The sequence below is a fragment of the Salmo salar genome, chromosome ssa02 (genome assembly GCF_905237065.1).
Source record: "Salmo salar chromosome ssa02, Ssal_v3.1, whole genome shotgun sequence".
NCBI lineage: Eukaryota > Metazoa > Chordata > Actinopteri > Salmoniformes > Salmonidae > Salmo > Salmo salar.
The window spans coordinates 57,645,719-57,714,963 of NC_059443.1; the positions used below are offsets into that span (position 1 = coordinate 57,645,719).

Here is a 69,245-nt window from a genome sequence, read left to right on the forward strand (position 1 = left end):
GGGGATGCTAAAACCACAGAGATACCTCAACCTGCAGACTGTAATCTAATAACGCACTAAAGGGATGCCAACTATCATTAGACTGCACATCAATGGTTTGCCTGCCTTAATATGCCTCAAGTGGTTTCACTCCCAGGATGGAATAACAGTATTAGTTAGATAGGTTCTCATGTTGGCACTAATTGCTTATCCCACCTGTATGATGCATGCGAAAACTGTAAACTGGGGATTCCCTCTTCAATACCATGATTGTACTAGGTGCCAGCCCAACAGACTATAATTGGAAGTCTTGGTCATGAAGATGAAAGTGTTCACTTAGAGGTTAACTATTATATCACCCAGTGAGGGAGAGTGGAATATCATGGGACGGACTGAACGTATTGTCAAGAGGCCTTATTTGTTGTAGAAAACTGGCCTCATGGTTCTCCTATGAATTCCTCTGTAGGAGAAGGAGAGTTTCTGTGAAGCATTCAAAGGTCAATACACTGGTCGTCATGAATGCCATTTAGTACAGTAAATGTTCTTTGATAAAACAACTTTAAAGCATGTTTATTTGATTACTAAAATAAATAATTGTAGATAGTCTTGTAATGCAAGACTTAGTAGTGGCATTTCGTGGCGTTAGTTGAACATGGCTACAGCTGTGAAGGTTACGTCACTGGAAAGAGTGTTTAGAAGCAAAATGTGAATCAACCTGAATGTTTTGGTACATTGTTTATAAATGCTTCAGTAATGCTCGCTCTTCTCATTAAAAGGGTATTAAACACATCGTAGGCCTTAATACAATATTCATGTATTTTTTTATTTTTATGTGCAATGTTATGTTGTATAATCCATTTAAATTGTACACTTGCTACAATATATGACGAATACACAATGTTTGCCCTATCATCTTGTTCAGATTGCTAAAATGGGCCTCAGTGAAATGTTTCAGGTAAATCAAATGTGACAACAGCCTCCATGGAAATAAAACATTTAATCACCTCCTGGATCTGTGTGTGAATGTACAGTGCCTTCAGCCTTATTCTAAAATGGATTTAAAAAAAACATTTCCTCAGCAATCTACTCACAATACCCCATAATGACAAAGCAAATACAAGTTTTTAGTATTTTTTGCTAATAAGAAAATAAATGAAAAACATACCTTATTTACATACGTATTCAATCCATTTGCTATGACACTCGAAATTGAGCTCAGGTGCATCCTGTTTCCATTGATAATCCTTGATGTCCACCTTTGGTAAATTCAATTTATTAGACATGTTTTGGAAAGGCACACACTGGTCTATATAAGGTTCCACAGTTGACAGTGCATGTCAGAGCAAAAACCAAGCCATGAGGTCAAAGGAATTGTCCGTAGAGCTCAGAGACAGGATTGTGTCGAGGCTGGGGAAGGGTACCAGATCTTTGGAAGGGTACCAAAAATATTGCTACAGCATTGAAAATCCCAAGAACACACTGGCCTCCATCATTCTTAAATGGAAGAAGTTTGGAACCACCAAGACTCTTCCTAGAGCTGGCCGCCCAGCTAAACTGAGCAATCGGGGGAGAAGGGCCTTGGTGAGGGAGGTGACCAAGAACCCGATGGTTACTCTGACAGAGCTCCAGAGTTCCTCTGTGAAGATGGGAGAACCTTCCAGAAGGACAACCATCTCTGTAGCACTCCACCAATCAGGCCTTTATGGTAGAGTGGCCAGACGGAAGCCACTCTTCAGTAAAAGGCACATGACAGCCTGCTTGGAGTTTGCCAAAAGGCACCCAAAAACGCTGACCATGAGAAACAAAATTTTCTGGTCAGATGAAACCAAGATTGAACTCTTTGGCCTGAATGCCAAGCGTCACATCTGGAGGAAACCTGGCACCATCCCTACAGTGAAGCATGGTAGTGGCAGCATCATGCTGTGGGGATGTTTTTCAGCGGCAGGGACTGGGAGACTAGTCAGGATCGAGGCAAAGATGAACAGAGCAAAAGTACAGAGATCCTTGATGAAAACCTGCTCCAGAGTACTCAGGACCTCAGGCTGTGGCAAAAGTTCACCTTCCAACAAGACAACGACCCTAAGCACACAGCCAAGACAACGCAGGAGTGTCTTCAGGTCAAGTCTCTGAATGTCCTTTAGTGTCCCAGCCGAACCCAGACTTAAACCCGATCGAGCATCTCTGGAGACCTGAAAATAGCTGTGCAGCAACATTCCCCACCCAACATGACAGAGCTTGAGAGGATCTGCAGAAAAGAATGGGAGAAACTACCCATATTTTACTGCTGCTCTTTAATTACTTGTTCTTTTTCTTATTCGTATTTTTTAAACTGCATTGTTGGTTAGGGGCTTGTAAGTAAGCATTTCACTGTAAGGTCTACCTACACCTGTTGTATTCGGCCCATGTGACAAATAACATACCCAAGAAGACTCAAGGCTGTAATCGCTGCCAAAGGTGCTTCAACAAAGTACTGAGTAAAGGGTCTGAATACTTATGTAAATGTGATATGACTTTTATTTTGTATAAATTAGCAACAATTTCCAAAAACCGGTTTTTGATTTGTCATTATGGGGTATTGTGTGTAGATTGATGAGGAAAAAAACTATTTACATTTTTGAATAAGGCTGTAACCTAACAAAAATGTGGAAAAAGTCAAGGGGTCTGAATACTTGCCGAAGGCACCGTAATGGTACTAAGGTACAGAAGAGTGCAATGTTCTGACTGCAGATAAATGTATTGTATAGAGCTGAATCTGTTAACACTAATCAAGAGAAGGTTTCGCAAACCACTGGTTGGTCAGTGGACCTACTACTATCCCTAGGCTCCAATGTGAGGAAGCAAGTCAGGGGTCTTTATGCTCATAATACTCATGTATTTAAGTAGTCATGTGACGCACTGGTTATTGAAACAGAAGAACAATAATCCCATGTGCTACAATGTGTGATATTGACCTACAGACGGAACACTGTAGAAACACCCTGACCAAGGAGACTGTAGGGATGGTTTTATTTCAAGTTAACAGCGACAAAGTTAATGTTTTGTAAATACATAATAAATGTTATTTTTACTGATGTGTACATTAACATAACTCTTCAAAAAATAAAATTATTCAAGTTTTAAACTTGCATGAAACACCACAGTGAATACAAAAATGCAAGGAAATGTAAAGTACAAATTTAACTCATCATATAAAGTGTGTTCTAGATGTGTCCAGTCTGCAGCACGGTGTACTGGGCAGTGAATCTCTCCACACTCTCCCCCTCCAGCAGCTTCATGGCTCTCCAGTGGATCTTCCCACAGTTTTCTGGCTGGCCGCTGGGCCCAAGCTCCTCTCTGATATACTCCAGCCACAGATCTGGAGGGAAAAAGCCATACAGGCAGTCCCGAGTGACCATCTCAACTTACATCAATCAGCTAATCAAAGTTGCTGTTGAATCAGGTGTGTTAATGTTGGGCTGGAATAAAAGCCTGCAAACCCTGTAGTTCCAACCATTGTATGTCTTGTTCATTATTCTACTGGCCTATTGGAAGTCTTTTAGTTGTTAGTGTAGCAACTGACATGCAAAAATCCCTGTGGGACTTATTTGAAATGGGCTACTTTGAATGTGTCTTCAGAATCTCACCATCATCTGTGGAGCCGAATTCCCTCAGGGCTCTCTCATAGAAGTCCCTCAGGTTGCTCATCTTGGGAGTCTCCTAAAAGAACAGTCACATCATTCCAGTCAGTACACCAGCCTTGCCAATGACCATAGCCCGTTGGCTATGCAGCACAAACAGATCTGGGAACAGACTTACAAAATCCTAACATTAGTGTGAAAAGTTAAACCTTTGATACAACATTTTGTACATAAAGCCACAACAATGTGTGGCAATATTGGAACAACAGGCTAGTTTGAGACTATGTCTTGGTTGTTTGCAATGTATATTTGTCTGAGTATGGACTATATTTCTGATTTGGTCCTGCCGTACATACCTACACAAACGCTACAGTCACAAGACACAGGCCTCCTTATGGTCCCTAGAATTTATAAACAAACAACTGGAGGCAGGGCTTTCTCCTATAGAGCTCCATTTTTACGGAATGGTCTGCCTGTCCAGGTGAGAGATGCAGACTCGGTCTCAACCTTTAAGTCTTTATTGAAGACTCATCTCTTCAGTAGGTCCTATGATTGAGTGTAGTCTGGCCCAGGAGTGTGAAGGTGAACGGAAAGGCACTGGAGCAACGAACCGCCCTTGCTGTCTCTGCCTGGCCGGTTCCCCTCTCTCCACTGGGATTCTCTGCCTCTAACCCTATTACAGGGGCTGAGTCACTGGCTTACTGGTGCTTTTCCATGCCGTCCTTGGAAGGGGTGCGTCACTTGAGTCATTGACGTGATCTTCCTGTCTGGGTTGGCGCGCCCCCCCCCCCCTTGGGTTGTGCCATGGCAGAGATTTTTGTGGGCTATACTCGGCCTTGGTGGTTGAAGATATCCCTCTAGTGGTGTGGGGGCTGTGCTTTGGCAAAGTGGGTGGGGTTATATCCTGCCTGTTTGGCCCTGTCCGGGGGTATCGTCGGATGGGGCCACAGTGTCTCCCGACCACTCCTGTCTCAGCCTCCAGTATTTATGCTGCAGTAGTTTATGTGTTGGGGGGGCTAGGGCCAGTCTGTTATATCTGGAGTATTTCTCCTGTCTTATCCGGTGTCCTGTGTAAATTTAAGTATGCTCTCTCTAACTCTCTCTCTCTCTGAGGACCTGAGCCCTAGGACCATGCCTCAGGACTACCTGGCCTGATGACTCCTTGCTGTCCCCAGTCCACCTGGCCGTGCTGCTGCTCCAGTTTCAACTGTTCTGCCTGCGGCTATGGAATCCTGAACTGTTCACCGGACGTGCTACCTGTCCCAGACCTGCTGTTTTCAACTCTCTAGAGACAGCAGCAGCGGTAGAGATACTCTGAATGATTGGCTACGAAAAGCCAACTGACATTTATTCCTGAGGTGCTGACCTGTTGCACCCTCTACAACCACTGTGATTATTATTATTTGACCCTGCTGGTCACCTATGAACATTTGAACATCTTGGCCATGTTCTCTTATAATCTCCACCCGGCACAGCCAGAAGAGGTCTGGCCACCCCTCATAGCCTGGTTCCTCTCTAGGTTTTTCCTAGCCACCGTGCTTCTACTCCTGCATTGCTTGCTGTTTGGGGTTTTAGGCTGGGTTTCTGTACAGCACTTTGCGATATCAGTTGATGTAAGAAGGGCTTTATAAATACATTTGATTTGATTTGTTCTTGTTTCCCCATACATTGTGACTCGACTCACTTGATCTTTCTCCATCTGGATCATTCTGGTGAAAAAGGCCTTGGAGAAGGGCCGGTTCTCATGCAAACTGGAAAATAAGAGGAGGTCCAACTTTGTTTTTCTTCTTCAAAATGCTGAACTTAAATGCATATTAATAAGTCGTTATCTAAACGAGGATACGTTGTCGTACAAAATAACTACTGTGAATTACAATCATTGTACTGATTTGGCCTTCACAATGCAGAACTGGTGAGAAATGAATAATATAATATTAATATTCAGTACCTTGTGAAGGTCTTCCTGGCTTTCTTGTAGCCTCCGGCCCCGTAGGACCAGTCAAGGTACTTCTCCTTTATCTCCATGGAAACGGCAGGCACCGCGGACAGCAGACCTCTCTGAGAGCAGAGGAAAAAACAAACTGTTACAACTAATTCTCATCCAACCAGACAACATTGTATGTAGGGAAATATGGCTGCGTTTACATAAATTGGTATTTTGACCAATCAGAACAGCTCTGAAAAAGATCTGATGTGATTGGTCAAAAGATCAGAATTGGGCTGCCTATGTAAACGCAGCCTATGAGGCACTACTGCTTTTGCACTGACACAATGGAGGCTAAGAATGACATAGAACCAGAAAAAGCTTGGTCAAAGCACTGTCTGGACAGAGCTTTGAATTATGACAAATGTAAACTGGTATTGTATTAAAATGTCATAAACTAATGTAATTTTTGAGAGGTTGGGCTTGGTTCTGTACCTGAAACAGGGCTTCAGTTGCCTCTGGGCTCTGTGATGTACTGCTCCACTCCACCTGCAGCTGCCACAGGGGCAAGCTCGACTGTCAACAGACAAGACCAGGGTGGTTAACATCAGGTAAAATGCTCTTTTAACAAATAAAATATATTCATGGGTTGCTGGGCCGGAAAATGTGTTAACGGTAAGTTCGGCTTGCACACACTCTGACGCTCCAAAATGTTTTGTAAGATACTTCCCCCACCCCATAAATCTTAGTCAAAATGTTTTTTTTTTTAAGTTTTTTTTTACATTCCATATTATTTCCCAACTCACACCCCAGATCAACAATGTGTTTGTGACTACATAATTACATAACAAAGTGGAGGGTGACCATACGCCCTCTCACACAGTCAGCCCCTTCTCGTGAGCTGCCCCTTATATTGCGCAACACTCGTCATAACAATTAAAGACTAGCTACAAGATCCATATTGCAATAAATTGCCTGAATTGATACAATAACAATAAATAGGATACGTTTATAACGAGGTGTACCATCTGTTTTTTTCTTCCTTTAAACTACTACTAGCTTGATTGTTTATGGGACAATTGATGGCTACAATCACCCATATTAGCAAACTATCTTATCACATTTCTCTAGTATAGGCTACTTTTCGTGACGATATCAGCAAAATGCCTGCGATAAGGATATCAGCAAAATGCCTGCGATAAGGGATCGGTATGGTTGGTGTCGATAATTGATCGGTTTATCATCCCAGCTCTACTACATACTACCCACTGGGCAAAGACGTCAATTCAACGTCTACGAACGTGAAATCAACTAAAAGTCATTTGAGTCTACCTGGTATTAACTATAGGTTTTTACAGTACCTGAAGAATTTACCTGTAAGGAAAGTCTCCCTGGTATTAGTAATGGGGTTTAACAGTACCTGAAGCCATTCTATTGACCACAGGAAAAGGAACTACCACGTAAATACAGCACTGTGGGTTTGATTGAATTGAGCCCTTCCAGTCATATTGGAACTGGTTTCTAGCAGGGAATAGCAGTCATTTGAGGAAGTTAATATGCTGTAGGAAATTATCTGGGACAGAGTTGGAGCTGCCCCACTTTCACAGCAGCCCTTAGTGACTGTGTGTGTGTGTGGGTGTGTACCTTGGGATTCACGTGTGTCAGGGCGTCCTGGAATAGCTTGCCTGTGGCGCCACTCCCCAGACGCACCATCGTCTGCAGGGCCAGGCACCACACGTCCACAGATTGTCTGTAGCGCTGGGTGGCTGCCATGGCAACCGCAGCGGTCTGCTCCGAGTCTCCCGATGATAGTAAGACCTGCAGCTGAACAGACCGAAGGAGGGACACACGCACAGGAAACCGTTACATGTTGTGAACCTCATGTATCCTATTGGTTTCTATGCTGTATGTTTATACACTTACTGTCCTAGATTTACACTTGCCATAAGAAATCTTCTTACCCAGTTCTTGTAGAAGTCCTCCTTCAGCAGTGAGGAGTCGTGGGCACGCTGAAGCACTGCAAGCAGCCTCTCCTGCCTCTGAGGGATGCCAACACACACACAGGTCAGAATTCAGTCTTAGAAAACCATACACTCATTTCACTAATATATTACTCACATTAACACCAGATCATCAATAATCTATCAATATTCTTCACTAAAAAAAGTGCTCATCAGCAATGATAGTCATGGTTTGAAATGTTAACCTTCTCCTTCAGCTGCTGGACGTTGGTTTTCCTCTTGAACCTCTCCAGGCAGAAGGACACGTAGCACGCCCACATGGCCTCTGGAACACAGCAGAGAGACCACCCATCACTAGGGTTGTTGCGGCGACGGGCAGTCATGAGTCATGACCACAGTCAAATTCCACGTGAACGCTGAGTCACGGTACTCTCCTCCTATGCTCTCTGTGCATGAAAGGCGCCGATGTGTTGGTAGTACTCAACTCGTTAACGATGTCAGAACGCTAATGGCCTGGTACTCAGCACTCCATTGTCCCTCTAATCACTCTGACATGAATGCAAAATGTAGGCTACATTGTTGTACCTTGCGATGATGGATCAATTTGAAGAAGTTCAACAACAGATTGAAACGGAGTGGAAAACATGGTCGTTGTGGATCTTGTTGCAAAGCTAAACAACGAAAGGGGACAGCACATTCTAAGGTGATGATGAATTCAAAGCCCTTAAGACGTCGTATGTAGAACGTCGTATGCATAGACCCATATGAGCCCAAGCCCGGAAAAAAGCCTGAAATAAAATAAATTGTGCAGTTATATAATACATAGCCTACTGCATATTAAGCACAGCAGAAAAAAGGGGAAAAAAACTGATTTAAGATGTACAGTTGAAGTCGGAAGTTTACATACACCTTAGCCAAATACATTTAAACTCAGTTCTTAATTTAATCCTAGTAAAATTCCCACTCTTTGGTCAGCTAGGATCACCACATTATTTTAAGAATAATAGTAGAGAGAATTATTTATTTCAGCTTTTATTTCTTTCATCACATTCCCAGTCGGTCAGAAGTTTACATACACTCAATTAGTATTTGGTAGCATCGCCTTTAAATTGTTTAACTTGGGTCAAATGTTTTGGGTAGCCTTCCACAAGCTTCCCACAATAAGTTGGGTGAATTTTGGCCCATTCATCCTGACAGAGCTGGTGTAACTGAGTCAGGTTTCTAGGCCTCCTAGCTCACACATGCATTTTCTGTTCTGCCCACACATTTTCTATAGGATTGAGGTCAGGGCTTTGTGATGGCCACTCCAATACCTTGACTTTGTTGTCCTTAAGCCATTTTGCAACAACTTTGGAAGTATGCTTGGGGGTCATTGTCCATTTGGAAGACCCATTTGCGACCAAGCTTTAAATTCCTGACTGATGTCTTGAGATGTTGCTTCAACATATCCACATAATTTTCCTACGTCATGATGCCATCTATTTTGTGAAGTGCACCAGTCCCTCCTGCAGCAAAGCACCCCCACAACATGATGCTGCCACCCCCGTGCTTCACGGTTGGGGTGGTGTTCTTCGGCTTGCAAGCCTCTCCCCTTTTTCTTCCAAACATAACAATGGTCATTATGGCCAAACAGTTCCATTTTTGTTTCATCAGACCAGAGGACATTTCTCCAAAAAGTACGATCTTTGTCACCATGTGCAGTTGCAAACCGTAGTCTGGCTTTTTTATGGCGGTTTTGGAGCAGTGTCTTCTTCCTTGCTGAGCGGCCTTTCAGGTTATGTCGATATAGGACTTGTTTTACTGTGGATATAGATACTTTTGTACTTGTTTCCTCCAGCATCTTCACAAAGTCCTTTGCTGTTGTTCTGGGATTGATTTGCACTTTTCGCACCAAAGTATGTTTATCTCTAGGAGACAGAACGCGTCTCCTTCCTGAGCGGTAAGACGGCTGCGTGGTCCCATGGTGTTTATACTTGCGTACTATTGTCTGTACAGATGAATGTGGTACCTTCAGGCATTTGGAAATTGCTCCCAAGGATGAACCAGACTTGTGGAGGTCTACAATTTTATTTCTGAGGTCTTGGCTGATTTCTTTTGATTTTCCCCATGATGTCAAGCAAAGAGGCACGGAGTTTGAAGGTAGGCCTTGAAATACATTCACAGGTACACCTCAAATTGCTCAAATTATGTAAATTAGCCTATCAGAAGCTTCTAAAGCCATGACATCATGTTCTGGAATTTTCCAAGCTGTTTGAAGGCACAGCCAACTTAGTATATGTAAACTTCTGACCCACTGGAATTGTGACACAGTCAATTATAAGTGAAATTATCTGTCTGTAAACAATTGTTGGAAAAGTTACTTGCGTCATGCACAAAGTAGATGTCCTAACCCGATTTGCCAAAACTATAGTTTGTTAACAAGACATTTGTGGAATGGTTGAAAAACGACTACAACCTAAGTGTATGTAAACCTCCGACCTCAACTGTACTTGGTACATAATTGGTGTAGGCTACAAACTCTAGTAATCACCTTTGAGTGCGGACTGCAGTATTATGCATACTGGATGGACTGGTTACCTTACGCTACACTCCAAAGTCTCCAGACCGTATAGGCCGAGGCCAGTGTTTCCCCAAGCCTGGTCCTTGTGTAACCCCAACAGTACACATGGACAAACACACCATATACAACCCATTGAGGGCTCGATGGTTAGCTGACAAGCTGAATCAGGTGTGCTTGTCCAGGGTTACAATACAAATGTGTACTGTTGTGGGTATTGGAGGACCATGGGAAACACTGACCCAGGCCATGTGTTGGTTCGTTGATTGTGCAGAGCGGCTTACAGAGTTATAGTTAGCCTACAATTATAGTGAATCTGTATTTGATATAAGGATTTTGAATAACCTAATAATATGGCATTTTTTTTATATTTTCATAATTAATAGGCTGACACATTACCTTTCGCTACAGAATATTTCACCACCGTGCGTTTCCATTTCCTCCTCTGTCCTTCATTCCTTTCTCCAGCGAGCAGCGCTGTCAGCAGTTTAAATGAAATGTGTTTTGTTGTGAAAAACGTGATTATTGATGTTCCTGAACAGATTTCACTTGGTTTCCCAAATTAAGCACTGGGTAGCGGCAGGAAACAGGTTTGGAGACACCACGGCATACAGTTTGAGCGGAATATGACCCGTCACGCAGCGAGAGGATGCTCCTCAAACAGTGATTGATGCATGGAGTGAAGTAAGTGCTCTTAAAAGCCCAGATATTTCTACATGCAATTCAGTGCGAAAGCAGAGTTTTGGGCACTATCAGCATGGCGACCAAAAGCAGTAAGGGTTGGAAGTATATTGCATAGTTTGCAATGCAAATATCAAGCTCTCCCACCATAGCACAACTATCGCCATGAGAAATCAGATGCTTATCAAGCGCAAAGAAACATTCTCGGAGGGGGACAAGCAGCAGCAGCAATCTCGCAAAAGCAGCAGCAATCTATTGTCACTGAAAAGCACCGGTGAGATCCTGCCAAAGCAGTTAACACAGCTCATTACTGTTTCAATGAATGATTCTCAAACGGCTTGTTTTTTTATTGACTGAATAGATATGGGGCAATTTCAATTTCATATTTATTTACTCAACCCATCTTTACGTAGTCCTTTTGATTCTACAAGCAAGCGCCACCACTGAGGTTACTGCCTTTTTAAACACCGTGTTCCACAATATAATATAACCAGTTGATATTACGGTTTCAGCATCTTAAATGGCACGTGTTTTTTTTATTGACTGGATATATATGAGGCAATTAGGATTTATCTGTATGATAAATTAGGCAGTGTGCACTGTTGGCATTCGGACAAATGCAAAAAAACATTTCCAGTGCGGACCTTGTGTTCTAAAAATATATATTTTTATTTGAACACTCGAGTACCAGAAAAAAAACTAGTGCGAGTACTCGAACAGTAACAACAACAAAAAAAGTCAAATGCCCATCCATAGTTGTTTGTGACCAACATGATTCAAAGCAGTGTCTCCTGGACCCATATGACAGCATTAGACCGCCTAGGTTTGGGAAGCAAATGCAACTTTTCAGGTCTCAGACAAGGTTACCCATCACGAGCGTGGTCCTCGAACCTCCTCTGTTACACTTCATCCAACACGTCACTTGTGTTGAGTTGTGTACTTATTGTATCGTGTCTATCTGTGTTGAGGTCTTTACTTGCATTATGTTGTGTCTACCTACGTTAAGTTTCGTGTTGTGTCTTACCTGTGCGTTTGTAATGCGTTGTGTTGTGTTTCTGTCTAACCTGTGTTGATGTGTGCATTTCTGTCTGTTGCGTGTACGTACCTGTGTTGAGGCTGTTGAGGCCCTCCTCGTACACCTGGCAGCAGCGCTCCTCTCTCCTGGCGATGTCAGAGGCCCGCCCCTTGGCTGACTGAAGCTCCTCCCCCACCGTCGCCCCCAGCTCCCGCTTGGCCATGAAGTCCCACGTCAGTGAGTCGTCTGTGTGTTTGCTCTGCAGGCTGGGGACAGGACATTCAGCATGGTCAGTGTGTGTTGTGTCACGTTGAAAAATGAATACAGAGATCAGCAACCCAAAATGGAGCCTTACTCTTGTATAATGGTGTCCTGTAGGTCTTTAGTGAAGTCAAAGATGGCGGCGATGGTCAAAAGAGACAGGATGAAATCAGCTCCTGTGGACAGCACAGAGAAATCCATGAACATCTCCAAAACACTGTCTCTACTCTCTTAATAATCAAAGTAGACTGTTAGGCAATACAAATGGCATAGAATAAATACAACGCAACGGAAAACAGCTCACCTTGGATTTTCACAGTAGCATCTCTGTACACCACCTCGGCCAGTTTGCCAGTCATGATCTCAGGGGAGAACTCGTACCCTCCCTGTAGAGTGAAGAGGACAATCAGTGACCCAGTACAAAAAAGAAGAAACTCAAAAAAGGTGTGTGTGTGTGTACTCACCACATCCATCTCAGCCTGCTCCAGCTTCTTCTGTTGCTTCCTCAATTTCTCAGTGTGCAACAACTCCATACGGAAGTACTGTTCAGGTAGAGACACGGGTATCAATCATCCTGGGGGTTTTAAGTGGTCCTGCTACATTTAGGCCTTGTGTGCATTCAGTGTTTGCTACCACAGCACTTACATTTCCATAGCATCTTAGCGTCGAGCCTAATATGGTAATTCTTCAATTCATTGAAAATCAAATGCCACTCCGTACCTCCTGGTAGACCTTTTTGCTTTCCGGGTGGAAGCGCAGGGCACGCAGGAACAGGTGTCTGGCGCTCTCTGACGAGTTTCTGTCCTCCAGCTCGCTCTTTGCAGCCATGATCCAGAGGGCTGGAGAAAGGAGAGGCAATCAATGATTCTGCTGACGAGGCTCCGTCATCCACACAAACAACTGGAGCAATGATAGGACCCTGTGTAGTGTATATAGTGGTCCTTTGCAGCTCAGTTGGTAGAGCACGGCGCTTGTAACGCCAGGGTAGTGGGTTTGATTCACAGGACCACCCACACGTAAAATGTATGCACACATGACTAAGTCACTTTGGATAAATGCATATGCTAAATGGCATACTATTATACACTGAGTGAACAAAACATTAGGAACACCTGCTCTTTCCATGACATAGACTGGCCATGTGAAAGCTATGTGTGCCATTCAGAGGGGGAATGGGCAAGACAAAATATTTAAGCGTCTTTGAACAGGATATGGTGGTAGGTGCCAGGTGCACCAATTTGTGTCAAGAACTGCACCACTGCTGGGTTTCTCACGCTCAACAGTTTTCCTGTGTGTATCAAGAATGGTCCACCACCCAAAGGACATCCAGCCAACTTGACACAACTGTGGGAAGCATTGGACTCAACATGGGCCAGCATCCCTGTGGAACGCTTTCGACACCTTGTAGAGTCCATGCCCCGACGAATTGAGGCTGTTGTGAGGGCAAAAGGGGGTGCAACAATGCGTTCCTAATGTTTTGTACAATCAGTGTATATTACAAGGACATATTCCATTGATGTGGTATGTCACCATAGTATAATGATGATAAATCTACCTGGTTTCTCAGGATGAATGGCAAGCATGGAGGAGAACACCTTGCTGAGTTCACCCTGTGTGTTCTATTTGAGGAGATAACAAAAATAACCCTTTCAGCACCAGAACACAACCTTTATTCAACGTTTATCAGTTAAGAACCCAAGATAACTTAAACTTACCCATTTCTTACAGAAAGCAATGTGAGAGAGCCACAACTGAACATCATCCTGCAAAGAGATATCGTATTATTGGCCTGTCCATTGACTTCCTTGGTGCCTTCTGCATAGCGCTGTTTGAAATATTCAACATCCCGTAGCTAATAGCTATGTCATGTAGGGCTTGTATAGTACCTTCCATTTAGTTGTGGCCCTTCTGAAAATGTTGTTGATCCTCGAGATGATGGAAAACTCAATCTCCTCTCTTTTGAACTGATAGCCGATGCGCTAAAAATGAAAAACATGATGAGGAACAAATATGAACTCCTGATACAGATATTCAATATTTCCATATTTCATCAAACTTCAAATGGACTTGCAGGCATTCATTGGTTGTAAACTCTAGCATGATAATGAAAGTGGATATTATTATTATTAGTGGATTGTGTTGTTGCCATGGCGCTGTAAGGCAGCCTAAACAGAGAGCTCTGTATATGTTGTACATATTTTAGATTAGAATTTGTTTTTAAATTGGGTTTTTTGTTAAGTCATTGAGTGTTGATTGGATATACAGTTGATGTCGGAAGTTTACATAAGCCGAGTTTAAATGTGTTTGGCTAAGGTGTTTCACAATTCCTGACATTTAATCCTAGTAAAAATTCCCTGTCTTAGGTCAGTTAGGATCACCACTTTATTTTAAGAATGTGAAATGTCAGAATAATAGTAGAGAGAGTTATTTCTTTCATCACATTCCCAGTGGGTCAGAAGTTTACATACACTCAATTAGTACTTGGTAGCATTGCCTTTAAATTGTTTAACTTGGGTCAAACGTCAAAGCAAAGCAACATCACAAGACAGTCAGAAAGTTAAAGCTCGGTCGCAAATGGGTCTTCCAAATGGACAATGACGTCAAGCAGACTTCCAAAGTTGTGGCAAAATGGCTTAAGGACAACAAAGTCAAGGTATTGGAGTGGCCAACACAAAGCCTCAAGCCTATAGAAAATTTGTGGGCAGAACTGAAAAAGTGTGTGCGAGCAAGGAGGTCTACAAACCTGACTCAGTTACACCAGCTCTGTCAGGAGGAATGGGCCAAAATTCATCCAACTTATTGTGGGAAGCTTGTGGAAGGCTACCCGAAACGTTTGACCCAAGTCAATTTAAAGGCAATGCTACCAAATACTAATTGAGTGTATGTTAACATCTGACCCACTGGGAATGTGATGAAAGAAATAAAAGCTGAAATAAATCACTCTACTATCATTCTGACATTTCACATTCTTAAAATCAAGTGGTGATCCTAACTGACCTAAGACCAGGAATTTTTACTAGGATTAAATGTCAGGAATTGTGAAAAGCGAAGTTTTAAATGTATTTGGCTAAGGTGTATGTAAACTTCTGACTTCAACTGTAATTTCCCTCCTCATGATGCCATCTATTTTGTGAAGTGCACCAGTCCCTCCTGCAGCAAAGCACCCCCACAACATGATGCTGCCACTCCTGTGCTTCACAGTTGGGATGGTGTTCTTCGGCTTACAAGCCCCCCCCCCCCTTTCCTCCAAACATAACGATGGTCATTACAGCCATAAAGTTCTCTTTTTGTTTCATCAGACCAGAGGACATTTCTACAGAAAGTACGATCTTTGTCCCCATGTGCAGTTGCAAACCGTAGTCTGTCTTTTAAATAGCGGTTTTGGAGCAGTGGCTTCTTCCTTGCTGAGCAGCCTTTCAGGTTATGTCGATATAGGACTTGTTTTACTGTGGATATAGATACTTTTGTACCTGTTTCCTCCAGCATCTTCACAAGGTCCTTTGCTGTTGTTCTGGGATTGATTTGCACTTTTTGCACCAAAGTATGTTCATCTCTAGGAGACAGAACTCGTCTCCTTCATGAGTGGTATGACGGCTGCACAGTCAACTTAGTGTACGTAAACTTCTGACCCACTGGAATTGTGATACAGTGGATTATAAGTGAAATAATCTGTCTATAAACAATTGTTGGAAAAATTACTTGTGTCATGCACAAAGTAGATGTCCTAACCGACTTGCCAAAACTATAGTTTGTTAACAAGACATTTGTGGAATGGTTGAAAAACTAGTTTTTATAACTCCAACTTAAGTGTATGTAAACTTCCGACTTCAACTGTATATCTGGTTGTTTTTACCCATGGAGTGATGTTTGTTTGGCTAGCTAGACAGCTAGCTGCCTGCTAACGTTTGCATTTAAAAGATGCATCAGACTCATCACCGGCTTCTATTGAAATTAAAAAGTGGAACATTGTTTCCGAGGTCGGACAGGCAGACAGCTAGGCTTATATTAAGCCCAACCTTATAAGACCTGACTGCATTGTGGAAATGGCAGTGTTCGTAATGAGGATGTCTACTGCTCTGGATTGATGTGTGGTGAGCTTTTTTGTGCCATAGTAACTGCAGAGATATCACCCAAGTGGGTGCACAAGTCCAGGCTACAGAGAAGTTGAGCTGACGACATCAGGGCCACCAAGCCAACTCCATCACCTGGCATCACAGGAAGGCTACAGAGAGGCTGAGGACGGCATCATGGCCAGTAAGCCAAATGAAATGCATCATCAGGCATCACCCTCACTCCAGTGAGTTGCAAGAAGCACCAGTCTCCACCATGAGCTGGCACACGCAGATGTGAAGGAACTCTACAAAGCTGGCTTCATCAACATCACTTTCGTTGTTTTGTTAAGCTACCTAATTGTTTATCTCTTTATTTGTAGGCCTATACCGCAATTCAACTTTTAGCTGCGAATGTGTAGCCTACAAAATGAAATGAACCAAATCCATTTATATATATTATTACATATGAGATTCAAAACTTACTGATCTTCTCTTCTTTATCAGCTCTAAGACATTGATTTCATACTGAAATAAGAAATAACACAGATTAATACATTGTATAGTACTTGTTTTTGATTGCCTATACTCACATTTTCTTGCATTATTCACTGGTATTCGGTACTCACCTGAATGTATGCAATGAAGTCAACTTTGGTTATGATCAATCGATGCAGTTTGTATTCTAAAGCTGTCGCCCTTTTTAGCAAGGATCTGTAATTGGGAGATGAATCGGCTTTAATACAACTTCATAGATTTTTACAAACATTGCAAGTTATAGCTAAGCTAAAGAGTGTTTTTAATCTTACTTGACTTCTTTTTTGCTGAACAGACCCACTCTCTCCAACTGTTCCAACTCTGGGATTCGATTCTCGATCCGCTGTTGGACTATCTCAGCCATCGTCACTTACTTGGTGCTTACAATTTGACCGACTTCTGTTGTGAATGTTATTAAAAATATTCCTTAAAAACAATAATAGTGAACTAAATTAGCCCAAAAGCATCTTTCACACGTGTGGAAGTTGTGATTGCTGTATTTCCGGTTCCGTGCTTCAACTGAGTCCGTGCAAAAACTTGTGAATTTACAAATAAAATCCGCTTGACAAGCGAAAAACGTAGCTTTGGTTTTTATTATTAGACCATGCATTATAAACATGTGTAACTTATAATGGTCGGCATTTTCATTCACCATAAAAATACATAACATAGACTGTACATTTCCTATCATCAGTTGTCTAGTTTGCACAAGTGCAGAACTGAGCATATTTGGCAACAACTGTTTCTGCAACAAGTGTATTGATTTATAATTGGCACCAGAAATATGCAAACGGCTAGGCTGAAAAGTAAACAAGCTTCATGAATCATGCCCGGTGGGTGGAAAGATTTCCCGCATAATCGTTGAAAAGCAAGAGAAAGCGAGCGGCAATTTGCCTCTTCCACCGAACATGATGGTGTCACTTACAGTTGTGTCTGCCCAATCACAAGTCTCAAATTACATATTCGAATTTCTATTGGATGAGAGGTATTTCTAGATGTCCAGTAAAGACCACACGATTTTAGAATAACGTGTAGCTCATCTGAAGTTTTAATGGTTTTCATATAATCAATAACATAATCTATTATTTTTTATGTACATATGATGGATGTACTTTACTAGTCGACTTTGTGTGAATCGTTGGAAGGAATACTGGACCGCAACATTTGGGATTTCTTCTCGTTAACCCACTATGCTAGTTTAGCTAGCAGCAGCTTGCTTCCTTGCTAATTTCATGGGTTGCCTGTGTTGGTGAGTCTCTAGCTGGCTAGCTAATCTTAGCTAATGCTAGCAAGGTTAGCTTCAATGTTGTACAGTCAGATAGCAAAGAATAATTTTGTGTTAGACCCGTTTCGAATATCACTCCCACACGTTTACTAGCTAGCTATTTTGACCATTTGTTTATGCTAGCTAGTTAGCCTTGCTGGCTAACTAGCTAACAAAAATCCAGATGCTGGAATTTGAGACAAATTACGGTAGCTTGCTAATATATGTTTATCTCTATATTTCTTACAAAAAAAATTATATGTGTAGTTAGCTATGATCTTTCATATTCTTATAGGATGTTGAAGTGGAAAAATATAATGTTATACAAAGCCAATACTGAAGTAGGTTAGCTAGCTTGCTAACCCAACTAACGTTAGCCGATATGATTATGCTTCCTTTGTTTTGAAAAGGACCATAATAATGTTTGTTTCATCTGCATGGATGCACCATCTACAGCATTCAGGTGAAGTCATGAGTGGGACCAGTTGTAAAGCGAACGGCGCCGTCTATCCGGCCTCGACAACTGTAATGACCACGGTGAAGAAGCCGAAGATGGAGCAGATTCAAGCCGACCATGAGTTGTTTCTACAGGCCTTTGAAAGTGAGTTTCATGACTTTTTACTTATAACAGGAAGTAACGATTTTAAGCCAGGTGGAAATCTTTGAAAATGACCAATTGAGTATAATTTGGATTTTGTTACTGTTGTCTACTTTTCTCACAACTAATATCAATGACACTGACTAATATGAGGCCTATCTCTGACTAAATATGATTACAAAGTGGGCCTGGAACCATAACATGCATAGGCTATATATCTGTGCAGCTCTGTAATACGTTACAGCTCTGTAAATACATTCATACCACAATTCTATTACATTCTTACTAAAATCAAAACAAATTGTTGAGCAGGCTATGATAATTGTTATGATGTATTTGCAGAACCAACTCAAATCTACAGATTTCTCCGCACAAGGAACCTGATTGCAGTAAGCAAATATTACATCCATAATATACATATATACAAAATGTACAGGTCCTTCAGAAAGTATTCAAACCCCTTGACTTTTTCCATATTTTATTGTGTTACAGCCTGAATTGGATTACATTTCGATTGTGTGTCACTGGTCTACATAAAATAACCCATAATGTCAAAGTGGAATTATGTTTTTAGAAATGTTAACAAAAAAATTCAAACAAAAAGCTGAAATCTCTTGAGTCAATAAGTATTTAACCCCATTGTTGTGGCAAGCCTAAAAAAACTTCAGGAGTAAAACTTTGCTTAACAGGTCAGATAATAAATTGCATGGAATAACTCTGTGTGCAATAGTGGTGTATAATGTGATTTTTGAATGACTACCCCACACATACAATTTTCTGTAACGTCCCTCGGTCGAGTAATGGATTTCAAGCACATATTCAACCACAAAGACCAGGAAGGTTTTTCAATGCCTCGCAACGAACGGCACCTATTGGTAGATGAATGAAAAACGAATAAAAAATCTGACATTGAATATCCCTTTGGGCATAGTGAAGTTAATAATTACACTTTGGATGGTGTATCAATACATTCAGTCACTACAAAGATACAGACATCCTTTCCAACTCCGGAGAGTAAGGAAACCGCTCAGGGATTTCACCATGAGGCCAATGGGGACTTTAAAACAGTTCCAGAGTTTAACCTCTTAGATGTAATGGCAAAACTTTTATTTCCACCTAAATAGACAAAAGGAACTGCTATTCATGTGTAATTACATGATTCTGACATGCCAAAACATGCTATATTTGGAAGACATCTGGGAGATTGAGGAAATGATCAGAAGATAGATAGGAGTTACATAGTTAGAATACACAAGATCAAGCACACACAAAATAAAAATTAAATTATTTTGAAAGTAATCTTTCATTGACAAGCTATAAGTGAATTATTGAGGCCCAGAGCTGGAACAGTATCAGAAAAAAATGAGATTTATAGACCTAACAACTTGAAATGGGCAGATGTTTTAGTAAGTGGTGTTAGGTGTGGTCACAGGACATTTCCAAGTGTGGTCACAGAACATTTCCCTAAACTTCTTCAAAGTGGCAAATGTCTGTAAATTAGATAATTCCAGTGCTATTACATATTTGCAATCCCTTAATGCTATTCGTTCAATATAAAAACAATTTATACCATATCAACCTCACTCAAACATTGTGGTGGTGTTATGTGGTATCCAGGGTACATTCAAGTGTCCTTTCAACCTCTCCAAATTGTCAGAATGTGGTAATTGCACTGTTTTTGCACACTGGGTGTGCCTAAAAGTTATTTTTCACTCTAAAAACGAAATTTCTACAACACCAACCTCTCTCAAACATTGTGGTGGTGTTGGGGGACATACAGGGGATATCCAAGTGTTTTTTTCGACCTCCCAAGTGCCTGAACGTTTAGCCTAGGCATGTCCAATGTATTGGACCCACATACAAGTGAACTGTTTACAAAAACAATATAAAAGCAACAGATATACATTCAAAAATACATAAAAATGTCTTATCACACATAAAGTTGGTTACACACAAAGTTGGTTACACACGTGTCCTTCACTAAAAACGGTGCAAAAATAGAAACAAGCTGAACTATTTACAAATTACATTAGTTTTCGTTTTACATCCCAGGTCTAGATGATTTAGATTTCACTTTCAGCATAGCTTGTGCATGTCGTGATAGTCTTTGAAGCAGTCCCTCTCTGCCAGGAAACAAAAAGCGAACTGGCATTTCAGACAGAAGATCTGGCATTTCACCCTTTTTCCTCCCAAGGTGTTTTGTGCAATACTTGCAGTTCTTCCTTTTGTCTTTTGGCATGTGTGTTGGATAGTGGCGCTCACCTTGAGTGGGGGGTCTTGTGACGGTTGTGAGGTTGCTTTGGGCCCCCAATTCAGCCATTTCCTACACCAGCTGCTCTCTGAAGGCCAACTGGGAGAGAGGGGTTTGACCTTTTTTGCTTTAGACATCTGCTTGTGGAGAATGAAAGCATTTACTGTAGCAATAAAAAAAAGTTTTATACCACTTCCTGGTCTTGTGGAGGACCTGGTAGGAGCCTGGTATTAGCCTGGTACTAGCCTATCAGAGCATCAGATAGGTCGACACCCCTCATGCTGGCACTGTAATCCTTCACAGAAACAGGAATGGGAACATTCTTCCTTTTTCACCCTCCTTGAGACATGGTTGTTATTGAATGCCTTATGCTGTGTGGTGAACATGGTTACTTCCCTAGTGTCCTTCCATTTCACAAAAAGCAGCTTGTTATTTCTGATCCAACGTATGGTCCCCCTCTCCGCTGTCTTTGTCATGTCGTTTACCTTGGTCTTGGGGAAATCGATTCTGTTAGGACGAATACTGCCACAAGCCCCTATTTTCTTTTTCAAGAGGTCTATGAAAAGTGGATGTAGACCCATCAGACGGGGTGATTGACATAGCAGTGGGAGGGTGCTTGCTGGGGAGGGGTGGCTCCCAAACGTCATCATCTAAATCATCTGTATCTTCCACTCTGTGGTAAATAAAATAAAGAGATATATTTATAAATCAGTAACACTTTGGAGACAAAGGCAGAGGTGAGAACCACAAATAAGCAATGGCCATGAGAGTTTAGTGGCCTTTCCAAAGTTACAAGGATGAAACTTAGAACAGCAAACAGTGAACTAATATGAAACAGACCATAACAAAATGAAACATTTTGACTCTCGGGGCTAGTGATCAATAATGGTAGGTCACAGGGGCGGCAGGTAGCCTAGTGGTTAGAGCGTTGGGCCAGTAACCAAAAGGTTGCTAGATTGAATCCCCAAGCTGACAAGGTAAAAATCTGTCGTTCTGCTCCTGAACAAGGCAGTTAACCCACTGTTCCTAGGCCGTCATTGTAAATAAGAATTTGTTCTTATCTGACTTGTCTAGTTAAATAAAGGTTAAATAAAAAAAAAACGGCTTCCAGGTGTGTATAGACGTATTCCGTGTTTATTATGTTTATGCTTCACAACGCTAACTGGAATGGAGGTAGCAGCCATCTTGAAATGAGGTCATTGGCTTGGCCTGCCCTTATACATTCGTATGCCCATATATGGTAATAAGCAATACCAACGATTTTAAGGCACAGGTCAATAGCCAAGATACTCGGCTTTCCGCAGACACCCAGCTTTTGCAGATAGGGGCTACCGTTCTCATACCAGACTGAATTGAATAAAACAAATCTAATATACTTACCCAGAGAGACTCATAGTTGTAATTGCTGTGATTGTAACTTGTATTGACTCAAGGGGTTGAATACTTATCTATTCCAAATATATTAGTGTTTTATTTTCCATAAATGTGATAATTTTTTATGAATTTTTCTTCCACTCTGACATTATAGTATTTTGTTTAGATCGTTGACAAAAAATTAAATCCATTTCAAACCCATTTTGTAACACAACAAAATGTGGAAAAAGTCAAGGGGTGTGAATACTTTCTGAAGGCACTGTGTATATATAACAATAGATATATACATGTAATTTTCTTTTCTTTCTCATTTTCACAATGTCTGGTATATTAATGATTTACCTCCAAATGCTTCCATTTTAGCCTATATTCTTGCACAGGACTCTTACCTTCATGACCCACAGAAACACTCGAACAAATGCCAAAAGGTAACATATTGTTCTCTGATTGATCTGAAAGGGATCAGATTATTTTTATGTGGTAGACATTAAGACATTAATCAGAGATGGTATAAAGTAGAACCTCAAAGATAAGAACCTCAAACTAACAGACTGGACGGTAACCAAACGGTTAATATCAAACCGGGGCATGTATTAAATGCAAAAACCAACTTATGTAGGCTACACACAAGCGTAAACCTTGCTTACACGTGTAAATACGCTATCTATATTTTCTATAAAGGTAGACGCGGTTATCAAGATGATTTCAAAGTTACGGACGGCCATTTTATGGACCTCCATTCCCGACGTGTTCATATCTTTGAGGTCCTACTGTACATTTTTTTTTTTTTTATCTCATCAAAGTTAAAGCCACTTCTAAGGTCTTAAGTTGTGCTGTGCTTGAACTTGTGTGCTCAGGAAAACGTTCAAGGTGGATGACATGCTGCTCAGAGTTGAGAAGATGAAGGGAGAGCAGGAATCTCACAGGTAAGAGTTAGGAGACGTAACATATTATAAGACGTATTATAAGTTTTAATGGTTCGTACATGCTTATAATAAGTTATAAACTATAACTATATGACTCAATACTTTTTCTTTTAAATGTCTTTTATTTGAGGTGTTTTCACTTTATTTAGACAGTAAAGTAATCAGAGGTGGAGACTGGCTAGTAGGAGAGAAACAGTGGGAAGGGTGGGGAGCCTTATGTGACTTGTGCCTGGGAGTGTTACCACAGCTCTGCATCTTTTCTGACTGTATTACTGCTGTTTCTTCTAGCTTGTCCTCGCACCTGCAGCTTACCTTCACTGGATTCTTCCATAAGGATGGTATGCCCATCAATACTCTCCTGTTTTGCACCATGTTCAAATGCAATGTATTTGTATGCCTTATACCAATGTGTTAGGGTGATATTTGTACAAAAACGAAAGACAAAGGATGAAACATAAGACACTTTTTTTTCTCACTTTCTCCCTCTCACAGAAAAGCCATCTCAGAATTCAGAAAACGAACAAAGCTCGGTTTCTCTAGAGGTGCTACTTGTCAAAGTCTGCCATAAAAAACGAAAGGTAAAAACAAGGCTTTGTTTCTCTCTCACATTGTCTCAATCAAGTGAAATTGTTTATGAACCAAACTCCTAACTCACCTCCTAGCTAAAATCCTAACTTTTGTCCTTTTAACATCGTTTTCCATAGGATGTCAGCTGCCCGGTGAAGCAAGTGCCTACAGGTAAAAAGCAAGTGCCTTTAAATCCTGACTGCAGCAAACAAACCAAGCCCGGTTCCCTGCCCTCCCTGCTGGTGTCCAGTAACGAGTTTGAGCCCAGCAACAGCCACATGGTCAAGTCCTACTCGCTCCTGTTCAGGGTCTTACGCACCGGGAGGAGGGACATGAACGGCCTTGTGAACGGCGAGGCCAACGAGAACATAGGCAAGTAGTTGCAAAAACACCCTCAGGGATGTTGGATGACTCACTAAAATTGAATGTCTGTGTTTGTTTGGAGAGAGAACAGATTAGTTGTAGGGAGACTACCTCATGAAGGTAGTTGAGAGAATGCCAAGAGTGTGCAAAGCTGTCATCAAGGCAACGGGTGGCTACTTTTAAGAATATAAAATATATCTTGATTTGTTTAACACTTTTCTGGTTACTATATGATTACATGTGTTATTTCATAGTTTTGATGTCTTCACTATTATTCTACAATGTAGAAATTAGTAAAAATGATGAAAAACCCTTGAATGAGTAGGTGTCCAAACTTTTAACTGGTACTGTATATATAATATGGCAACCATTTTGTTTTGATGACGTGGCATTATATTCATGAGGCAAATGTCTAATTTTTGTTTGTTTGGTGTCTTTGCATGTTTAGATGTAACAGAGGTGCCCAGCAGAAAGAAGAGAAGCTCCGCCCACAGAGAAGACGGAGAGACCACAGAGACCTTTGTTGCACAGATGACCGTCTTTGACAAGAACAGGTAAACAGCATACCATATATGGCAAAAGGGTAGTCATTTATCCCCAGGTGGCAACTGTCATTACCAAGTTGCTGCTGCACTTTGACCTCAAGGATATTTAGCCACCTGTCAGTGGCTTTTTAAGGTGCTATAATATCTGAGCCCTATTTCTGAATTGAAACCACAACCACATATATTCTATAACTGTTCACACTCAATGTTAAATGCATTACTCAGAGCGTCTAGTTAATAAGGGACCTCTGTCACGTGCAGGAGATTACAGCTGCTGGATGGGGAATATGAAGTGTCCATGCAAGGGATGGAGGACTGCCCCGTCAGCAAGAAACGAGCCACATGGGAAACCATTCTGGATGGGAAGGTGAGTGTGCCAAAGGCATGTGTGTGTGCCAACCTAGCAGGCTTTGGTTTCAGACCAGCACTAAAAATGCCTGGTTTAATTACACTAATCAGTCTTGACAAGCAGTTGATTAATTGAATCAGGTGTTGCTGTGCAGAGCTGAACCAGGTGTTGTGCTGAGCTGAAACAACAGCTTGCCCAATCAGTAGCTCTCCAGCACCAGGGTTGGGGATGACAACTAAACTATCAGTAGGACACTCCACATCGAAATGTGTGTATGATGGTACTGAGACAATGTTTCCGGCTCTGCTCCCACAGAGGCTGCCACCGTTCGAGACGTTCTCTCAGGGACCCACGCTGCAGTTCACTCTGCGCTGGACAGGCGACGCCAGCGACAAGTCCACAGCCCCCGTGGCCAAGCCCCTTGCCACACGCAACTCTGACGGCTCCAGCCCCATGGAGAGCAGGCCCAGCACACTCAAATCTGCCCCCCTGGGTAAGAGACACAACACACTCAATAGCAACTTGCTTGGCTTTTACCCAAAAGGAACAACACATTTTAACCTCCCATTTAGATACACTTACAACAATTTCAGTATACTGTTCTCTTGCCTTGACGTGACTCTAAATGTGTGTAGCTAAGGCTGGGTTTACACAAGCAGCCCAATTCTGATCGTTTTTTCATTCTTTGGGGTTTTGACCAATCAGATCAGCTCTGAAAAATATCTGACGAAAAAAGATCTGATGTGATTGGTCAAATGGCCAATTAGTGAAGGGAAAAAATCTGAATTGGGCTGCCTGTGTAAACACAGCCTTGGTCACCATCTAACCAATACTAGAGCCAAAAATATACTATGACTTTAACTGTATAATAAAATTGACCAGACCGACATGCAGCTGCATCACTAGCACCACGGTGTCCCTAAAAATGGTTTGTGCTATGTAATAATCTGTCTCCTTCATCTGTCCTTCCCCTCCCTGTTGTAGCTGTGAAGGCCTCTGTCAGCACAGACATCCAGATGAAAAAAGAACAGATCCTGTGTGAACCCAGGCAGAAACTGCGTATATTTTACCAGGTCTGTTTGTGCACCAATATGAAATGTTTCACAGCGCTTTACATAGTAAGGGGGAAACTCGCCTCATCCATCACTAATGTGTAGCACACGCCTGGTTATGATTATCATGATACATCTCTAGGTACAGGGGAAGAGTAGCGTAATATACTTAAATGTAAAACAAAATCTTGTTTGAACATCACTCAGAATGGTTCACTTATTAATAAACCAGTAATGGACTTCCATCTTTTTGTCCCATGGCAGTTCCTGTACAACAACAACACGCGGCAGCAGACAGAGGCTAGAGACGACCTCCACTGTCCCTGGTGCACTCTGAACTGTAGGAAGCTTTACAGCCTGCTGAAACACCTCAAACAGTCCCACAGCCGCTTCATTTTCAATTACGTGGTGAGAGACTAGGGCTTTGTGTGTATACAGGATTCCTATGTTTGAACGTTTTCCTATTTCAGCACGCTTATAGGGAAGGACATTCAACAAGTGCAGCACTTACACAAATGACTGATGATTAGCTGAGTGAATTTGATGATAAAAAAAATTGTGGGGGCTGTTTTGTTAGACTTCAGTGTGGCTTTTGACATTATCGATCATAGTTGGCTGCTGGAAAAACGTGTTATGGCTTTACACCTCCTGCTATACTGTGGATAAAGAGTTACCTGTCTAACAGAAAGAACACAGAGGTGTTCTTTAATGGAAGCCTCTCCAACATAATCCAGGTAGAATCAGGAATTCCCCAGGGCAGCTGTCTAGCCCCTTACCTTTTTCAATCTTTGAGTAAAGCCAGTGTATCTATGTATGCGGATAACTCAACACTATACACGTCAGCTACTACAGCAACTGAAATGACTATAACACTTAACAAAGAGCTGCAGTTAGATTCAGAATGGGTGGCAAGGATTAAGCTAGTCCTAAATATTTCAAAAACTAAAAGCATTGTATTTGGGACATCATTCACTAAACCTCAACTAAATCTTGTAATCTGGATAATTGAGGTGACTAAACTGCTTGGAGTAACCCTGGATTGTCATGGTCAAAACATATTGATACAACAGTAGCTAAAATGGGGAGAAGTCTGTCCATGATAAAGCGCTGCTCTACCTTCTTAACAGCATTATCACAAAGAGGGAAAATTGCATTTGGCTCAGAACAGGGCAGCACAGCTGGTCCTTGGATGTACACAGAGAGCAAATCGTAATAATATGCATGTCAATCTCTCCTGGCTCAAAGTGGAGGAGAGATTGACTTCATCACTACTTGTATTTATGAGAGGTATTGACATGTTGAACACACCGAGCTGTCGGTCTTAACTACTGGCACACAGCTCAGACACCCATGCATACCCCACAAGACATGCCACAAGAGGTCTCTTCACGGTCCCCAAGACCAGAACAGACTATGGGAGGTGCACAGTACTACATAGAGCAATTCTGTAATAAATGTGTTGTAATGTTTTTACAATAGTATAACTGCCTTAATTTTGCTGGACCCCAGCAGCTAATGGGGATCCATAATAAATACAAATACTATTAACCTATGCTAATTTGGTCTTTTGATTAACCCTATACAGGTAAAAAAATAAAAATAAACAGTTAAGAACAAAGATTTTAAAGCCATCTACTACCAAGTACCTGGCATGCTATATGTTGATTATTTGAGTTTGATAAATATTTAATTGAATTGATGTCCCTCTGTGTCTCCAGCCTCACCCTAAAGGTGCTCGGATAGACGTGTCCATCAATGAGTGCTACGACGGCTCCTACGTGGGCAACCCCCAGGACATCCACAGCCAGCCCGGCTTCGCTTTCAGCCGCAACGGCCCCGTCAAGAGGACTGCTGTGACACACGTACTGGTGTGCAGGTAAAGAAGGCGTCTCCTGTCTCCACTTTCATCTCACTGGCTCTCACCCTCAGTCAACCCGTAGCAAGGATTGCATGTCAGAGTCAAAGCACTGAAATAAAAAGATGAACTTGGCTATGGTCAGCCTCCTGGGTAATCATGTGAAAGGATTTTAGTTTTGTATTTGCTGTATGCTTAAAAAGTAAAACTGCTGTTTTGATTGGCTAACGTATTTCATATATCCTCACTTGGATGGTACCATCACAGCCGTAGGGCTAGCTGAAAATGTGTACACGTGTACTATTTGTCCACTAGCTTGCCTGCGTGTGTGTACCTAACAACAGCCTCTGACCCCTAATGCATTGCTCCTGTCTTGTAGGCCCAAGCGGACGAAGCCCAGCCTGTCAGAGTTCCTGGAGTCTGAGGATGGGGAGCTGGAGCAGCAGAGGACCTACGTGAGCGGACACAACCGCCTGTACTTCCACAGTGACAGCTGCATGCCCCTCAGACCCCAGGAGATGGACGTGGACAGCGAGGACGAGAGAGACCCTGAGTGGCTGAGAGAGAAGACCGCCACGGTCAGTCCCTCTGCTCACACTGTTACTCAGACCGAGATTATGTACAATGGAGTAGAACACAAGAGAATATTTAAAAAAAAAACATAACAATGACTGCCTGATGTTTATACAGAATGGCCCATATCTTAACTTGAGATAGATACATGTCAAAAGAGTATCCCATTGATGTCAATGTATGAAATTCGAGCATCTCAAGATAGGATTACACCCTATATGAATCCAACAGAAATGAGTGTCGGCTTGAACTACAGCTGGGCTTTGCTTCCCTTATACTAAAATGTACCTTCTGGTTGTGTTGGTAGATTTTGGTCTTCGCGTTGACTAATTCATGAGTTTTCCACCCACAGCAACTGGAGGAGTTCACAGACGTCAACGAGGGCGAGAAGGAGGTGATGAAGCTGTGGAACCTGCACGTCATGAAGCATGGGTATGTACCTAAAAGCTGTGGGTATGTATCTCTAATCACTAGCCTCTTACGGCACTATAGTAGATATCTTAGAAATACACATACAGCCACATCACCTTGAAGAGCTTACCTCTTAACATGTGCTATAGATGATGTCTAAGTAAGGATAAAAACAGTCATCCTTATGTTACTGTAATTTAGAAATCCACATAAAGCCATGACACTTTGAGAGTTTACATCTAACATGTGATACAAATAAAGTAGGATAATGTATTTAAAAAGTTGTCCTTAATCTGACTCATTCTCTCTAGTAAATCAGTATTCTAACCTCATTTCCTCCCGTTGTGTTCTGTTTCCTGTCCGTATCTAGCTTCATAGCCGACAACCAGATGAACCAGGCCAGCATGCAGTTCGTGGAGAAGTGCGGCGCCTACATCGCCCGCCGCAACCTCTGCCGCAACTTTCTGCTGCACCTGGTCAGCATGCACGACTTCAACCTGGTCTCCGTGGCCACCATCGACCGCGCCATGTCCCGCCTCCGCCACATCCAGGAGGAGCTGCCCGACGCCGGGGCGGACGACCAGGCTGACCGGGCCCTCATGGAGGGCGCCTGCAATGGCACCGCAATCGCCTGCAGCTCTGGCGGGGGTGGTGGGACCAAGCACGGCAAGAGGACAAAAAGCTCTGTGACTGACTGATGAACTGATGGCATTTGGTGGCAGCAGTCGATCCGACCCATTCATTTTCATTTTTATAACTGTCACCCTTGGTGCTTAGCTAGGTGGGACGAAGACGTCAATGGCGGATTGTCTTGAATTGACTCAAGACATACAAATATAGCTACACACACAACACAACACAGGCATATGAAGACTCACTATAATGTGAGGTTTTACCAAGTCATTATGCACCGTAGCCAGGTTAGTGATTCTTGGTGGTTTCGGGGGTGTGAAGAAACTGGGGGAATCACTTGAAAGGTATTGTAATCATGGTTTGACTGCCTTTGTTATCACATTGTAATCAGAAACTGTATTGAGTGGATATACAGTAAGTCATGCATATTGGTAACATTGTCACTCCTGATGATCTGTACCCCATAACCCTGTCTGTTTGGCTCTAATGGTCCTTTTAGTTGACTATTGTTTTAGCACTTGGTAATAATTTGTATTAGTGAATTGTTTTAAACTTGAGTTGAATTACCATTTTTATTTTATTCTGCGCAACTGCATCAATTGTCAGATTCACCCCGTCTGTCTTGAATCCCCTGAAACCTTATCAGGATTTTATTTGTTTTGATGTATGTTGTTTCTCATGTTTCTGTTGATACTATCTTGAGTAATGGAGGATCAGTGGACTCTGATATTTTCCACACGACCGGATGCTACTCTCTGCATCCATAGCTTGAGGATATTAAGCCAAGATGAACCACAAACTGCCAGCACACTCATCCTTTTATGTAGACTGCTTAGCTCTTCTACAGGAGTGTGTTCACTAGGAACCCAGCGGAAGCAAACAGGACAAAACGGGGAGGGACCTACCTGCATTTGTCCAATAGGAAAATCTTGTTTTTGTTGCAAAAAAGTTTTCTGTTGTGAAATGTTTTGCCACGGTTTGCTACTATGTGCACTAATGAATACACCCCAGATAACAGAACTACAACCTATGGACGTTTTATGACATGCTGGAACCTGTATTATGGTTAACTAGGCTTGAGGGATATTGGGAACTCAAGCTGTTTTTGATGTCCATTTATGTTCATAAACGGGTGAGATGGGAAGTGTTGGACAACACTCCTTACAGACACTTTGTATACATTGTAATAATGTCAATATCTAGCTATATCCCATTGTGAACTTGATTATCACTGATTATGGACATGTAGGATTTTTCTTCAAAGGCAATATGCTGTTTGTTCATTGGAAATGGGTCCTAGTTGATACATGTCTATCCTACTATTAGGCTCTGTTTAAATGCCAAAGGGGGGTGATTTTCAGTAAGTTTCTCAGTTCTGTGTACATTTTTTTTGCTGCATCATTTCAAAACTTTAAATGACAAGCGGTGTATAAGCCTTAGCTGTGTTTTTGTGTTGTGTGAGTGCACAAATTGAACAAAAGCAGTAGTTTTGGTGCTTCATTGAACACCTTTTCCCTCAACTCCATGGACCAGTCTTTTACTTCCTTGTACCTTTATGCACGTTTTTGATCGGCTGGATATAAGGGTAGAAAACAATCAATTCACCATATTGTCAAACCACCGTTGGAAGTCGTGAACTATGTTATAAACTTTGGAAATGGGGATTTTATATTTAAAATAAAATACATTTGACCTTGTCAGTTTTCTTTATTCAACTGATATCAACATTCATGAAAAATATTGAATATTTGAATATGTTCAGAAAATGTAGGTTAGCCTACTACCAAAGATTTTGTAATTAGCATAAACACCTTTTTATAGAATTTGTGCAACTACAGTGCATAGGGGTGGGACCAAATATTCGTAACGTGGTACTCAAATTACTGTCTGATTGGTTGATCTGGGTTTGGCGCGTCTATTTGAACATACGGAAGCGGTAAGTTACACAACATCTAAACAGTTGGCTGCGTGTGCTGAGTTTTGTTTAGGGAAAAGCTAAATTATGAAATTAGCTTGAACGTAAACGTGTTTTGCGTGTTTAAAGTAACTTTCTGGGTAGGCTATCATTGACTTGTTCAGAAGATCATATCAGAAAGTAAAGTTTGCTAACTAGCTAAGTCTACATTGTTACAATGTGTCAACGGTTGTGAAAGTACTACTTTATAGGTAACTATATTGCAGTACCTGCTACAATCTGGCACTACGAAGACAGAAGTGAAAGTAACTTTAATTTTGTATTCCCATTATATTGAATGATATGAATGCCCTATTGATGTGATGACCATAATGGTGACGTCTTCAGAAAGGAATTTGATACAGAAATATTTGTATTATTATTTTTATTTAACCTTTAGTTAACTAGGTAAGAAAGATGTGGTTATCGCCCCTACTTGGCCATGGAGAAGAAGACTGGGTGCCCAAAATCCATTGACATAAAGTACTTCAGTATAACCCCACAACCTCTTGGGAGGAAGAGCCTAATTTCTGAGCAGGTGAAAGAAACCTAAGATGGTGCCTTGTCATATTGGGGGGGGGTCTTATGATGAGGTGCCTCTCTGTGTCATGGTCAACCAGTAGGCTGCACAGACTCAAGCAGAACAGATACCCCAAAGCAAGAACAAGCCTCATCAAGGATAGCCCCTGCTCAGAAACCTCCTAATAATGTTATAGTGATTTCAGAGTCAAGCTGCTCCAGTGCTGACACAGCATTCAGGAGCAGGGCAGTGATGGGGTCTGTGGACCTGGCTCAAGTCACTGGCCAATGTCATAGAGCAGGAGTTGGAATCACGTCTGGCCAGAATGAAATAGTAAGTACCCTCACAATTCGAGCAGCAGTGCAGTCTGCCTCTGGGACAACCAGGGTCTCGGATGAGAAAGTGGCATCCATTTTCACCAGGAAACGGGACACTAATAAGGCCCGTAGTCCCCAACACTCACAGAGACGGATTTTGAATTGGTGGTCCAGCTCAACACTTAAACACAACCAGACTGAGAGGAAGGGGTCAATTACCTCTGGCTGGAGAGATAAGTTGTCAGGGTCTGTCCGCAAGGGGTCTCTTGAAGAGGTCAAAGTGTCTAACCCACTGTTCCCAGTCTTCACTATGCTGCTGAAGAAATACAAAGGTAAAATTCTGGAGTTGGAAAGTCCAGGTAAGATTGAGAGACTATAGTTAACTCTATTCTATCTGTGTCATGTTTTTATTGTCATGTATACAGTCTGTGGTGCCATATTCTAGTATCAGATTCAGTCTTATTGGTCGCCTTTTCTTTCAGAGACAGAGATAGGCGCTACATCTCCTTGCTCTGTAGGAGAAGAGGAAACGTCAGAATGAGAGGGAGGACCCTAAAACAGTACGCAAGCACCAAATGTCTAGCCCGGGGTTAGAGGAGACCCGCTTTACTGGGTATAGTCCCTCTTTAGAACACTAAGTCAGGGGTCTCTTATCCCCTCTTCCAGGGGTCAGCCTAGAAGAAGCAGGCTGAGCCGAACACAAAGACTCAGGCAGCAACAGCGGGACAGTCAAGGTCTGGGGATAGGTCATGAACTGACCCCTAACCCACCAAACCAACCAGAATCTCCTCAGAAGTTCTATCCTGCCCAACCACAGCGATGTCTTAGGAGAGGTGATGATTCCTAATACAGATTGTTGTTGAAACTACAATGTATTTACTTTTCTTTGTCCAATTTTGTATGTCCTAACTATGTATGCCCCAGACCACTAGAATACAGAGGTGTTTTAGCTCTGTCATTGATTGGGATCTGCCATTGGTCTTTAAGATATGTACCTTTATTTTTCTGTTGTGAAGTTCACAACATTGAGGATTTGCTGTGGACAGAGAAGTACCGCCCTCAGCACTCCAGTGAGGTAAGAAAAGAGTGAAAAAGGAAACTAGAGGAAAATGCCAACAGCAATGGTAAAAATAACAACTTTTAGATGTTATGAATTGATGGGGGAAAATGTGTAAAATAAAACCACCTACTGTATTATAAAAATCAAAAAAACATCACTGACGATGAATCTCCCATGAATAACATTGATTGTAGTGTTGACCTCCGGTTTGGCTGTGCAGACTCGTGGAACTGTGGCGATTTCCGGGGAAAGGCTAGAGTGGAGGAGGAAGATCTGTGTAGCACCATGCTGATCACAGGACCTCCAGGGATGGGCAAGACTGCCTTAGTATACGCCTGCGCTCAGGAGCTGGGCTTCAAGGTCAGTGTGAGACTACTTAGAAGATGTGCAGTCCCGTTCACGTGTAACCTTTATTTAACTAGGCAAGTCAGTTAAGAACAAATTGTTATTTACAATGACGGCCTACACCGGCCAATTGTGCACCGCCCTATGGGATTCCCAATCACAGGCGGTTGTGATACAGCTGGATTTGAACCAGGGTGTCTGTAGTGACATGTCTAACACTGAGATACAGTGCCTTAGACCGCTGCGCCACTCGGGAGCCCAAATATGACCTGCTGATTGGTGTTAGAATATGGAACAAAGACATTCCTCTATTTTTAACTTTTAAATGACAGTTTGTGGGTAATTGGATAAGATGGGTAAAGCAGAGAACCAGGAGAGGCTGGCTCATGTTCATTCAGTCATATGATTCACCAAAATAGGTTAGCTTTCATACGGGTGTATGCAATCATCTTCTAACCTTCGGGTGCAGTATGACTAGTCAGTGTTAATATATGTAAGATGGCTGTCTTGACTGCTCATTTCCTTGGCCTCTCCAGGTGTTCGAAGTGAACGCCTCCTCGCAGCGCAGCGGTCGCCACGTCCTGACTCAACTGAAAGAGGCCACCCAATCTCACCTGGTGGAGATCAAACCATCTCATCTCAGTAGCTACAACAACACCTCAACTAAATCTGACACAGTAGCTGGTAAGCACACCCCGCTACCGAAAAGTACTTTATGCAGTCTAAACATAACCATCTACTGAAAATCACTTATTTAAAGTGACGGGAACTATTTTGTATATTGTTTGTCCAATGGAGAATGTGGGTTAAATCTATTTTATGCTCTCGTCACACAGATAAAGTGGCCTCTCCCAGAAAGGTTTTCTCATCCTCTAGGAAGGGGCCTCAGCTCCCTCATAGCTCCCATCATAAGAGAGGTGGCAGTGCAGCCTCCATGATGCTGGCTAACTTCTTCAAGAAGAAGAGTAAACCAGAGATCACAAACTTAAACGGCCCTTTGTTATCTACAAAATAGGATGAGCACCTACCAAACAGTTAAGAAACACAGGAAACACCTTGCAAGTTTAGTTAACCACACATAGGCATGTGTGGATCTTAGGAGGCTGGTGGGAGGAGCCATAGGAGTACGGGCTCATTGTAACAGCTGGAATGGAATTAATGCAACGGAGCCGAACGTGTGGTTTCCATATGTTTGATGTGCTTGATACCGTTCCATTTATTCCATCAATTACAATGAGCCTGTCCTCCTATAGCTCATCCCACCAGCCTCCTCTGGTGTGGCTACGGTTAGTCTTTTTGTTTAATCGTTGATATTATTTCCTACAGTTTTTGTCTCAAGACCGTGACTGTGAAGAGGGCAGATATTATTAACCCTATGTTGGTCAGTCAACTGTCACCAGACATTGAAGAGCCACCAACAAGGTAGCCGGAGTAAAAGGATGTCCACATCACTCATTCTATTTGAAGAGGTAAACCACACAGCAGTCAGTCGTTTTATTTTGGTTGTATAGCAGTTCCAGGTTGCAGACTAGACATTTTAATGAAGTGACCAAGCTGCACCTGCTCTCTGGCAGGTTGATGTGGGATGATGATGATGTGGGATTCCTCACAGCAATCAAGACCTTCATGACGACAACCAAGAGACCAGTGATACTGACCACTAGTGGTGTGTGTGTATATACTGTATACTGAAAAATAGGAATTCAATCTGTATTGAAAAATTATGTGGAAGTCATAACACGAAAACTGTCTTCAGATCCCTCCTTCAAGGCAAAGTTTGACGGCGACTTTGAAGCGATCCTTTTTAAAAACCCCTTCAGTAGTAAGTCAATCATCTTGGCACCATTGCATCCCCTCAGCTAATGTGCATGATATGATATGAAGCTGCTACTCCATTTTGTTTCTGTCTGTGTCGTGCACCCTCCCAGGTGAATGTTTGCAGTTATCTGCAGCTGCTGTGCCTGGCTGAGAACGTCAGGATGGATGCTGGGGACATCACCTCTCTGGTGAGCCTGAACCAGCTACACATCAGACGTACCCTACTGCAGCTCTGGATCTGCAGTGGAGGAGGACAAGCATCTCAGAGGGCAAGGCCACTGAAGGACCCTGCAGTTGGTGTGTATGGAAGTGAGTGATGACAAACTATTAACTGACTAACTTCAATGGCTAGGTGTGTTAGTATATCACATGTATTGTGACCCCTTAGCTTTCTTGGTCCCTGTCTAAAAGAGTTTGTCAAGTCTTACATTTGAATCACTTGATTGTTTTGGTGAACCCTAGCTCTGGATGTTGCTGCAGTGGAAGATATTGCAGTGGGTGAAAATACTTCTCCCCGCCATCCTCCCTGTGACATGGGCTGCACTCCGAGCATGCTGGGGCTCCTGAACTCTGGCCCCAGCCATGACCTGCAGACCAGTCTAAAGGCACGTCACCTCAGAGGCCCTGTGAACTTGAACTAGATGAACATCCATTGCTTTTATTCGGGTAATAACATTGAATGACTGTCTGACTGTATGACTTGCCTTTCTCTTTGATTCCTCAGTGCCAGTCCTGGGCTAAACCAGACATCATCAAGCTGATGGAGATCCTTACTGAGAGCTGGAGGAGAGGTGTAGCGTGTAGCTTTGCTCTACTCGAACCTGGAGCTCCTCCTTCCCCTACCAGTCAGGACCCAGCCCAGTCCTCTCCTCACCCCAAAGAAAGTGACTCGCCCTAGGCTTCAGAGTGAGCCAACACCCCCTGACATCCACCACCCTCAGATCCCACTGATCCTGGATCAGACCAGTCCAGTTAAGGTGTCCTCCGGGTCCAGGCTGAGGAGAAAGAAATGTCTGGCAACATCTGATTCCAGATCAGCTCACAGAATGTTAGTAAAGCCTTACAGAGCCTCACCGTCTCTGAGGAGGGCTCATCCAAGTGTATCAAATATTACTGAGACTGTTAATGACAAACTTCAAACTGAGAAGGCGGCAGATGGCTTGGTGTGCCACTGCTTAGATGCAATAACGGACTTTATGGACCTCATGACCTCTTGATACCTCTCTACCGAGTGAGTCTCCACATAAGGCTGGCCCATGCAGACCAGGGGCTTTTCTCTGGACAGGGGCGGAGGTTAAAGATGGACTGCTAGATGAGATGAGAGAGGAGGATGGGGGCTGTAGGTGGTGGTGTGAGAGGACATTTGAGATCCAGGCTGCAGTAGAGGGCCTGGGCTTCCAGAGGTGGCTGGCCAGGGTGTCAGGGATGGGCTGGATCCCAGAGGCTGGATGGGGAGGGTGATGGAGAAACTCACCCTCCCTGTCGCCCCACCCAGACGGGGTTTCAACGTCAGTCAGACCACTTCCTGTGATCCTAGGTGAGTGCAGTTTCCTGAGTGTTCTGTTATTTTTTTTCACTGTAAGAAATGCATTGGTGGCTCAGTCCTCTAAATTACCATACATGCTTATGTGAAGTTAGCACTCACGTTTGTAATGCTGTTAGAATTTGGTTCAAACGGTTAGTCAGAAATGAGCATTATTGCAAACAAAACCTTCTGGTGGTATCTGAACAGCAGTTCGTCTTCCAGCATGGTCGACAGGAGATATGACGTCATCAGAACCGTCCTCTCAAGCCGAGCCTTCTGCACCTTGGGAAACAAGCAAGCTGTTGCCGTGGACTACCTGCCTGTCCTCCGCAGCATGTGCCAATCAGAGAGAACTCAGGAGCAGGGCCAAGGCAGGTGAGTCAATACACTGCATGAGAGCACCTTATTCATTTCTACTAAGAGAAAACAGTTATAATTTAAGAGATTGCTCAGATGACTTAAAGACCGATTTGTTGTATGAATGCTCTTTCTCCTAGGTTTCTGCATTACCTCAGCAGTATTCACCTGGGCCTCCCTAAGGCCACAGACTCCTTGCAGATGATTTCCCATGACCATTTAAGTCAGCAAGATCTGCAACAGTTCTGGCTCTACACTGCATTACAGGGAGGTTAATGCTATCATCTCCCTATGTTAATGGCTTGTGATTTAGTGAATGTAGCCCATATGGGTGTTCATGATAAAGTTTGCTGTACATTCATTCATGCTTATTACATTGAGTGAGAAGTTTCTAATGTATGCATTCAAAATGTATAACTGAAATATGCATTTATGCATACAAATAACATGCATTTGTTACAATCTGGTTCAGTGAGTTGGTGTTTACAATCAGGTACAGATGCAGGTGGTCACATGTGACAAATCATGTCACTGTACACATTCAAGCCTGTTCTGCTTTACTATTGGCCCTGACAGAACATTTCTATTCATGGGAAAGTGAAGAACATGACATGTGGTGTCTATGAGGAGAGGCTTGAGTTCAGCTGCTGGGGCCTGAACTGACACCTCAAGTGCAATACCATCTGAGGCCACAGGTGGGAAGTGTTGTAGTATACATTTAAATATAAGCTAGTGTCAATTTCCATCAAGACTCCAATATGCAGGTCTCTCTCTCAGGTTAGCTCTTTGTGACCGTCGACCCCACCAGGTCACACATACTGTGTACACAGTCAACCAGTTTCAGTCCCTGGTGAAAATGGAGCGTGGAAATTGCCGCTGTAACATTAACTCGATTCACTAAGCAGCTCGTAAAACGCCACAGCCTGCAACATGGCGTCACACAGCTCCTCCCCCCCATCTGGAAGGAGTTCCTGTATTTCACCAACAGGTTGTGAGGGAATGTCACCCTCGGAATCTTCTGGGTCACTGACTCCGTCCGTCATCATCTGTTGCACCGCCTGGGCCCCGCTGGTGAGCGACTCGCCCACCATGAGGCCAAAACGGCGGCCGACGGCAGTGCGCATCATGTTGAGCACCTTGGGTGGAGCAGTAATGACAGGCTGGGTGTAGCAGGGCGAACAGCATCGCCTCCACTGTACGCATGTGAGCCATTACTGGGTTCAGGGCAGTGTTCTGAAGGGAGATGGACAGCTTTTCCACAACGAAGAAGTCAGCAGTGGGGAGGTGGGATACCACACTGGAAATCTGGTGATGTTATGGCACATAATGAGATGTGATTCAGTACAGGAGTTACACTATTTGGATATTACAGAGTCAATGATTATGCGTTAAACTGAAACCTAACCCTGAGACATAGATGTAGACTGACACTATAGGAGACTGCACAGTCATGTCTCAGGGCTAACCTACTTACCCAAATGCAAGAATACCTCGTCGGAAACATTCAACTTACGTCATCCAAGTAGGCAGAAGCCATGTAGGTTCCCTTCAGGAAGTTGTGGCAATCCTCATGTTTCCACTCCAACACGTTCATGCCACGATCCACGTGCGCCCAGGCTATTTTATTCACTCCACACACAATGGACACTATGGAATGTGCTTCCTGGAAGAAAGACAAAAGTGGATTAATACACATGTAATAACACTGACGTAGTATTTATGTGGTGACGTGACAGCGGGGACTGACCCTGTGGGCTGCCCAACTGTGCCATCAACATCCAGACCTCAAGGCCATCAGTCTAGCTAAATCATCTTACCTCTAGCCAGGTCCTTTCCACCTCTGGTCTGATGAACTTGGCTAGCTGGATCTTTACTTTTCTCCTTCTCCGGAGGGTTGAGGATGGAGTTGAAGACAATGACAGCACTTTTGTGTTTCAGAAGCAGCACATTTATGACGCTTTCGAGATTTTTAAAAAGTCAATTTCTAGTCCTGTATTCCACAATGTTGACAGACTTGCGTCCACAAAGGAGTTTGACAGCGGCGAGCTCCGACTCTGCCGCATTGTTGAGGAGCTGCAGAATGACATCTCGCTGCTCTGACGTGTAGTATGCGTCCAGCGACTTGTCATCATCGCAAAGAGTAGTAGATGAAGAGAGGGTGTCATTAAGGGTTTCAAAGCCTGCGACTGGGATCCGACTCCTCCAGCAGCACGTGCAGTTGAGATATCGGAATTGTAGTTTGGGGAGTGAGCTCTGGGGTTGGTAGAATAAGCCATACTGCCCTGCAAGAATAGAGGCGAAACACACAATAGGTGGCGGGTATAATTTGTGATACGTTCCAACAGGAATCTGTTCCAAAAACTTCGTAAAGTACAAGGTTTCCAACAAACAACGCATACAAAGTAGCATGATCAATTCACCTCGCTAACTAGCTGCCGAATGGGCATCAACTCACATGAATTAATAATTAAATAGCCACTCCCTACCTGGTATCAACTTTGTTTGCGTTGTTTTGTCGCCAACTTTGTTTTTGGAACAGTTTCATGTTGGAACGTTCCACAAATTACACCCACCCGCTAACAAATAGCACCTGAAAAAAATATAATTAAGAAGTTACGAGAAAATAAACGGCTTGAATAAAACATTTGTGCATACCTCTCCGGGCGATTAAAGACCCAAATCGCATTGCAACCCACAATGTAATCGTGGTTTTACAGGTAATGCATTCAAACTTTTGCCCTTTAGTTGTTCGCCGAACTCACGCCGATGCAGAAACAAGGATCATGCATACTTGGTTCCGAGGCACTTTATGTCCCCCTCTCTAGGTTCTTTAAGCTGCATTTGAAATCTGACGTTCATCTCAAGTGCAAACTGTCTTCGTTTTTATTAAGATATTTTATTTATTTATATTTCAATATGAATATGAATTAACTTTGGTGACATTGTCAAGACATTATATATTATCTCGATATATCTTGTGGGAATATATACCATACAATCAATTACAGTTGTTTTTCTTAGATATTACTATTCTTTCAGGCCTACTTGTCCGTTTATAAATTATGCGTAATATATGGCAATGCTTTTTTCACTTCCCCTGCTCATTGTTATTTGAATAGTGAGTGTTTGTGTGGAGAACAATAAATGTCATGTTGCTATGCCAGTGAGAAAGGGAAACGTCGGCCTGTGAGCGCGGTCAAGTGCAACAACTAAGAGAAAAATGTCCTGACAGCTGTTATAGAAGTAATACATTTGAAGTGAATGAAAAGGCATGGACTTAAGTAAAATAAACAATTCGTTTGTTGGGACTTGATTGACGCAGAAGAATAGCCGATTTAATTATGGCAAGTCCGGAGAGAAATAAGAAGATTCTGCTTGATATGGTGAAACAGCCCAGCAACGACTATTGTGCCGACTGTGGGGCCCCTGGTGAGTTATATTTAATAAAATACATGTTAAACCACGATTGATAGCCTCTAACATTTGCCATGTTTAGGTTACCATTGTGGCTAGGATATGGTACAGATAGGAACTGTAAAACAAAGGTTTAAAGTAGTAAAATATTGACGGACCCCCAAACAGACGCTATGTCTTCTATGTGACTATTTCATATTAATGATCGACTATTTCAGTGTGGTTGTCTATTGTTCATAGAATGTGGAGCATGAGCAAAAACCTAAGCCATGTAAGACATGTGAGTTATATTTGCATTTGCTTTTATTTCACTGGATTTCACTGCTGATTATGTACTTACTATGACTGTGATGTGGTTGTCCCACCTAGCTATCTTAAGATTAATGCACTAACTGTAAGTCACTCTAAATGACTAAAAAGGTAAAATGATTACAACCATGGCATGTTTTAAAGAACTTATTTTGGGGGAAGTTATAGTTAATTCAGACAATGATTACAATGGTTCCTCCTTTCCAGTAAATCTCTACAACTCATCAACCAACCTAGAAAAAACAACCATTCAAGGCATGACATACTACAAAGTCCAGTATCCAAACTATAGTAATCTGGTTCAAAGGTAAACAGGCTGCACATTTCAAGTGGCTGATTGATTGATACAGTATCATATTACTGCTATTCACAGAGCCAGACTGGGCCTCATACAAACTTGGTGTGTTTGTATGTGTGAACTGTTCGGGGACACATCGGGACTTGCCTGCCATCAGCCGGATAAAGTCCATACGTTTGGATTTCTGGGATGATTCCTTAGTAGAGGTACAGTTTAACATGTCACAATAGCCCAGTAGTGTACCAAGAACCTTTACACCTTGAAGGATGTACTCTCAAGAACACACAATAATAGTCACAATCCCTTTGACGTTGTCATGTTATAACATGCTTATTATGTTATGATTCTGTTATAACGTTCCTATTATGTTTCTAATTGTAGTTTATGAAGACAAGGGGTAACGCTGCAGCCAATGCGTTCTATGAGAAGTGTGTTCCGCCCTTCTACTACCGGCCACAGGAGAAGGACTGTGTGTGAGTGGGACTATATCAATGTCTTCATTCACTCACTCAATTTAAGGAAGTGTAAATTGTGATGACTTGACAGTTGTTCATTCACTGGAAGGATGTAGTATTATTTCAAGAGAAGAGGAAGAAATATATTGGTGTCCATTAGCCTACAATTGATTGAGTTGGCAAATACTGCATGGTTTGTGGTCGAAGTTGAGTCATATATTGAACACAAAAAGTTTGTATTTTTAAAATATTTGTTTTTTAATTTAAATCTTTAACCTTTTGGTTTCCTGACAGTGTTCTTAAAGATCAGTGGATACGTGCTAAGTATGAGAGGAGAGAATTCACAGGAGAGAATAACTCCCTCCCTTATAGTTCAGGTAAGTGCTAAATGTTGACAAGCCATGGATAAGTCCATTTATTTTATTCAAATTGTCAAGGAACACAAAACATTTCCATACATCTCTGTCTACAGAGCAAGGCATAGAAACAAACGTACCAAAATACTGTGTATGAAGAGACAAGGGATACTAACTAAATCAATGTTTTGTATTGGTTGGATCCCATTCAGGACTTTACGAAGGAATTCTATGGAAGAAAGGCAAGGACAACAAGCAGTTCCTGAAAAGGAGATTCCTGCTCTCTGAAACGGACTTCACCTTGAGATACTTCACCAAGGAGGATGTAAGTTGGTTGAAATGCAGAATACATTTCAGTTGAATGCATTCAGTTGTACAACTGACTAGGTATCCCCCATTCCCTTTAAGTAGCTTCTCTCCATCCTCTTGGATCAGATAACCCAGCTAACAAAATGTCGTCCTGGGGACGTGCCCAGAAGGCTTTGGAAAAGTCACAGGGAACATCCCCTGTTACTTAAAACAATGGGACTCCCTAAAACTTTCTCAGATCATTACCAATCCCATGAGGTATGATCCCAAACACCCAGAAAAGGCTACTCTCCTTGATGTTATCCTCACAAATAATCCTGACTGGCTGCTCAGTTAAATGACCTGTACTGATTTGTCATAGACGCTTGCTGAAAAACTTTAATGAGAAACCTTCCTTCATAACTATGATTACTCAGCTACACATGCCTCTCCCTAATGTCAATATGCCTTGTCTATTGCTGTTTTGGTTAGTGATTATTGTCTTATTTCACTGTAGAGCCTCCAGCCCTGCTCAATATGCCTTAGCTAGCCATTTTGTTCCACCCCTCCACACATGCGGTGACCTCACCTGGCTTAAATGTTGCCTCTAGAGACAAAACCTCTCTCATCGTCACTCAATACCTAGGTTTACCTCCACTGTACTCACATCCTACCATACCCTTGTCTGTACATTATGCCTTGAATCTATTATTCCCCGCCCAGAAATCTGCTCCTTTTACTCTCTGTTCTGAACGCACTAGAAGACCAGTTCTTATAGCCTTTTCCTACTCCTCCTCTGTTCCTCTGGTGATGTAGAGGTTAACCCAGGCCCTGCAGCCCCCAGCATCACTCCCATTCCCCAGGCGCTCTCATTTGTTGACTTCTGTAATTGTAAAAGCCTTGGTTTCATGCATGTTAACATTAGAAGCCTCCTCCCTAAGTTTGTTTTATTCACTGCTTCAGCACACTCCGCCAACCCAGATGTCCTAGCCGTGTCTGAATCCTGGCTTAGGAAGGCCACCAAAAAGCCTGAAATTTCCATCCCTAACTATAACATTTTCCGACAAGATAGAACTGCCAAAGGGGGCGGAGTTGCAATCTACTGCAGAGATAGCCTGCAGAGTTCTGTCATACTATCCAGGTCTGTGCCCAAACAATTCGAGCTTCTACTTTTAAAAATCTACCTTTCCAGAAACAAGTCTCTCACCGTTGCCGCTTGTTATAGACCCTCTTCAACCCCCAGCTGTGCCCTGGACACCATATGTGAATTCATCGCCCCCCCATCTATCTTCAGAGTTCGTACTGTTAGGTGACCTAAACTGGGACATGCTTAACACCCAGGCCGTCCTACAATCTAAGCTAGATGCCCTCAATCTCACACAAATTATCAAGGAACCTACCAGGTACAACCCTGAATCTGTAACCATGGGCACCCTCTTAGACATCATCCTGACCAACTTGCCCTCTAAATACACCTCTACTGTCTTCAACCAGGATCTCAGCGATCACTGCCTCCTTGCCTGCATGCGTAATGGGTCCGCAGTCAAACGACCACCCCTCATCACTGTCAAACGCTCCCAAAAACACTTCAGCGAGCAGGCCTTTCTAATCGACCTGGCCCGGGTATACTGGAAGGATATTGACCTCATCCCGTCAGTAGAGAATGCCTGGTTGCTCTTCAAAAGTGCTTTCCTCAACATCTTAAATAAGCATGCCCCATTCAAAAAATGTAGAACTAAGAACAGATATAGCCCCCTGTTCACCCCAGACTTGACTGCCCTTGACCAGCACAAAAACATCCTGTGGCATTCTGCATTAGCATTGAATAGCCCCCGCAATATGCAACTTTTCAGGGAGTCAGGAACCAATATACTCAGTCAGTTAGAAAAGCTAAGGCTAGCTTTTTCAAACAGAGATTTGCATCCTGTAGCTCTAATTCCAACAAGTTTTGGGACACTGTAAAGTCCATGGAGAATAAGAGCACCTCCTCCCAGCTGCCCACTGCACTGAGGATAGGAAACACTGTCACCACTGATAAATCTACGATAATCGACAATTTCTGTAAGCATTTTTCTATGGCTGGCCATGCTTTCCACCTGGCTACCCCTACTCCGGCCAACATCTCAGCACCCCCTGAAGCAACTTGCCCAAGGCCCCCCCCCCCCCCGCTTCTCCTTCACCCAAATACAGCTGATGTTCTGAAAGAGCTGCAAAATCTGATTCCCTACAAATCAACTGGGCTAGACAATCTGGACCCTCTCTTTGTTGCAACCCCTATTGCTAGCCTATTCAACCTCTCTTTCGTATCGTCTGAGATCCCCAAAGATTGGAAAGCTGCCGCAGTCATCCCCCTCTTCAAAGGGGGAGACACTCTAGACCCAAACTGTTATAGACCTATATACATCCCGCCCTGCCTTTCTAAAATCTTCGAAAGCCAAGTTAACAAACAGATCACCGACCATTTCGAATCCCACCGTACCTTCTCCACTATGCAATCTGGTTTCCGAGCTGGTCATGGATGCACCTCGGCCACGCTCAAGGTCCTAAATGATATCATAACCGCCATCGATAAAAGACAGTACTGTGCAGCCATCTTCATCGACCTGGCCAAGGCTTTCGACACTGTCAATCACTGCATTCTTATCGGCAGACTCAATAGCCTTGGCTTCTTAAATGACTGCCTCGCCTGGTTCACCAACTACTTCTCAGATAGAGTTCAGTGTGTCAAATCGGAGGGCCTGTTGTCCGGACCTCTGGCAGTCTCTATGGGGGTGCCACAGGGTTCAATTCTCGGGCCGACTCCTTTCTCTGTATATATCAATGATGTCGCTCTTGCTGCTGGTGATTCTCTGATCCACCTCTACGCAGACGACACCATTCTGTATACATCTGGCCCTTTTTTGGACACTGTGCTAACAAACCTCCAAACGAGCTTCAACGCCATACACTACTCCTTCCGTGGCCTCCATCTGCTTTTAAATGCTAGTAAAACTAAGTGCATGCTCTTCAACCGATTGCTGCCCGCACCCTCCCGCCCGACTAGCATCACTACTCTGGACGGTTCTGACTTAGAATATGTGGACAACTACAAATACCTAGGTGTCTGGTTAGACTGTAAACTCTTCTTTCAGACTCACATTAAGCATCTCCAATCCAAAATTAAATCTAGAATTGGCTTCCTATTTCACAACAAAGCCTCCTTCACTCATGCTGCCAAACATACCCTGGTAAAACTGACTATCCTACCGATCCTTGACTTCTGCGATGTCATTTACAAAATAGCCTCCAACACTCTACTCAGCAAACTGGATGTAGTCTGTCACAGTGCCATCCGTTTTGTCACCAAAGCCCCATATACTACCCACCACTGCGACCTGTATGCTCTCGTTGGCTGGCCCTAACTACATATTCGTCGCCAAACCCACTGGCTCCAGGTCATCTATAAGTCTTTGCTAGGTAAAGCCCCGCCTTATCTCAGCTCACTGGTCACCATAGCAACACCCACCCGTATCACGCTCTCCACCAGGTATATTTCACTGGTCATCCCCAAAGCCAACACTTCCTTTGGCCGCCTTTCCTTCCAGTTCTCTGCTGCTAATGACTAGAACAAATTGCAAAAATCACTGAAGCTGGAGTCTCCCTCTCTAACTTTAAGCATCAGCTCCCTCTCTAATCTCCCTCTCTAACTTTAAGCATCAGCTGTCAGAGCAGTTTACCAATCACTGTACCTGTACACAGCCAATCTGTAAATAGCACACCCAACTACCTCATCCCCATATTATTACTTACCTTCTTGCTCTTTTGCACCCCAGTATCTCTACTTGCACATCATCATCTGCACATCTATCACTCGTGTTAATGCTAATTTGTAATTATTTTGCCTCTATGGCCTATTTATTGCCTTACCTCCCTGCTCTTCTACATTTGTACACACTGTACATAGATTTTTCTATTGTGTTATTGACTGTACGTTTGTTTATGTGTAACTCTGTGTTGTTTTTGTCTCACTGCTTTGCTTTATCTTGGCCAGGTCACAGTTGTAAATAAGAACATGTTCTCAACTGGCCTACCTGGTTAAATAAAGGTGAAATAAAAACATTTACAAAATGGTCGGGCCTCTGTAAATTAGCATAGAATCTGCTTCATCCCCTCTGTCGAAGATGCTTGGACCTTTTTAAAAAATATTTTCAGTGGTATTGTTAACAAGCCTGCCCCCATAAATAAAATAATAATAAAAAACAGGTTCAGCCCCTGGTTCGACTGTGATCTGGCAGAGTTACTTCACCTGAAGAACACTATTTGACGAAAGGATCGGCACACAAATACTCAGGCTGACTGGCTGTTGTTCAGGCAAATGAGAAATAGTGCACTCAGGCTATACGGAAGGCCAAAGTCAGTTACTTTATGGAGCAGTTCTCGCTCTGTGGGTCTAACCCCAAGAAGTTCTGGGAAATGGTGAAAGACCTGGAGAATAAACCTTCCCCCTTACAGCTGCCCATGTCCCTTAATGTGGATGATGTGGTTATTACTGACAAGGAGCGAATGGCTGAGATCTTTAATCATCACTTAATTAAGTCAGGATTCCTATTTGACTCAGCCACGCCTCCTTTCCCGTCCAACACTTCCTCATCTCCCAGCCCTTCTAATGTGACTAGCCCTGATGCTCCTCCCTGTTTTTCCCCTTCCTCGCTACACAGCTTCTCCCTGCAGGCGGTCACTAAGTCTGACGTGCTAAAGGAGCTCCTTAAACTTGACCCCCAAAAAAACTTCTTGGTCAGATGGTTTACATCCTTTCTCTCTTTAAGGTTGCAGACCCTATCGTTGCCTAGCCTGTCTCTCCTCTCTGGGGAGGTTCCCAGAGCTTGGAAGGTAGCCACGCTGAAACCTTTATTTAAAAGGGGGAGATCAAGCTGATGCTAACTCTTATAGGCCAATTTCTACAGTATCTTGCCCTGTTTATCAAAAGTTTTGGAAAAACTTGTCATTAATCAACTGACTGGCTTTCAGGATGGCTATAGTATTCTCTCTGGTACGCAATCTGCTTTCCGCTCAGGTTATGGATGTGTCACTGCAACCATAAAGGTCCCAAATTATGTCATCACAGCTCTTAACTCTAAGCAGTGTTAAACTGCTATCTTTATTGACTTGGCCAAAGCTTTCGATACGGTAGACCATTCCATTCTTGTGGGTCGGCAAAGGTGTATTGGTGTCTCTGAGGGGTATTTGGTCTGGTTTGCTAACTACCTCTTTCAAAGAGTGCAATATGTAAAGTCAGAACATCTGCTGTTGCAGCAAACCTGTCACCCCAATGCTCGATCCCAAGCCTCACTCTTTTTCTCAATTTACATCAACAACATACCTCAGGCAATAGGCTCTTATCCACTTACAGTGCATTCGGAAAGTATTCAGACCCCTTTACTTTTTCAACATTTTGTTACGTTACAGCCATATCCCAAAATGGATTCAATTATTCCCCCCCCACCAATCTACACACAACACCCCATAATGACAAAGCAAAAAATATATATATATTTTTTTGCTCAAATTTATAAAAAAAATAAAATAAAAAATGGAATATCACATTTACATAAGTAATCAGACCCTTTACTCAGTACTTTGTTGAAGCACCTTTGGCAGCGATTACAGCCTCAAGTCTTCTTGGGTATGATGTTACAAACTTGGCACACCTGTATTTCGGGAGTTTCTCCCATTCTTCTCTGCAGAGCCATTCAAACTCTGTCAGATTGGTTTCATCAGACCAGAGAATCTTGTTTGTCATGGTCTGAGAGTCCTTTAGGTGCCTTTTGGCAAACTCCAAGTGGGCTGTCATGTGCCTTTTACTGAGGAGTGGCTTCTGTCTGGCCACTCTACCACAAAGGCCTGATTGGTGGAGTGCTGCAGAGATGGTTGTCCTTCTGGATGTTTCTTCCATATCCACAGATGAACTCTGGAGCTCTGTCAGAATGACCATCGGGCTCTTGGTCACCTCCCTGACCAAGGCCCTTCTCCCCGATTGCTCAGTTTGGCTGGGCGGCCAGCTCTAGGAAGAGTCTTAGTTATAGATTTTCAAAAATGTCTAAAAACCTGTTTTTGCTTTGTCATTATGGGGTATTGTGTGTAGATTGATAATGAAAAAAAATGGATTTAATCAATTTTAGAATAAGGCTGTCATGTAACAAATTGTGGAAAAAGGGAAGTGGTCTGAATACTTTCCGAATGCACTGCATCCACTTATATGCAGATGATACAGTCTTACATGGAACCCAAACAGGCTGCGCGCGTGCGCCATCGTGCAATAATGTATTTTGTCCCCCTACAACAAACGCGATCACGACACGCAGATTAAAATATCAAAACAAACTCTGAACCAATTACATTAATTTGGGAACAGGTCGAAAAGCATTAAACATTTATGGAAATTTAGTTAGTTAGCTTGCACTTGCTAGCTAATTTGTCCTATTTAGCTAGCTTGCTGTTTCTAGCTAAATTGTCCTGGGACATAAACATTGAGTTGTTATTTTACCTGAAATGCACAAGGTCCTCTACTCCTGCAATTAATCCACACATAAAACAGTCAACCAAATCGTTTCTAGTCATCTCTCCTCCTTCCAGGCTTTTTCATCTTTGAACTTATATGGTGATTGGCATCTAAACTTTCATAGTACTACTACACCGACCGGCAACACAGTTCGTCTTTCAATCACCCACGTGGGTATAACCAATGAGGAGATGGCACGTGGGTACCTGTTCTATAAACCAATGAGGAGATGGGAGAGGCAGGACTTGCAGCGCGATCTGCATCAGAAAAAGAAAGGAGTTCTATTTTAGCCCTTGGCATCGCAGATGCTCGTTGATGCGTGCGAGCAGTGTGGGTGCAATAATTGAATAACATAGATTCTAAATTTATTTTGCAACACTTGCGCACACGACGCGAGCGGTGTGGTCAGCCTATAATACTCAGCTGGCTCTTCCCCAGATTTTGTGTGTCGTGCTCTACAACAAAGCTTAGTGTCCAGCAATCTTTCTCTGCCCTTAAACTTGTTCTCAACACCTCCAAAACAAAGGTTATGTGGTTCGGTAGGAAGAATGTCTTACTGACACTGGTGGCTGCTTCTTGTGTTTAAAAGAAGTCTCTACCATTTCGCCCTTTGTGCTGTTGCCTGTGCCTAACAATGTTTGTGCCATGTTTTGTGCTGTTACCATGTTATGCTGCTGCCATGTTGTGTTTCTACCATGTTGTGTTGTTGTCATGATTTGTGCTGCTACCTTGTTGTGCTTCTGCCATGCTGTGTTGCTACCATGTTGTTGTCATGCTATGTTTTTGTCATGCTGTGTTGCTGCCATGTCGTGTTGTTGTCATGCTGCGTTGCTGCCATGTTGTGTTGTTGTTTTAGGTCTCTTTATGTAGTGTTGTGGTGTCTCATTTGTCGTGATTCGTTTTGTCCTTTTTAAAATTTTTATCCTAGCCCCCATCGCCGCAAGAGGCCTTTTCCTCTTGCTAGGCCGTCATTGTAAATAAGAATGCTGTTAATTGACTTACCTGGTTAAATAAATGTTAAATATAAAATACCTGAGAAGGGATCATTATAATGCTGCCTGTTGTGTATTATTGACCCTAGTCCAAGAAGCCCAAAGCAGTCATCTCTATGAAGGACCTCAATGCCGTGTTCCAGCCGGAAAAGATAGGCCACGCCCACGGGCTGCAAATCTCCTACCTGGAGGAAGAACGGACCAGAAACCTGTTTGTTTACCATGACAACAGCCAGGTAATAACCTATGACAAAACTCAATTGAAATGTTGTCATGAAGACGTCTAGAGATTTGAAGACTTGGGGTCAAATTTCTCTCTCCTACTTCTAGGAAATTGTGTCCTGTTTCAATGCGATACGGGCCACCCGGTTTGCTTACCTCAAGAAAGTCGACCCTAATGCCAAGGACAGTGACGTGAGTTCAAAGTAGAAGTCTTGTATCGCCGTAATTGACATGATATGTCACAGGTGACGTCATCCTTTCAAGGACTCCCTCTGTACAGATCTGTCTCCTTTCTATGTTTTTGTTTGTGCAGCTTGTACCTTTGATAACCAGAAGTAGCATTAAAGAAGGCTACATGGAGAAAACCGGCCCAACGGTTAGTAATCCAGCAAATTCATTGAACATAGTGAAGTTTTAAAGTGATATACACCGAGAGCATCAGAAACTCAACCTGTATGATGCTCAGCCAGGGCTGATTCTGTGCCTTCTGTGTCTGTTCTTAGCAATGGGAGCCATTCAAGAAGAGATGGTTCATCTTAAACTTAACGGACAGAAAGCTGTCCTACTTCAAAACTTCACTGGTAATGACAACAGAGAATATGCATAAGACATTTGTATTTGTGGAGAAGAATGTTGCAGTGTGTGTGTGTGTGTGTCTATTGCTGTGTATCCGTCCATAGGATGCCTTGGAACTGGGAGCTGTCTTCATCGGCACAGAGGGCCATGGCTACTCTGTGAGGGAGGGCCAGTCTAAGGGGAGCCGCAGTGGCAGGTGGAGGTTCGCGGTCACCTTGGAGACGCCAGACAGGCAGTTTGTCTTCCTGTGTGACCAGGAGCAGGACCAGAGGGAGTGGATAGAAGCCTTCAAACTAGTAATCTCCCAGCCTATGCTACCACAGCACTACAACAGTAAGAAGACCATTCACTGTTCACCATGTTTACAATATACCAGCAGCATGAGACTTACGATTATTGTTAAAGTGGTCAATGACAGAAAATTATACTTTTGAGTAGCTGAAATAAGTTTCTTTTTTATTATTGAAAATGTGTCTTTATTTGTTATTTCAGCTGAGGCAAACATGAGAAGGATGAAAAAATGAATGGTGTAAAAACCTGAGGAAAGGAAAACACGATTTACAGGAAGAAATGGCAATGTGTGGGGCTGGCTGCCTGTTTCAGAGAGCCTACCAGTGGCAGGGTGGAGGCTTCTCACAACAGGTGATCAATGAACTCTTCAATGGAGTCATGTTTATCGGAAAATGAGGAGAGGCTAAATGAACTCAGGCTAAAGAGGCTAAACGAACTGAAGAGCTGCCAATGTGGACCAGCACTGGTAATCATTGCAAATCACCATTATCCAGGGCACCTTGCAAACCAGTGACAGGACTGCCTATTATGAGATGGGAACTGATGGCATTGTCGGGGACATTGGGAATGTAATATATACTTTCTATTAACTAATGTGTATAAACACTGTGTATAAAACGTTAAGGACACCTGCTCTTTCCTTGACATAGACTGACCAGGTGAAAGCTATGATCCCTCATTGATGTCACTTGTTAAATCCACTTCAATCAGTGTCGATGAAGGGGAGGAGACAAGTTAAACAAGGATTTGTAAGCCAATGGAGACATGGATTGTGTATGTGTGCCATTCAGAGGGTGAATGGGTAAGACAGAATATTGAAGTGCCTTTGAACAGGATATGGTAGTAGGTGCCAGGCACACCAGTTTGTGTCAAGAACTGCAACGCTGCTGGGTTTTTCATGCTCAATAGTTTTACGTGTGTATCAAGAATGGTCCACCACCCAAAGGACATCCAGCCAACTTGACACAACTGTGGGAAGTCAACATGGGCCATGTTGGGCCTGCATCCCTGATACCTTGTAGAGGCCAAGACCCGATGAATTGAGGCTGTTCTGAGGGGTGTTCCTAATATTTTGTACACTCATTGTAAATAGAAAGCGAGAGAGTGCGATACAATACTTTAATGTATCTAGTAGAGTTTGTTTTAAGTATAACACAGTTATTTTATAATACAGTGATTTATTATCTTTGTGTTGATTGCAGCCTACTGTTATTTAAATTATTTTATATGTCCTTTCTGTGTCATTGTTACATATGCCAATAGCACATACCAGGAAAAGTGAGTTATTATTTATGTCCATATAGAGCACCTCTTGTGGCTCAAGAGGGAAAATATTCTTTAAGTTGTTATTATACCTGTGACACTGTGATAACTACAGTAGCCATTACTTTCTTTACGACAATGTATAGATGTACAAAGAGGCTGTTGTGGAAATTCTTACACAGGGACACTCAAAGTCAGTCTTAATATGAATCATTGTTTATTGTCAGCGTGCTGGAGAGGTTCCAACCAACTCAATGCACCATAGTACACATGTCAATCAGGAGCTCTACTGGGGCAGTCCCAGCAGTTATCTTATATACGGCTATACACATATAACATAATTCATTAATCATTAACGTTTCATTCATGTGACAGGCCAATACCTCACAAGGTATTGTTTTCAAAATAAGGTCTGGGCGTACTGCCAAATTGCAGCTGCTGATAGTGAGGATTCGTTCAGTCTGTCACTTGAATGAACACAGAAATTGGTTTATAGAACAGCACATGAATAGAACACAGAAATGAGTTATAAGAAAAGCACTAACATTAAAATTGCCATTACAAAGCCAGTCCCCACCTTTGCCAGGATGTTAAGGATGTTGCTGTGGATGGCCAGTCCACAAGAGCAACAGAACAGCCACCAACTCCCTGAGACAAATCAAATGCTCCTTTAGACCTGCATCCGGTGGTGCCTCACAGAGACTGGAGAACAGCCAGCAACACTGCCCCCCACACCACTCTCCATCACTTCTCTCCCAGGAACTGCATGCAGATACACTGAGCTATGCCCAAACCGTACGCAGTCAAAGAGGCCCAATGCAGATTTTGGAGCCACACAACCCCCCTCCTATGCTACCATACCAGGCCCACCTCAGCACAGCTCAACCAGACCCGGCCCACCACAGCACATCTGTTACACCCTGATCTGTTCCCACTACAACTTCTCTCCCAGACTAGTTTTGGTTACCCTCCCTACTCCCATCCTCAGGACAGGCCTGAGACACTCCTGCCCCCCATGGAAGCCCCAACCCTGCAACAGGAGCCACACCAAGGCCTCGTGTGCACACCCAGAATGCAGCACTGGCAGCCACTCCAGTCCTCTGTAGCAGCTCCACTCCTTTGGTGGGAGCGTCATCTGGGTGGACTGAGCTCTGTCAACACTGCTCTCCCAGTTCCCGGCCCAGCCGCTGCATGTAGTGACTTGAGGGACGACTGCCAAATCCTCAGTTTGTTCTGCTCTCACGTGGTTGCCAGGGGCCTTGGCAAAGTCTCAGCTCACTCAACAAATAGCTGCAGATGACCCTATGCCTGTTAGCTCTTATGGAATAAGCTGAATACGCCCTCTGACTTTAAATCTCGTAGGGGGCTTGGGCTAATGCGGCCTAAATGTGCGAAGCATGATTTAAAAAATGGACACAATTGACATTTGAGTTCAAGACTAGTGTCCTGACATTCTGGTTCTCTCGGAAACATGGTTAAATGGTTCTGTCTCTGATAAAGACATTGAAGTAAATTATTATAATGTATTTAGATGTGACAGATTATAGGAAGGGGGAGGAGTGGCCATATATGTAAAATCTAACTCAAGGTGTCATAACAAAAAATGTACCCCCCTCCCCAACATAAAAAATATCTTCACTTGACCCACCCCTTCTACTGTAAAATACATTTAACACCCTCCCCCATCATAGTATGAACTAAAAAGAATGTTTATGACCACAAGTAACAATAACTGTAGTGACCCTGTGTTCATAAATGTTGATATTGACTTTGCCCCTTCAGAATACTTTTGTAGAACAGTTGATGTCATGCAGTTGAGAAGTCTCAAATATACAGTACCAGTCAAAAGTTTGGACACACCTACTCATTCAAGGGTTTTTCTTAATTTTTTAATTTTTTTTACATTGTAGAATAATTGTGAAGACATCAAAACTATGAAATAACACATATGGAATCATGTAGTAACCAAAATAGTGTTAAAGAAATCTAAATATATTTTAGAATTTAGATTCTTCAAAGTAGCCACCCTTCGCCTTGATGACAGCTTTGCACATTCTTGGCATTCTCTCAACCAGCTTCACCGTGAATGCTTTTCCAATAGTCTTGAAGGAGTTCCCACATATGCTGAGCACTTGTTGGCTGCTTTTCCTTCACGCTGCGGTCCAACTCATCCCAAACCATCTCAATTGGGTTGAGGTCAAAAACATCCTGTGGCGGACTGCAATAGCATTGAATAGTCCCCGCGATATGCAACTGTTCAGGGAAGTCAGGAACCAATACACGCAGTCAGTCAGGAAAGCAAAGAGTAGCTTTTTCTAACAGAAATTTGCATCCTGTAGCTCTAACTCCAAAAGTTTTGGGACACTGTAAAGTTCATGGAGAACAAGAGCACCTCCTCCCAGCTGCCCACTGCACTGATAATCGAAAATTTCAATAAGCATTTCTCTACGGCTGGCCATGCTTTCCACCCCCCCGCAGCTACTTGCCCGAGCCCTCCCAGCTTCTCCTTCACCCAAATCAAGATAGCAGATGTTCTGAAAGAGTTGCAAAACCGGGACCCGTACAAATCAGCTGGGCTAGACAATCTGGACCCTCTCTTTCTAAAACTATCCGCTGCCATTTTTGCAACCCCTATTACCAGTTTGTTCAACCTCTCTTTCGTATCGTCCGAGATCCCTAAAGAGATCCCAAACTGTTATAGACCTATATCCATCCTGCCCTGCCTCTCTAAAGTCTTCAAAAGCCAAGTTAATAAACAGATCACTGACCATTCCAATCCCATCGTACCTTCTCCGCTGTGCAATCCGGTTTTCGAGCTGGTCACGGGTGCACCTCGGCCACGCTCAAGGTCCTAAATGATATCATAACCACCATCGATAAAATACAGTACTGTGCAGCCGTCTTCATCGACCTGGCCAAGGCTTTTGACTCTGTCAATCACCGTATTCTTATCAGCAGACTCAATAGCCTTGGTTTCTCAAATGACTGTCTCGCCTGGGTCACCAACTACTTTGCAGACAGAGTTCAGTGTGTCAAATTGGAGGGCCTGTTGTCCGGACCTCTGGCAGTCTCAATGGGGGTACCGCAGGGTTCAATTCTCGGGCTGACTCTTTTCTTTGTATATATCAATGATGTCGCTCTTGCTGCGGGTGATTCCCTGATCCACCTCTATGCAGACGATACCATTCTGTATACATCTGGCCCTTATTTGGACACTGTGTTAACTAACCTCCAAACGAGCTTCAATGCCATACAACACTCCTTCCGTGGCCTCCAACTGCTCTTAAACGCTAGTAAAACCAACGCTGTTTATTCCATGTGTCTGTTTTGTTGTTTGTGTCGCACTGCTTTGCTAGCTTACCTGGTTAAATAAAGGTGAAATAAAAAGGTTGGGTGATTGTGGAGGCCAGGTCATCTGACGCAGCACTCATTTCGACCATAAAGGCCTGATTCACTCAGTCTCCTCTGAACAGTTGATGTTGAGATGTGTCTGTTACTTGAACTCTGTGAAGCATTTATTTGGGCTGCAATCTGAGGTGCAGTTATTATAATGATTTGAAGTTATAATAACGTATCCTCTCCCACAGAGGTAACTCTGGGTCTTCTTTTCCTGTGGCAGTCCTCATGAAAGCCAGTTTCATCAAAGCGCTTGATGGTTTTTGCGACTGCCTCAGTTCAAGGTTCTTGAAATTTTCCAGATTGACTGACCTTCTTGTCTTAAAGTAATGATGCTGTCGTTTCTCTTTGCTTATTTGAGCTGTTCTTGCCATAATATGGACTTGGTCTTTTGCCAAATAGGGCTATCAAGTGTATACCACTCCCTACCTTGTCACAACACAACTGATTGGCTCAAATGCATTGAGAAGGAAAGAAATTCCACAAATGAACTTTTAACAAGGCACAACTGTTAATTGAAATGCATTTCAGGTGACTACCTCATGAAGCTACTCGGATGGTATTGCGCCGTCCTAACCTTCGCTCTCTCTCTCCCGCTACTCTCTCCTCTTCCATCCTATCATCTCTTCCCTCTGCTCAAACCTTCTCCAACCTATCTCCTGATTCTGCCTCCTCAACCCTCCTCTCCTCCCTTTCTGCATCCTTTGATTTTCTCTGTCCCCTATCCTCCAGGCCGGCTCGGTCCTCCCCTCCTGCTCCGTGGCTCGACGACTCACTACGAGCTCACAGAACAGGGCTCCGGGCAGCCGAGCGGAAATGGAGGAAAACTCCGCCTCCCCTGCGGACCTGGCATCCTTTCACTCCCTCCTCTCTACATTCTCCTCTTCTGTCTCTGCTGCTAAAGCCACTTTCTACCACTCTAAATTCCAAGCATCTGCCTCTAACCCTAGGAAGCTCTTTGCTACCTTCTCCTCCCTCCTGAATCCTCCTCCCCCTCCCCCCTCCTCCCTCTCTGCGGATGACTTCGTCAACCATTTTGAAAAGAAGGTTGACGATATCCGATCCTCGTTTGCTAAGTCAAACGACACCGCTGGTCCTGCTCACACTGCCCTACCCTGTGCTTTGACCTCTTTCTCCCCTCTCTCTCCAGATGAAATCTTGCGTCTTGTGACGGCCGGCCGCCCAACAACCTGCCCACTTGACCCTATCCCCTCCTCTCTTCTCCAGACCATTTCCGGAGACCTTCTCCCCTTCCTCACCTTGCTCATCAACTCATCCTTGACCGCTGGCTACGTCCCTTCCGTCTTCAAGAGAGCGAGAGTTGCACCCCTTCTGAAAAAACCTACACTCGATCCCTCCGATGTCAACAACTACAGACCAGTATCCCTTCTTTCTTTTCTCTCCAAAACTCTTGAACGTGCCGTCCTTGGCCAGCTCTCCTGCTATCTCTTTCAGAATGACCTTCTTGATCCTAATCAGTCAGGTTTCAAGACTGGGCATTCAACTGAGACTGCTCTTCTCTGTGTCACGGAGGCTCTCCGCACTGCTAAAGCTAACTCTCTCTCATCTGCTCTCATCCTTCTAGACCTATCTGCTGCCTTTGATACTGTGAACCATCAGATCCTCCTCTCCACCCTCTCCGAGTTGGGCATCTCCGGCGCGGCCCACGCTTGGATTGCGTCCTACCTGACAGGTCGCTCCTACCAGGTGGCGTGGCGAGAATCTGTCTCCGCACCATGCGCTCTCACCACTGGTGTCCCCCAGGGCTCTGTTCTAGGCCCTCTCCTATTCTCGCTATACACCAAGTCACTTGGCTCTGTCATATCCTCACATGGTCTCTCCTATCATTGCTATGCAGACGACACACAATTAATCTTCTCCTTTCCCCCTTCGGATAACCAGGCGGTGAATCGCATCTCTGCATGTCTGTCAGACATATCAGTGTGGATGACGGATCACCAGCTCAAGCTGAACCTCGGCAAGACGGAGCTGCTCTTCCTCCCCGGGAAGGACTGCCCGTTCCATGATCTCGCCATCACGGTTGACAACTCCCTTGTGTCCTCCTCCCAGAGTGCTAAGAACCTTGGCGTGATCCTGGACAACACCCTGTCGTTCTCCACTAACATCAAGGCGGTGACCCGATCCTGTAGGTTCGTGCTCTACAACATTCGCAGAGTACGACCCTGCCTCACACAGGAAGCGGCGCAGGTCCTAATCCAGGCACTTGTCCTCTCCCGTCTGGATTACTGCAACTCGCTATTGGCTGGGCTCCCTGCCTGTGCCATTAAACCCCTACAACTCATCCAGAACGCCGCAGCCCGTCTGGTGTTCAACCTTCCCAAGTTCTCTCACGTCACCCCGCTCCTCCGCTCTCTCCACTGGCTTCCAGTTGAAGCTCGCATCCGCTACAAGACCATGGTGATTGCCTACGGAGCTGTGAAGGGAACGGCACCTCCATACCTTCAGGCTCTGATCAGGCCCTACACCCAAACAAGGGCACTGCGTTCATCCACCTCTGGCCTGCTCGCCCCCCTACCTCTGAGGAAGCACAGTTCCCGCTCAGCCCAGTCAAAACTGTTCGCTGCTCTGGCACCCCAATGGTGGAACAAGCTCCCTCACGACGCCAGGACAGCGGAGTCAATCACCACCTTCCGGAGACACCTGAAACCCCACCTCTTTAAGGAATACCTAGGATAGGATAAAGTAATCCTTCTAACCCCCCCCTTAAAAGATTTAGATGCACTATTGTAAAGTGGTTGTTCCACTGGATATCATAAGGTGAATGCACCAATTTGTAAGTCGCTCTGGATAAGAGCGTCTGCTAAATGACTTAAATGTAAATGTAATATGTAAGCTGGTTGAGAGAATAACAAGACTGTGCAAAGCTGTCATCAAGGCAAATGCTGGCTACTTTGAAGAATCTCACATAAACAAATCAAAATATATTTTATAACACTTTTTTGGTTAATACATGATTCCGTATGTGTTATTTTATAGTTTTGATGTCTTCAATATTATTCTACAATGTATAAAATAGTAAAAATAAAGAAAAATCCTTGAATGAGTAGGTGTCCAAACATTTGACTGGTACTGTATTTTTCTTTTCATGGTACACAAGACACCCATGTGATTCGCGCCTGTCTCAGTGGACTAATCAATTTCTGAGGCCACGGGATGGGACAGTCCATCACTCTAAGATACAGTTGAAGTCGGAGGTTTACATACACCTTAGCCAAATACATTTAAACTCAGTATTTAACAATTCCTGACATTTAATCCTAGTAAAAATTCCCTGTCTTAGGTCAGTTAGGATCACCACTTTATTTTAAGAATGTGAAATGTCAGAATAATAGTAGAGAAAATGATTTATTTCAGCTTTTATTTCTTTCATCACATTCCCAGTGGGTCAGAAGTTGACATACACTCAATTAGTATTTGGTAACATTGCCTTTAAATTGTTCAACTTGGGTCAAACGTTTCGGGTAGCCTTCCATATGCTTCCCACAATAAGTTGGGTGAATTTTGGCCCATTCCTCCTGACAGAGCTAATGTAACTGAATCGGGTTTGTAGGCCTCTTTGCTCGCACACGCTTTTTCAGTTCTGCCCACAAATGTTCTATGGGATTGAGGTCAGGGCTTTGTGATGGCCACTCCAATACCTTGACTTTGTTGTGCTTAAGCCATTTTGCTTGGGGTCATTGTCCATTTGGAAGACCCATTTGCGACCAAGCTTTAACTTCCTGACTGATGTCTTGAGATTGTTGCTTCAGTATATCCACATCATTTTCCTTCCTTGTGATGCCATCTATTTTGTGAAGTGCACCAGTCCCTCCTGCAGCAAAGGACCCCCACAACATGATGCTCCCTGTGCTTCACGGTTGGGATGGTGTTTCTTTGGCTTGCAAGCCTCCCCCTATTTCCTCCAAACATAACGATGGTCATTATGGCCAAACAGTTCTATTTTTGTTTCATCAGACCATAGGACATTTCTCCAAAAAAGTACGATCTTTGTCCCCATGTGCAGTTTTATGGCGGTTTCGGAGCAGTGGCTTCTTCCTTGCCGAGCTGCCTTTCAGGTTATGTCGTGTGGCATACAGAAGATCAGCCACCAGGGGGAGACTTGTCGAAGCCTGGTGACAGACGGTGTATACATCCCGAGGCGATGGCTCCATCTGCTGGACGTGCCAGATCTCGACGGGTTCTCTGGCCAGGACTAATTGGGGCTGATTGGGAGTTGGTGAGTAATCAAGGTTTGATTGCTCACCAGCTGTGCAAGGCCCATAAAGCTGCCAGAAGGGCAGAACAATGGTGCAACTTGGGTTGTAAAATTCCTGAAACTTTCAATATATTCCCTGTTTTTTCTGAAATCTGATAATTGTTAAATGAAATGAATTATGGAGGACATCCAGGTGGTTGAGAGCCTCACTGCTGACGTCACCCACAACGATGCTTCTGTTTCTCGTCTCCTTTCTTCATCCTTCTTCACACTCCAACCCCCCCCCATCCCAACCTGAACCCCCCACCCCGAACCAATCTATTTTGGTTTTCAGTAAACTTTTATTGCATTTCATTTGAATGTGTTTTGAATCTTCATTGTAACCACAATATAATTATGTCTAATGAGGGTAACTTTCATAGTCACTTTAGAGATATAGAATTATCATCAAATGTCATGGAATGCAACCACAAATGTGGGGGTTTAGCAGTTCAACTTCAGTACTAGTCAATAAATCACCGATTGACTTTCAACTCAGAAGTGAGACAACGAAGCCAGCAGGGGGGCAACTGTGATATTGACATCATGGAAAATGTACAATGATGGCAATATTGTGAAGGGGAAAGTGAACACCGTGCCAAATGTGTAAAACCGCTCTGATTGCCTTAAAGGTCCAATTTAAGACCACTCTGATTACCTTACAGGTCCAATGTAAGACTATTCTGATTATCTTAAAGGTCCAATGCAGCTGTTTTTTTTTATCACAATATCAAATTTCTGATAACAGTTATGTACCTTACTATGATTGTTTTCAATTAAAATGGTATAAATAAACAAAAGAATCAAGCAACAATTATGCTAGGAGTGGCCAGAGTGGGAGAGGAAAACTGAAAACTACCTGTTATTGGCAGAGAGGTTTAGAACTCTCTTTCTTATTGGTCTATTAACTCATTTACCGCTTGGTGACATCACCAGCCAGGCCAAAACTCCTTCCCACCAAAACAGGCAGAAATTTCAGGCGGTCTTATAAAACAGCTCTTACACTAAAGGGGCATTAATAACATTTTCACAACTGCACAATATTACTCCAACCATTTAGTGTGGAAATATATATAAAACATTTAAATCACGTGTTTGACTCCACTGGACCTTTAAAGCAAAAAAGGAGGGTGATCTACACATCGTACACTTGAAAATACCAGGTTGGGCAAAAAATAAAATCAGGTGGCAATGCAACCATGCTTTCAGTAGGAGAGACATTTCTGGTTATAGACTGTTTTGAGGTGAGTGAATATATTAACCAGAAAAATGGCAGGCTTGTAAAGTGTCAAATTTTTTAACAATTATAATACAACCAACAGACGTTATACACGACAAGCCTACAGTTGCATTCATTGACATTTTCTCATTACACCTCTCAGCAATGAGCATCAGCCTCACGACACACACACAGACACACGCACTGTATTTCCCTGCTTTCAAACACACACACAGAAATAGAAAGATAATTAGGCGTTGTTTATTAATTAGATACAGGTATTTTTTTCTTCGAGAGGGAAAATCCCGTTCAGGAAATTTGCAATCTGTTTTACTGTACTTTCGGTTTCAATTCAGGCATTCCAGCCTACACATCGAACCGCAATGGCGTTACTACTTGAAGAACTTCTTACAGATATAGGAAAATGTCTCACATGTTCAATATGCTTTGACATTTTCACTGATCCAGTGACTTTAACTTGTGGCCACAGTTATTGTATGAAATGTTTAGAGGATTGTTTACGTGGAAAAGCGAAGACGAAGGATTGTCCCAGTTGCAGAGGAAAAATTCGACCAGGTTTTAAACCGCATAAAAATGTTACACTTTGTAACATCGTGGATGTTCATTACGGCCATAAACGTTTTGCATCCACTGAAGAATTTACAAAAGGACATGAAATGGAAGTGGTAAGTCTTTTTTTTTTTACTTAACAGAGTATGCTTATTGACTCCTGTCACGATCAACGTCGCGACATAATAACACGGCATTTTAAATAGGAATAAATCAGGTTGGAGGATTCTCTTTTGATGTTTTACCATAAACAAGTGCACAACTGTAAATAACTTTGTATTTGTTATCAAATAGTAGAAATAGTTTAATTGTATTACATGATATTACATTATATAATTGTCAGGACTTCAAAGAGGATAAAGCTGAAGAATGTGTGGCCTCACAATCACAACAGACTGATATCAACAGACCGTCTGATCTTGGAAGTACTATTCAACAGCAACAGGTAAACTTTCCAGATACAGTATTTACAGTAGGCTACAAATTCCTCCTTAGTCGGTTTTCTTTTTTAAAGATCATATTTTTTAAAGATCATATTTTTTAAAGATCATATTTTTTTAAGATAATTTTCATGCTCCTGTGTTGTGTTATCTTGTCATATAGATGGAGGCCCCTGTTGTTATAAATGACACAAGCTCAGAAGTGACAGATGACAGGTGTCCTGATGTCCCAGCCTCCCATGATGGTCGGGTTCAGGAGTTGCCCATCTCCCCTCCCTCAAATGACAGATACAGGGCTGAAGGTAGACTGTAGAATTTGTCCTATTCTTGAGTCTCATTTGAATATTACTCCTTATAATGTACTGAATACTGTAAATATAATGTGCTGTTTTCACCAATCAACCACTAGATGGGGTAGCCTATATACAGTATAGCCATTCAACGATATCTGCGTCATTAGAGTACATCAGATACCAGTGGTGTAAAGTACTTGAATAAAAATACTTTAAAGTACTACTTAAGTAGTTTAGGGGGTATCTGTACTTAACTTTTTATATTTTGGACAACTTTTACTTCACTACGTTCCTAAATAAAATAATGTACTTTTCACTCCATACATTTTCCCTGACACCCAAAAGTACTGGTTACCTTTTGAATGCTTAGCAGGACAGGAAAATGGTCCAATTCACACACTTATCAAGAAAACAATCCAGGTCATCCCTACTGCCTCTGAACTGGTGTGCCCCTAGCTATCCATCATTTATAAAACAAAACAATTGTGCTGTCTAGTTGGCTTAATATAAAGAATTTGACATGATTTATACTTTTACTTTTGATATTTTGGTATATTTTAGCAATTACTTTTAATTGTGATACTTAAGTATATTTAAAACCAAATACTTTTAGACTTTTACTCAAGTAGTATTTTACTTGGTGACTTTCACTTTTACTTCAGTCATTTTCTATTAAAGGAAAACTCCACCCAAAAACTATCTTTTGGTATTTGCAAAATGCATCATACGGGGATGATTTCTGTATTTGCTGACAAGCACAACATTGTGGGACTTTGTCAACAATGAACTAATGAAACAAATACCAAAATATAGTTTTTGGGTGGAATTTTCCTTTAAGGTATCTTTACTTTTACTCAAGTATGACGATTAGGTACTTTTTTCTAATTATGGTCATGTACAGTAGGCTGATAAACTTTAGTACATTCATCTAATGACTTCAAGCTAACATTTTGTCCTTATCTGGCCATGTCTGTCAGCAGGCTTTGCCCCTCCACCCCATCCCCTGCCTGGGGCCAGCTTCTCCTGGCTCACCTTCAACCCAGCCCAGGGCCACAGGCGCCTGACCTTCCTACCCACAGAGCACAAAGTGGTGACCAAGAGGACGCCCTCCGCATGCCACGACGACCGCTTTGACATCAGCCAGTGGATGGCGGAGCAGGAGTTCAGTGAAGGCTGCCACTATTGGGACGTGGATACGTCGGCGAGCGTGGGCTGGGCTGTCGGGGTTTCCTACCCCAGCATCGGCCGCAGAGATAAGTTGGGTCGCACAGCCAACTCCTGGTGCCTGGAGTGGAGCAGGGACAAGCTGTGCTACTGGCACGATAACAAAGGGGAGTTTATCAAACATGGCTGCCCCAGTATTGTTAGACTGGCTCTGGATGTGACGAATGGGACCTTGTCGTTTTATAGCCTGTCTAACAGTCAGACTCTGCTGCATTGTGTGGAGGAGGGATTCACAGAGCCAGTGAGGCCAGTGTTCTGGCTGTTTGGGCTGGAGCTAAACAATGCTCTGTCCTTTCCTCCTTGGGTGTCATAAGCTGATGTGAGGATGGGGACAACATAAAGAGTTGTCTGTTTATGAATGAGATAAATAAAATAAAATATTTAGTAATGAATATATTTAGCACAATATTCCTATTAGAGGTCAAAATAAAATGACAATCACCTATATTTTTTTATGTTGCTTTTTTATTTCACCCAAATGGAGTTTGGAGTTTTGCGTTGTTATAGTAGCTGTACAATATTTGTCCCTTCGCGCGACTCGTTGGAGGCGGGTTGTAACTTCAGGTTCAGGCTAGCTTGCGTGGTCGTAATATTCAGGTTTGTGTGCAGACGAATGACTAATAATATCAGTGTCGACAGTAGCATCTAAGATTTACGTCTGAGAGGTTAATTCTTTCAAAGGAGCCGTTCGGTAATATCATTCAGTGCAGGGCACTTACTACGAACGCAGCGCGGTGTCAGTTAGGTTTATGTTGGTGAAGCTCAACTGGGAAAATGCAAACGTAAGCCAGGCCAGATAGCTGAACGCTGGCTGGCTGTATTCAACCACACGAGGGCATAAATGATTTCATGAACGAATTTGCAGAGTTGGTCTTCAACAGTGGTGAAGATGCGGAAGGACGTCAGAATATTACTGGTGGGAGAGCGTAAGTGGATTTGTTTTGGTCAACTCTGTAGTTCTGTTTTACTGTCAAGCCCGAACCTGCATGCATGACAGCCAGCTGGAGGGGCCCGTGATGCTAATGAAAGGACTCGGAGGAATAACGTTATCTAACTAGCTGTGTTCAACTAGGTTCATCTAGTTTTATAGTTAACGTTACGCTACCAGACACCATGATGTTAACTACACTACACACTACTCAGCGACTAGTGTCATAACATAGCTATCTAACTAGTATCATAAACATTTTGATGTTTATAATCAAGTGACATAGGCTATTTACCATCTGCTTTTGATGTTGACTAACTGCCTGTCCACATGACATGTTTGTCATATGAATGCATGCATTGCCTTTGATATCTAAGCAATTTGCTCTAGCTAAATGTCAGCTTTAGTTAATGTGTTCAAAACATTCACTCTGACTCACCTAGGCAACACCTGTCCACTTTAAGGATATGCTACATGGCCCAGAGTATGTGGACACCCCTTCAAATTAGTGGATTTGGCTATTTCAGCCACACCCTTTGCTGACAGGTGAATAAAATAAAGCACACAGCCATACAATGTCCATAGACAAACATTGGCAGTAGAATGGCCTATTCTGAAGAGCTCAGTGACTTTCAACGTGGCACTGTCATAGGATGCCATCTTTCCAACAAGTCAGTTCGTAAAATTGCTGCCCTGCTAGAGCTGCCCTGGTCAACTGTAAGTGCCGTTATTGGGAAATGGAAATGTCTAGGAGCAACAATGGCTCAGCCGCAAAGTGGTAGGCCACACAAGCTCTCAGCACGGGACCGCCGAGGGCTGAAGCGCGTAAAAATTGTCTGTCCTCAGTTGCAACACTCACTACTGTGTTCCAAACTGCCTCTGCAAGCAACATCAGCACAAGAACTGTTTGTAGGGAGCTTCATGAAATGGGTTTCCATGGCCGAGCAGCCCCACACAAGCCTAAGACCACCATGCGTCATATCAAGCATCGACTGGACTGGTGTAAAGCTCACCACCATTGGACTATGGAGCAGTGGAAACGCGTTCTCTGGAGTGATAAATCACCATCTGGCAGTCCGATGGTCGAATCTGGGTAGTGCCAACTGTAGAGTTTGGTGGGGGAGGAATAATGGTTTAGGGCTGTTTTTATAGTTCGGGCTAGGCCCCTAAGTTCCAGTGAAGGGAAATCTTAACACTACAGCATAAAATTACATTCTAGACCAGGCCTGGGCAATTATTTTCCAGGGAGGGCCACATTAGGTTATATTTTAGCCATTGTGTGCCAGAATCATATTACAGGATTATACATCATGTGTATGACTGTGTTGACAGGTATATCTACTATAAATTACTTCCAGATATGCTACTTATTTTACTTTTTTAACATGCACAGAAGTAAACCACATTCATGTTCTCCTTTTGGTAGGCATTTTCATTATTAAACATGCAATGAACTGAACGGAGGGAAAAGTACACTGTGCATTCAGCACCACGGACAGATCTCTTGTTAACGGGTATGCACAAAAACACATGAAAGAGAGAGAGCTCAACATTACATTTAAACTACTCAATCAGTGTGAGGAATGAAGTGTCTAATGGGTATTGACTAGAGCAGTGAAGTCAGGTATGGTTTCTGAGGTCGCTTTGCGCAGGGTTGCTCAGAGGTGAGCGTCAGTAAGAGATGACCTGTGCCTTGACTTGTTATATTTCATCACTGAAAATGTCTGTTCACGTACATAGGTTGACCCAAACAGTACAAGCATCTTCTGAGCATGACTCCTAATCTTTGGAAGGTTTTGTTCATCGAGAGATGCATAGGACCTCGTCAGGGACATTGTTTTGAATAGTTCTCCAATCACTGCATCAGACTGAAGATCAATAAGATCAAATTGCAGGTCAGTGGGAGCGTTATCCACATTGAAGGTGAAAGGAGAGGAAACCAACAGCATGTCATTTTCCAACACTTTGAAATCCTCAAAACGATAAGAATTCACTGTTCAAAGCACGCAGCAGCGATGTATAACATTACTTCTCCCACTGGTCATCTGAAGTGTTGGAAAGTGGGTGAGATTGTTGGCTTCTACTTGGCGGGCCAGGAGGAGTAATCTTCCCTTGAAGGCTTTGACACGGCTGTACATCTGATGTGGAAAAAGACCAAAAAACACTCTACATTCACTGTCTACTTTCCTTTTCTTTGAAAAATATTTTTTGCGCCATTTCTAGCTAGCTACTATTTGTAACTGTGAAGTGTGTCAGCCTGTCAGTCACTGTCTGTCCTCGTGCAGCTTTTTATACGTGCCTTCAAAATAAATGTCCCACAAGCGGTGGGAGTTAAATCATTAAACAAAGGCGAGTATTCATTGGGCTTTTAATTTGAATAACAAATACGTTTTTCAAAACTTTACTATCGCAAAATCTTTGATCTGAGCATGATTCCCTTCCAACTTTGTGGCGAAAGTTTGGGGAAGGCCCTTTCCTTTTTCAGCATGACAATGCTCCTGTGCGCAAAGCGAGGTCCATACAGAAATGGTTTGTTGAGATCAGTGTGGAAGAACTTGACTGGCCTGCGCAGATCCCTCACCTCAACCGCATCGAACACTAATGCTCTTGTGGCTGAATGGAAGCAAGTCCCCGCAGCAATGTTCCAACATATAGTGGAAAGCCTTCCCAGAAGAGTGGAGGCCGTTATAGCAGCAGCGGGGGGTGCAATTCCGTATTAATGCCCTAGATTTTGGAATGAGATGTTCGACAAGCAGGTGTCCACATACTTTTGGCAATGTGTATGATTCTCTCTAACAGGGTTTCTTATACAGTGCCATTGGAAAGTATTAAGACCCCTTGACTTTTTCCACTTTTTGTTAGGTTACAGCCTTATTGTAAAATGGGTTAAATAAAAAATAAAAAATCCTCAGCAATCTCCACACAATACACTATAATGTCAAAACGAAAACAGGTTTTTAGAAATCTTAGCAAATTTATTAAAAATCAAAAACATACTTATTTACATAAGTATTCAGACCGTTTGCTATGATATTGAGCTCAGGTGCATCCTGTTTCCATTGATTATGGAATGGAGATGTTGAGATGTTTCTACAACTTGATTGGAGTCCGCCTGTGTTTAAATGAAATTGATTGGACATGATTTGGAAAAGAACACACCTGTCTATACACCACAGTTGACAGTGCATGTCAGAGCAAAAACCAAGCCATGAGGTCAAAGGAATTATCCGTAGAGCTCTGAGACAGGATTGTGTTGAGGCACAGATCTGGGGAAGGGTACCAAAACATTTCTGCAGCATGGGAGGTCCCCAAGAACACAGTGGTCACCAAGACTCTTCCTAGAGCTCGCCACCCGGCCAAGCTGATCAATCGGGGGAGAAGGGCCTTGGTTAGGGAGGTGATCAAGAACCCGATGGTCACTCTGACAAAGCTCTAGAGTTCCTCTGTGGAGATGGTTGTCCTTATGGAAGGTTTTCCCATCTCTGCAGCACTCCACCAATTAGGCCTTTATGGTAGAGTGGCCAGACGGAAGCCACTCCTCAGTAAAAGGCACATGACAGCCCGCTTGGAGTTTGCCAAAAGGCACCTAAACACTCTCAGACCATGAGAAACAAGATTCTGTGGTGTGATGAAACCAAGGTTGAACTCTTTGGCCTGAATGCCAAGCGTCACATCTGAAGGAAACCTGACACCATCCCTATGGTGAAGCATGGTGGTGGAAGCATCATGCTGTGGGGATGTTTTTCAGCGGCAGGGACTGGGAGACTAGTCAGGATCGAGACAAAGAAGTACAAGAGATCCTTGATGAAAACCTGCTCTAGAGCGCTCAGGACCTCAGACTGGGGCGAAGGTTTACCTTCCAGCAGGACAATGACCCTAAACACACAGCCAAGACAACGCAGGAGTGGCTTCGGGACAAGTCTGAATGTCCTTGAGTGACCAGAGCCTGGACTTGAACCTGATCGAACATCTCTGGAGAGACCTGAAAATAGCTGTGCAGCAACGCTCCCCATCCGACCTGACAGAGCTTGATAGGATCTGCAGAGAAGAATGGGAGAAACTCCCCAAATACAGGTGTACCCAAGAAGACTCAAGGCTGTAATCGCTGCCAAAGGTGCTTCAACAAAGTACTGAGTAAAGGGTCTGAATACTTACAGTTGAAGTCGGAAGTTTACATACACCTTAGCCAAATACATTTAAACTCAGTTTTTCACAATTCCTGACATTTTAATCCTAGTAAAAATTCCCTGTCTTAGGTCAGTTAGGATCACCACTTTATTTTAAGAATGTGAAATGTCAGAATAATGTTAGTGACTTATTTCAGCTTTTATTTCTTTCATCACATTCCCAGTGGGTCAGAAGTTTACATACACTCAATTAGTATTTGGTAGCATTGCCTTTAAATTGTTCAACTTGGGTCAAACGTTTCGGGTAGCCTTCCACAAGTGAATTTTGGCCCATTCCTCCTGACAGAGCTGGTGTAACTTAGTCAGGTTTGTAGGCACACACTTTTTCAGTTCTGCCCACAAATTTTCTATGAGATTGAGGTCAGGGCTTTGTGATGGCCACTCCATTACCTTGACTTTGTTATTCTTAAGCCGTTTTGCCACGACTTTGGAAGTATGCTTGGGGTCATTGTCCATTTGGAAGACCCATTTGCGACCAAGCTTTAACTTCCTG

General features: G+C 43.0%; 6 protein-coding genes, 1 long non-coding RNA gene and 1 pseudogene across 16 annotated transcripts in view; 6 read left to right on the forward strand and 2 right to left on the reverse strand.

Annotated features, from left to right (window-relative positions):
• Positions 1–2,968: 2,968 nt before the first annotated feature.
• On the reverse strand, positions 2,969–17,471 carry LOC100196059 (U3 small nucleolar RNA-associated protein 6 homolog). The gene is made up of 19 exons (XM_014175585.2): positions 16,854–17,471; positions 16,674–16,758; positions 16,531–16,572; positions 13,882–13,974; positions 13,711–13,758; positions 13,551–13,614; positions 12,716–12,834; positions 12,460–12,537; positions 12,300–12,381; positions 12,090–12,171; positions 11,825–12,000; positions 7,727–7,806; positions 7,482–7,559; positions 7,165–7,344; positions 6,016–6,096; positions 5,545–5,654; positions 5,281–5,347; positions 3,603–3,675; positions 2,969–3,334 (listed from the first exon to the last, which is right to left on the reverse strand). The coding sequence occupies exons 1-19, from the start codon at positions 16,943–16,945 to the stop codon at positions 3,180–3,182; spliced, it is 1,785 nt and encodes a 594-aa protein (XP_014031060.1). The 5' UTR covers positions 16,946–17,471; the 3' UTR covers positions 2,969–3,179.
• Positions 17,472–17,565: 94 nt separating this feature from the next.
• LOC106587302 (polycomb protein suz12-B) lies at positions 17,566–31,039 on the forward strand. Of its 2 annotated transcripts, XM_014175573.2 has the most exons (17): positions 17,566–17,830; positions 18,302–18,446; positions 18,786–18,832; positions 22,432–22,496; positions 22,926–22,994; positions 23,283–23,332; positions 23,487–23,572; positions 23,699–23,933; positions 24,373–24,478; positions 24,731–24,836; positions 25,134–25,311; positions 25,803–25,891; positions 26,135–26,278; positions 27,589–27,746; positions 28,105–28,303; positions 28,651–28,751; positions 29,080–31,039. In XM_014175573.2, exons 2-17 carry the CDS (start codon positions 18,317–18,319, stop codon positions 29,405–29,407), a joined length of 2,091 nt encoding a protein of 696 aa, XP_014031048.1. In that variant the 5' UTR covers positions 17,566–17,830; positions 18,302–18,316; the 3' UTR covers positions 29,408–31,039. The 2 variants fall into 2 exon arrangements, with proteins under 2 accessions (XP_014031048.1, XP_014031039.1); XM_014175564.1 differs by lacking the exon at positions 17,566–17,830 and having other exon boundaries at positions 18,287–18,446; positions 28,651–28,730.
• A 238-nt stretch (positions 31,040–31,277) lies between these two features.
• On the forward strand, positions 31,278–35,955 carry LOC106587294 (uncharacterized). 3 transcript variants are annotated; one of them, XR_001324403.2, is made up of 12 exons: positions 31,278–32,492; positions 32,616–32,693; positions 32,800–32,966; positions 33,150–33,208; positions 33,414–33,553; positions 34,075–34,222; positions 34,375–34,572; positions 34,865–35,007; positions 35,113–35,204; positions 35,295–35,360; positions 35,467–35,665; positions 35,819–35,955. It is a non-coding gene; the product is annotated as an uncharacterized lncRNA (long non-coding RNA). The 3 variants fall into 3 exon arrangements; XR_001324401.2 differs by having other exon boundaries at positions 31,278–32,693; XR_001324402.2 differs by having other exon boundaries at positions 32,616–32,966.
• A 16-nt stretch (positions 35,956–35,971) lies between these two features.
• LOC106587280 (ATPase family AAA domain-containing protein 5-like) lies at positions 35,972–37,628 on the forward strand. Of its 2 annotated transcripts, none has more exons than XM_014175520.2 (3): positions 35,972–36,893; positions 37,089–37,256; positions 37,379–37,628. In XM_014175520.2, the coding sequence occupies exons 1-3, from the start codon at positions 36,805–36,807 to the stop codon at positions 37,512–37,514; spliced, it is 393 nt and encodes a 130-aa protein (XP_014030995.1). In that variant the 5' UTR covers positions 35,972–36,804; the 3' UTR covers positions 37,515–37,628. The 2 variants fall into 2 exon arrangements, with proteins under 2 accessions (XP_014030995.1, XP_014031003.1); XM_014175528.2 differs by having other exon boundaries at positions 37,092–37,256.
• A 91-nt stretch (positions 37,629–37,719) lies between these two features.
• LOC106587269 (transcription elongation factor, mitochondrial-like) lies at positions 37,720–39,984 on the reverse strand (annotated as a pseudogene).
• LOC106587261 (arf-GAP with dual PH domain-containing protein 2) lies at positions 39,517–52,209 on the forward strand. The gene is made up of 11 exons (XM_014175501.2): positions 39,517–40,667; positions 41,335–41,465; positions 41,641–41,732; positions 42,009–42,091; positions 42,283–42,395; positions 49,978–50,124; positions 50,219–50,302; positions 50,424–50,486; positions 50,614–50,691; positions 50,791–51,019; positions 51,179–52,209. Exons 1-11 carry the CDS (start codon positions 40,580–40,582, stop codon positions 51,208–51,210), a joined length of 1,140 nt encoding a protein of 379 aa, XP_014030976.1. The 5' UTR covers positions 39,517–40,579; the 3' UTR covers positions 51,211–52,209.
• An 8,654-nt stretch (positions 52,210–60,863) lies between these two features.
• rn135 (RING finger protein 135) lies at positions 60,864–64,084 on the forward strand. Of its 5 annotated transcripts, none has more exons than XM_014173753.2 (5): positions 60,864–61,135; positions 61,601–61,796; positions 62,024–62,125; positions 62,284–62,422; positions 63,391–64,084. In XM_014173753.2, exons 2-5 carry the CDS (start codon positions 61,608–61,610, stop codon positions 63,948–63,950), a joined length of 990 nt encoding a protein of 329 aa, XP_014029228.1. In that variant the 5' UTR covers positions 60,864–61,135; positions 61,601–61,607; the 3' UTR covers positions 63,951–64,084.
• Positions 64,085–64,202: 118 nt separating this feature from the next.
• The window catches only part of LOC106587236 (mitochondrial Rho GTPase 1-A), a 30,714-nt gene continuing 25,671 nt past the window's right edge, over positions 64,203–69,245 (forward strand). The window contains exon 1 of one of the 2 annotated variants that reach the window (XM_014175438.2): positions 64,203–64,563. In XM_014175438.2, coding sequence (XP_014030913.1) covers positions 64,527–64,563 — 37 coding nt within the window. In that variant the 5' untranslated portion in view covers positions 64,203–64,526. The remainder of the gene's footprint in view (positions 64,564–69,245) is intronic. The other variant, XM_014175446.2, reaches the window with a different exon arrangement.

Bases quoted from the DNA above. Each gene is read 5' to 3' on its own strand.
- LOC106587302 (XM_014175564.1), top strand. From the start codon at position 18,287: ATGCACCATCTACAGCATTCAGGTGAAGTCATGAGTGGGACCAGTTGT. The intron at 24,479-24,730 runs GTAAACAGCATA...TGTCACGTGCAG, and splicing joins ACCGTCTTTGACAAGAACAG to GAGATTACAGCTGCTGGATG. The intron at 26,279-27,588 runs GTGAGAGACTAG...CTGTGTCTCCAG, and splicing joins GCTTCATTTTCAATTACGTG to CCTCACCCTAAAGGTGCTCG.
- LOC106587280 (XM_014175520.2), top strand. From the start codon at position 36,805: ATGGGGAGGGTGATGGAGAAACTCACCCTCCCTGTCGCCCCACCCAGA. The intron at 36,894-37,088 runs GTGAGTGCAGTT...GTATCTGAACAG, and splicing joins ACCACTTCCTGTGATCCTAG to CAGTTCGTCTTCCAGCATGG. The intron at 37,257-37,378 runs GTGAGTCAATAC...TCTTTCTCCTAG, and splicing joins CAGGAGCAGGGCCAAGGCAG to GTTTCTGCATTACCTCAGCA.
- LOC106587261 (XM_014175501.2), top strand. From the start codon at position 40,580: ATGGCAAGTCCGGAGAGAAATAAGAAGATTCTGCTTGATATGGTGAAA. The intron at 42,092-42,282 runs GTAAGTGCTAAA...GATCCCATTCAG, and splicing joins CTCCCTCCCTTATAGTTCAG to GACTTTACGAAGGAATTCTA. The intron at 50,125-50,218 runs GTAATAACCTAT...TCCTACTTCTAG, and splicing joins TTTACCATGACAACAGCCAG to GAAATTGTGTCCTGTTTCAA.
- LOC100196059 (XM_014175585.2), bottom strand. From the start codon at position 16,945: ATGGCTGAGATAGTCCAACAGCGGATCGAGAATCGAATCCCAGAGTTG. The intron at 13,975-16,530 runs GTAAGTTTTGAA...TTTCATTTTTAG, and splicing joins TGATAAAGAAGAGAAGATCA to CGCATCGGCTATCAGTTCAA. The intron at 5,655-6,015 runs GTACAGAACCAA...CTCTGCTCTCAG, and splicing joins CAACTGAAGCCCTGTTTCAG to AGAGGTCTGCTGTCCGCGGT.
- rn135 (XM_014173728.2), top strand. From the start codon at position 61,091: ATGCTTTCAGTAGGAGAGACATTTCTGGTTATAGACTGTTTTGAG. The intron at 62,126-62,283 runs GTAAACTTTCCA...CTTGTCATATAG, and splicing joins GTACTATTCAACAGCAACAG to ATGGAGGCCCCTGTTGTTAT. The intron at 62,423-63,390 runs GTAGACTGTAGA...CATGTCTGTCAG, and splicing joins TGACAGATACAGGGCTGAAG to CAGGCTTTGCCCCTCCACCC.